General features: G+C 37.1%; 2 protein-coding genes across 21 annotated transcripts; both read right to left on the reverse strand.

The window, feature by feature from the left end:
• Positions 1–11,794: 11,794 nt before the first annotated feature.
• LOC104609855 (SBP (S-ribonuclease binding protein) family protein) lies at positions 11,795–14,191 on the reverse strand. Its single transcript, XM_010276255.3, has 4 exons — positions 13,488–14,191; positions 13,252–13,352; positions 12,776–13,122; positions 11,795–12,676 (listed from the first exon to the last, which is right to left on the reverse strand). Exons 1-4 carry the CDS (start codon positions 13,532–13,534, stop codon positions 12,149–12,151), a joined length of 1,023 nt encoding a protein of 340 aa, XP_010274557.1. The 5' UTR covers positions 13,535–14,191; the 3' UTR covers positions 11,795–12,148.
• Positions 14,192–29,329: 15,138 nt separating this feature from the next.
• Positions 29,330–58,373, reverse strand: LOC109115614 (uncharacterized). 20 transcript variants are annotated; one of them, XR_016080957.1, is made up of 5 exons: positions 57,990–58,373; positions 55,597–55,676; positions 51,267–51,609; positions 30,881–51,189; positions 29,330–30,333 (listed from the first exon to the last, which is right to left on the reverse strand). XR_016080957.1 is itself a non-coding variant. In XM_088895912.1 (4 exons), exons 1-4 carry the CDS (start codon positions 58,154–58,156, stop codon positions 30,323–30,325), a joined length of 381 nt encoding a protein of 126 aa, XP_088752038.1. In that variant the 5' UTR covers positions 58,157–58,352; the 3' UTR covers positions 29,330–30,322. The 20 variants fall into 20 exon arrangements, 2 of the variants coding, with proteins under 2 accessions (XP_088752038.1, XP_088752039.1); XR_016080956.1 differs by having other exon boundaries at positions 55,597–55,684; XR_016080954.1 differs by having other exon boundaries at positions 55,590–55,684.
• Positions 58,374–68,917: the final 10,544 nt, after the last annotated feature.

Consider the following 68,917-nt stretch of genomic DNA (forward strand, 5'->3'; position numbering starts at 1 on the left):
CGGACCGGACCGGATGGTTAGACTGGTTGATTCGGGAACGGTCAGGTAATCAATTCTGTTTTACCCAAAAATCATTGATTTGGTTAACAATCCATTGACCCAAACAATTGAACCATTGACCTAGATAATGATTTTTGACCGCTTTTATTTTAATTGCTTTTTTAATCAGAACAAGTCATCGATTCAAACTGGATGATCAGACCGTTTGACCTAAAAACCGGCAGCTAAAACAGTTCTATGGTTATACTTCCTACATTTAAGCTGAATTGGTAGCTAAAACAGTTCTACCGTTTGACCTGAAAATCGGCATCATTAACGGAACAACATCTCACCCATGATCAATTGCGTACACTTGTACAAAGATCAAATGAATACTTGGTAACATGAGGTATTCTATTGGTCACTCGTTGAGAGAAGGAAATAGGTGTGCAGATTACCTTGCAAATATAGGTGTGAATTTGAAAAGCAATGCAACTTTTAATTCCATACTTCATACCCCACCAAAGCTTAAAGGGCTGAGAATTGATTAAATTAGATTGTATTTTTTTAATTTCTTTGTTGGGGTGGATTTGGAGAGGTTGGTGATGAGTGCTTTTTGTATTGGGCATGGGGTAAGGTGGGCTATGTCTGATTTTCCATTTGATAATGGTTAATAAAATTTGAGGTGGCCGCCCGTCCACCTAGAAGAGTAAAATTTGGGGATAAAAAAAAAATCTAATCCGATTTTTAAAATCTTGGTTCCAATTCCAACATAGAAGCAAACACCAACTTTGGGGGGAGAGGCTATTAGTGTGGTGCTGCGTTATTCAATGGCCACTATAGGGGTATTCGGGCATATCACCAAATACCAAAAAGGAAAACATTTTGAAGAGGGAAAACAAATGATGGAGACCGGAGAGTCCAAGAAAAGGAAATCGAGAACATAATTAAGATTACAATTTATATAACGGTTATGCATATTTTCCCAGGACGATTCAATGTTTCAATGAATATTTTTTTTTTCTTTCTTATACCATTCCCAGGTATTTTTCCCTTATAATAGATATTATATTATATATCTTCCATGAAAAGGATAGTAACATACGTACTATAAATAGATACAAATATAGTCCTTAAGGCTGCATTTGATTGCAGTGCAATTTTATTTGCACTAGTATAAATGCATGATAGTGCAAATGAAAAAAATGCAAATTCCGGTTTAACTTTGTTTTGGGTTTTACTTTATTCTGCTTCATATTTTAATTTACTTCATTTCTATTGCAATCAAACAAAATAAGCTAAAATTTGAAAGAAAAATAGGTCAGAATTTACACTAAAATCATTTGCACTGCCATAGTTTTGCATCAGTACAAATTTGTTTGCATTGCAATCAAATACAGCATAGGCATATTTCGAAGGAGTACAAATACAAAATATATACAGTGCAAACACATTCAAAATAATACAAAATACAAGGTTTTGTACTCTACATATTGCAACCAAACACAGCATAGGTACATTTGGAAGGAGTACAAATACAAAATATGTACAGTGCAAATACATTCAAAATAATACAAAATACAAGGTTTTGTACTCTACATAAAGCTTCAAAGTATTGGAAACTCAAGGTGTATCAAAAGGGTAATTTTAAGAGACGTATCAAGATACGCTTCGGAAACGTACAAATATGGACGAAAAATCAAGATACGCTTTGGAAACGTACAACTACGGACGAAAAATCAAGATACGCATGGATACACTAGAAAATTCAAAAAATATTTAAAAAATATGAACAATAATAAAAATGATTTTTATGTGATTATAACTAATTTATTTAGACATAAAAAATTCATTCTTTAATGATTTATATGAAGTATTGGGATATAATTAGTAACTATTGAAAAAAAATAGAACTAAAATGTATGTATATACATACTAATATTTTTTTAAGTCATTTATTAGTTAATATTTATTATATATAGGTTTAGATGATATTTATTATGTATACAAGTTAATATATTCCTTATTTTTTAATAAATAAGTTTAACTTGTATCCATCTTATTATTATATAAATATTAATAATCAAATTTATAGCATTTGTTGGGAAACATCCACCAAGGCAAGAAAGATTACTTTAAGTATAAAAAAACATGTTTTAATAATTAATTGAGATTGGCACAATGTTTAATTAATTAGTGTTGCAAGCAAATGACTTGGGTTCAAAACTTCTTACCTTTGGTTTGTGATTTTTAACAAGTTACTTGACTTAAATAACATTTAATGACATATTAAATGTTGTAATTAAAGGTAACTTAAATGAGCATTTAATTAAATTATATTAGCATTTAGTGACGTCTCAGACTTTAAGGCTTAACTAAAATTGATATCAATGAGAGAGAAGATATAAATTAAATTTAAATTTAAAAAGGAGAAGGAAATTAAATTCGACCTTGATACATAAGTGCAAATACATACAAATTAATACAAAATACATTTTTTTTTCACTCACATTTTCACTCCTTCCAAATTGAGTTTAACTGAAATAAGAAAAAGAAAAAAAAAAGGGAGAATGACGTCAGTCCAGGGTTAGAATTTTTAGGCCCAAAGTATAGTTAGGATAGGTGCCAGCTCGGAATTGATGCCAATTTACGGGCAGACATTAATGTATAGAATATGGGTTTTTGATATTTTAAATGTTTATAAATCTGCATTGGGCATATCCATACTTTTCCAGAAAAAAATATTAAAACTTCAAACAGACATAATTTTGATCTAGGAAGCTAGGGAATATGATCTAAGTGGATGCTTTGATACTAGTACATAATTGATCACTACATGAATGATTGAATGATTGAGATAAAGCTTTAAACGATTGTATCATCTCATTTAATTCCTATGGACAATTATATGAGGGAGAGAGAGAGAGAGGTCTCTTGAAATTTCACATCTACCACAGAGTCCATGCATTCAATCCAAATTAGCAAAATCATAGTTTATAAGCTCTCTCACCCATTTAAACCTAATTGCTTGAAGTACAGGAAAAGAAAACAAAATCATTAATTTAATGACTTTGACATGCCAACCAATAAATTTAATCTTGCTCTTTTTAATAGGTAGAATTTAATTATGATTTGATCATTATAATTAATTTAAAAACACCTTTTGATTGACATCAAATTTTCTCACGGCCAGATTATTAAAATTAATCAAAAATGGTTTCCCAATATAGAGATTGGCATTTTTCATTAATTAGAGAAATGCCTTCCATTAAACAGTGCATACGGGTATGTGGTAGTTCCATCAACTTGGCTATAAGTGGTGAGGAAGACCCATCGTTTATCGATACATTGCCCCTCTATCATAGGTCATTTTGTCGCAACTAAACGACGCATATGTACAAGAACCCTTTGGTCCCAAAATGGTCTAGAAAAAGGATTATGGAGCTCTTTGCTTTATGTACTCTCTCCCTGATGAAAGTATTAGGTGTTGTTTGGAAATATTGTTTAGGAAGATTTTCCCACAATCTAGAAATATATAATGAGCTTTTGGCTTTCTTGTTTTTAAAAATCTAGATCGTTTGATTAAAATCTTAGGGCTCGTTCGGTAAGTATTTTTTAGGAGATCTTCTAGTAGCTCTAACAATCAAAAGATGCATTGAGCTTTTACATGAAGATCTTAGCAGTCCGAAGCTAGTTTGGTAGTATTATGTCTTTCCGTGTCTTTTCGTGTGGGAATAAAATGCAAAAGACACGAAAATCTTCATTTGGAGCTTTCCAAAATCAGCCCAAAATGGGCTTCTCACGTTTTTCCGGTGCTCCAACTTTTGACAAATAGATCTTCCGTGAACCAAATGGGAATAGACTGAAAATCGGTCTGCTCGATTTATAAACAACCAAAAGACTACACGGAAAAACGCACTAAACATGCCTTTAATCTAATATCAATATGGTCTATAGAACTATTAAATGAAAGATTTAAGGTGCAGAAAGATGAGTAAAATTTTGTTTATTTTGAGCTTACACGAACTTTTTAGAACATAGGTCTTCCTGGCTTTTCGTTTTGCATTGTCAACTGGTGAAAGACCAAATTTTGATCTTCAAAACTTCGAAAAACCCAAAAGACCATGCAAAAAAGCTTATCCAATGCCCCCCTTAATTAGCCAGGCTTATATATATTTAATCTCATTACTGATCTTAAATAAGAAATATCAATACAATACATTCAATATGATATCTAACTCGAAACGTCAACGGAAAGAATCACGTATCGAGATTTTGAACCAATATCATTCATTTTTCTTGAGCTTTGACTCCCTGCTGCAACATTAGCTCATGCCCACTCTCTTCTGTCTTCGCTGTGGCGAGGAGCCACCCATCACGCTCTATGCTTCAACTTATTCAACTACTGTTGACCAAAAACAAGCAGTGTCATTTGTCAACGACTAAAAAGTAAAAGAGTATAGAAGAAATCAATTAGAAATAACGTTCGATTTCGATCCACAGGTCTCTCCCCACCTCACTCACCGTATTAAATTATTAATTTTGCAAAGAAATCTCCGTCAGAGAACTCATCTCCGTATTAAATGTTTTCCGGTAACCACTTTTCTTAACAAGTAAAATCGAGATTGAGAACTTGCATTCACACGGACACAGATCCCAATGACATGACATGTTACTATTAAAGGAATGGAGTAAATTTCAAAAAACAGGGTCGTGACATTGGCCGGTCCTGAATACGAGGCAATTCCTCATCTTTCTCTCTCTCTCTCACTTTTGACGAACAGCAGAAGAGAGAGAGAGAGAGAGAGAGAGAATAGGCTGCCGGTTAGAAATAGAATCAAACGATTTTGATAAGACTTGGCGAGACGTGTGGGGTTCTGATTAATGTCGTCAGACTTTTTATTTCATTAGCCATCTACAAAGAGTGTTCGATCTATTCATTCAATGTGATGCAGGTTTGGATTTTGTGTTTATAACTTTGATAGTTTGTTATGGCTGCAGCCTGCGGGTGGTCCGTTGGGTCAAGTAGATAATGCTGAACAGTCTGAACTGAGAGCTATTTTGAAGGATTGGAAGTTGGAACGGACGTAATCACCGTTTTTTTATCACCGACAGACTGATCAAATAAAAAATTAAAGAAAAAAATTTATAGTTGCTGTTTTGATAAGTGTTTTTTAGGAAGATCTTTCCACAGTGAAGAGACGTACCGAGTTTTTGAGATTTTATTTTTAAAACCAAAACTGTTTAACAAGTATTTTGATCAATCATAATTTAATTTTCAGGCTGTTAATCGATAGATTTGTATCTTTATGTTTTTTTATTGTTTTGGCATTTTTCTTGTTTTTGTCTTTCATTATCAAAAAAAAATATCGATTTTTTATCTTTTAAATTTTGAAAAACCAAAAGACCACACAAAAAGATTTATCAAATACCCTTAAATTTATCTTTCAAACCTGTTATATCTAAAATCATAAAACAATATATATAAGCTTGACCAAGTAAACAATTTTAAAATCAGATAATTCAACAATTAACCAAAATTGGTTGGAAATTACAAGATGATTTTTCCATTTATTTATTACTTATAGTTGTAACACATCACAGTAGGGGTGATCATTTGGTTTAAAAACCAAATAGAAACCGAATTATAAAAAAACCAAAATTTTTTATTTGGTTTTCGGTTATTTTGGTTAAAACCGAATATCATTAACATACATAAAATATTGTATATTATAACATAATATATATTATGATACTGAATTTCATTATAATATACTATATATAGTATATTAATATATAAATATATAGTATATTATATGTTATACATTATATAATGAATTTTGGTTAGTTCAATTTTTTTATTATCAAATTTTTAATTCTAAAAATCAAAGTTTTCAAAACTGCATTAACCAAATTGAAAAACCAAAACTAAAATTTTTTATTCGATTTTTACCCCTAAGTCACACGACTTTTTCTTTTCTTGGATGCACCCATTTTCCTATAAATTTGGTAAAACATTTCAGACTGAAATATTTCAGCTATTAATGAACCATCTAATTTGTTTTGATGGGCATAGAATGAAAAGCAAAGTTTCCAAAATAAGGGTCCGTTTGGTTTGTAGGAATAGGGGTCTGGAGTCGAAATCTCTAACTGTTTGGTTGGGCAGAATCAAAATCCCATTCCTACTTCTGCTGGAATGACATTCCCCCATTTGAGAGAATGGTCATTCTCTGCCCCTTCTTTAACTAAATAAACTATGAAAATGGACCATTCCAATTCCAATTCCAGAAGATTTCGATTCTAATTCCGATTCCAATTCCAACTATAAACCAAACGGACCCTAAGAGAGAAAAACATAGCTCAAATATTTCAACCAATTTTTTTTTTTTGTTGATGTGTAAACAAAAGGCACAAACCATTTATTTATTTATTTATGAGTTATGACTAAGCTATCACATGGCTTTGAGAAAAAGAAAAAATCTTTAAATTTAAAGTTTTAATTATTATGTACCCTTGACTACCATCTGTCCTTTTGTCAACGTCTCCTCATCTTGTACGGTTCACAATACCCAAATATTAAAGTACCCCAAGTGCATGCCTAGCATGTCAAATTCTCTATAGCTGTTTTTTTATATTTTTTATTTAGGTAGATCATCACCCTTTGTATAGATTACAGCAAGGTTACGTGGTTAGAATTAAATTATCAATTTAATAATTCTAAACATATAATAATTTTTTTTTGGTAATAAACATATAACAAATGAGATCTTATAAAAAAAACTTGGAAAATCAAAGTTTTGGACCATCACCAACAATTTTTAAGGAGTGTCCTCTAGGCCCAGTTTGGGAAGAGTGCAAAACCTTATATATATATATATATATATGGTCTGGTTTTGGTGCAATTTTTTTTTTCTTTTAACCAAGATGAAATAAATTTAATCTTCTTTGTCCTCAAGTACATTTGACTAGCCAATTAGGGGTGTTCATCAAATAACCGATTAATTGGTATATATGTATATATAATATATATAATATTATATTTTTTATTTATAAATTTATAAAAAATCAAGGATCAATTTAATTTGAACATTTTATCCATAGTTCGGTTAACTGAACATTTCTCTCTCTCTCTCTCTCGCTTATTCACATTAAATATTGTTGGCCTACTTATCAATCACAGGCATGCCAAATTGTACATATGAAAATTAATTGATTCTATGACCTCTAGCACTTTGCAAAAAATGTTGATTTAGTTTCTTAATAATTTTAACCTTTAGATACAGAGTTTTTCATCTTCTTCTTGGTCAACACTCCATTAATCAACCAATGTTAATAGTTTAGGTTCTCTCAACCAATAAGTTAGATTCAATCGATTCTTAATGAAAAATTGGGAAAGACTAAATGTAGAAACAAATAAATTCAATTGCTAAGGACATTGGAAATTTATTAAAATTAAGAGCAACTTCCTAATTACTATTCCAATCTCTTTGAATACTTGAATAGACTGAACTCTTTAACCAATTCAAAATTCCAAAATCAACTAAAAGCATACTACTATGGATGCAAGAATACAAGAACCAGAAGAAAACCATGATAAAAGAAATAATAGAAGAGAGAGAAACTAATATATTTACAATTTTACATACAAACATAGATATATCCCTTCTTTTTTTTTTATAAGTTCCTTCAGTGTCCTATTAGATTCTTTCTCCTAAACGCAGTTTTCAGCTTTTAATAGTGATCCTCCTAATATTTTAAGTTTACCCTGATTAAAGCTAGGAAGTATTAATGCTCTATTTTGAGAAATATGCATATTCATCTGTTTTACCTCCTTTTAATTAAGAAGTGCTTTGGGTACATTATGCCCTCATTAAGAGTCAATAAGTTCTTGCTTTAAAAGACAAAGGGACACCTATATACCATTCTCTATTTCAGCAAATAATATTATTAAGCCAAAAATAAACTTCTATGACATTCCATCTCAATATCCCAAACCAACTACTAGGAAGGAACCTTCATATAGTTATCACCATGGTTCAAATTATGTAACAAACGACATAATGGGGGTGAAAACTCATGCATTGAAATTTGTTTCAGATTTCAAGCTCTGAATCATGAATCATGGCATATGTGGAAAGGGTATATACACCATTGAATATGGCCATTTGTCATAATTCCTTGTATTCAATACATTAGGGCATGAAAATAGAAACATATTGTATTGTGTGGTATGTATTGATACCTTGAACACTTTATTATCACAAGACTTGAACCCTAATGACACTTTCTAACAATAAATAAGTATAAAAAGCCACATACATAACCATATATTCTATTTACATATAACATACATAAAGCTTTAAATTAAAAATAAAAAATAAAAAAAAGGTCCATCAATATGATCATATAATGGTTGAAGCCTCTAGTCCCCAAAACATATTCCTCTTATATTTGCTATAATCTGTAAAGGATTTCAACACAGCCTAAACAAAACATAGCATCAGTGTATTATCCCCATGCCACTTGCAAAAACCCATAATTCAACTTCTACAAACCCTATTAGCTATTGGCATGGTTTAATTTTTGTTGAAATGTCATAAAATTTCAGTTTGTTAAGTTACACTAATATGTTAAACCATACGTTTCACCCATATCTATTTCAGCAGATTTTTTAAAAGGGAACACCTCAGATAACTTGTATGGAAATATTTATATTTCATTCAAATTTCAGCTTTTAATGGGTTTTAATATATTTTTAACTTGAAATATTAATAATTTTATCATTACTCTTCAACAGCCAAAATAACAAAACTTAGGTTTAATGATTCAAATTTAAATTCTCAGAAATATTGGTTTGGCCTTTTAACCCTAATTACCGTTAATCACAGAGAACATATATAGCCAATTTTGTTATTGATATCTTGATAAGCGGCACCCATGGTACTTTCAACACGAGTGGTGATTTGATATGAGAGGGCTGGCCTGGTCCCCCCCAACAAGGATAAACTCATGAAAAGAGGGATCAAGGCTCTCAATAAGCAAGAAAGAAACAAATTAAGCTAGGACCCTCTGGGGCCAACACAAAATCCCAAACACGCCCTACTCAAGTTAGGAAAAGTGGGTTTGATTTAATTGATTTCATAGTTGATGTCCCTATGACACCTTGCAAACACTGAATTTATTCCCTTGTGCCCTTAAAATCTTGTATATGAAAGTGGGATCCTAATCAAATATTATCCATTGCCTCAAGGCAGTTGGGCTCGTCCTGGTTGCAAGAATAGATGGCTGAGCAGACATGACAACCATAGTGATGTGGCATAGGGAAAGAGAGAGAGAAAGAGAGGAGAGAGAGAAATGGGTCATGTCCAACATGTCCCCAACAATTGTCCAAGTGAGTCCAAATTGCTTAAATCCAACATGTCAGACATAACTGAAGCCGAATAGGACATGCGTCCTCAAAGCTGTGATCGATAGAATTGTCCTCCGGCCAAAGCCAACGTTAATCCAAGTAGGAATTAACATTGGGCCTTCACTCACTCGCAAAAAGAGGGCGGTGGGGGACACACTTCTGTGCCCGGCGCGTCAGTTGTGGAATAAAACAAAGTGCTCTTTGCTCTCTGCCCCTATCGATTATCGATCTGCCCCCATTCAAGCTTAAGTTAATACCATTTTTTTTTTTTTTTTTTTTTTTGTATAAGAATGGGAATGAATCATTTTGTCATACAATTGGTGAGTGTCATTACTCATTAACATAAGCATGGTTTGGCAATATGAAAATCAGTAGAAAAGAAAAACCCTTCAATTACCATGTCGGATTGGTCATTGGACTCTATAGAGTATAGATATCAGACTGTTATTGTAATTTGTGAATTGATAGTGACTTGTTTGGCCTCTGTATGCTAAATGAGGGTTATGGATTAGACGATTGTTGTGCATGGAAAGTAGATCACAACCCCTCTGCACCTCTGTCTCTTGGCGGTACAAAAACCAAAGGCATTTATAGTTGGAAACAGAAATTGAACAGAACCCAACCCCACCTGACCTTTGTTTCTAACCTTTGAGAGAGAGAGATTCAACTAACCATCTCCAAACATTTTTTCCCTAGTGGCTCTTGTACACATGGTTCAGTAGATTTTCAGTTTTAGAGTCACTCTTGTTTAATTTAATGCCTATTTGGGAGGGCTGATGGGTTGAGGCTGTTGATGTTCCGAGCTGCGCCTATATGGGAATGTCAGAAGCTGTGTTTGGTAAAAATTTGAAAAGCCAACATGGGTTTCCTGAAAAATGAAAACCCAAACCACTGCTCAAATATAAATCTACTCTGAATAACTTTTCCAGAACAACCGATAATGTTCAACCACCATAGCTCAATTAACAACACAACACACCTCAAATGAAAAAACCCTCCCAAACGGGTTCTTACTGTTGAGTTTTGAGTTAAAGGCACATTCATCATTTGATTTGATTTGGGGAACTTAAATTCTTAATTGGCTGACATGCTTAAAGGGTTTTTAGGCCACCTCATACATCATTAGCTTAATTTGTACTTTCAGCCCAATAGGCAGTGTTTGGTTCCATGTTGTTTTCCAGTGATGGGCCACCCATCAAATCTGTGCATAAAAGGAACCTCTATGGCCTGTGGGTATATATTTTCATTACTAGGGAGGAGCATTGAGCATTGAATAGAATTAAACGTGCAGCTCTCTCCATGCAATCCATCTTACTTCACATTCTGCTCAAGTGTGCACAGCATCAATGACCCCTGCACACTGTGGTTGAGACGTTGAGTCAGGATTCTTCCTCATAAGTCATACCTTCAACAACAAATGCAACCGCATTTAGTTAACAAGCAACCATCTTTTCTAAGAGATTGGATCTGTTCCTCACACAGGGTGTCTGACACCGATCTCACATTCACATCCTACCATGCATTAGGAATATCTTTCATATTTATAAGTTATTATTCAAAGGAGATATTCTCAATTCACGGTGGATGTACCTGTGAGGCACCCATGTGTGAAGAGCAGATCCCATTCCCTTCCCTAAGCCATTTCTACCTTTAAAAGTAAAATGGTACTCAAATGGGTTCCTTCTTTGTCATGTGACCAGTTTAGATTTAATAGACTTTTGCCACGTGGCTACTTCTACATTTCTAATGTAATCCTTTTTTTCCTTCATTGAATTTTAAAACTCTAATTTTTCCCTTTTGACTGCATTAATTTCTTCCTTTAATGCACATGACAATCCCATTGGTTCTTTTTTTTGTGAGTTTTTTCTTTTAAAAATTTTTATAAATAATATAGAAAAAGAAAATGGGTTCTGTTCATCAACCGGATGATACTTTTTTTTTTCTTTATTCAATCAAGTCAATAAAAGAGTCTAAAGCTAAACACAACAAGACCAACCGCTTTGGTCACCCATACACACCTAGCACACAATAGCAAACCATAGTTTCCGTGTAGGCACCTTCAATCAAAACTTGAACGTTTTGGTCTTTAACTCTAAACCAATTTGTCCTAAATTCCCTCCTTTTAATATGCATCTCTCTCTCTCTCTTTCTCCACCTTCACCATTCTCGTTTTGGCGCCTATTGAGGGCACGAAAACACTTCCCAGTTCCCAGACTCAAAATCCTTACTTAAGGTCTAGATATGCGTACCACGCACCCATCCATGCGGGTATGCGTATCACGCATCCATGCACCATGCAGGCACAGGCATGCACTCATGCCACATTGTCACTCTAGAGAGTAGAGACCCATCATACAATACAAAATAAATAAATAAAGTAATAAAAAGAAAATATACACATGGGAATTATATCAAATAAAAGAATTTATATATGAATTAAATTTCAAAAGCCAAACTAAATTAAAAAAAAAAAAAAAAGAAAAGAAAAGATGGCATCACCCATGTACATTACCCCAAGAGACCTCCAGGTTCTCCACCCAAAAGAAAAAAAACTCAAAATTTGAGTCTTGGTGGATTTTTTTTTTCAAAAAAGAAAAAGAAAAAAGAGAGCTCAGAGAGAGAAATCTCTGTACTTTATGTTTTTTTAATTATTTAAAATTAATCGATTTTTTTTACTTGCTTTTTTTTCTTGTTTACTATGTACTTCAGTGCTACTACGTCGGCTGGCATGGGCCTGGAACTGGGCCGTGGGCTTGGGCCTCACGAGAGGTAGACTTCAACGCTAGCGCTTCTGGGAGTGAGGCAGAGAGGACAGGCTTCGGCGGCAGCATCACAATCCGTACAGAGGCAGAAATGCCGACACGGCAACAGTACCACCGACGCGGGTCTTCTCCGACACGCTTTACACATTGGGCCGGACGATACGACTCGCTCCGGGTCAATGTAAGCTGACTCGGCATCTTCTGCATGATGCGGATGCGCCTCACCGGAGCACCCGAGTCCATCTTCTCGGTTATCCGGCACACCGCTGCCCATCATAGCCTGCTGAATTTGAGCCTGTAGGGACGCCGCTGTGGCCTCTTGTTGCCTTGCCTTGGCTTGCCAAACCTGCGCCTCTACTCTAAGCTGCGCCACTCGCTCTTCCAGCTCAGCATGTCTCCGCACTGCTTTCTCCACCTCCGCATCCTTCTCCCTCAGTCTTCGCGCTGCAGATTCCTCCGCTGCGCCCAGTAGCGCACGGTAGTGCCTCTGTCGTCTCTCCGCTAATGTGCGCCTCAATTGGTCCCCCTAAACGAATAAACGATAAACCAACCATTTTCAGTTTTAGCGGAGCAACAAACACCAAAAACTAACAAATACCCATTGAAGAAGATGAGAAAACAGTACCTGGGCTTGAAGGAATTGATCAATTTCGTCTCTCTGTTGCTTGACTTGAGCAGCGAGATCTTCTGTTAGAAAGGATGAGATAACCGAAGAGGGAAGAACAAGAGTCTGCTGTTGCTGCTGCTGTTGCTGTTGTTGTTGTTGATGGTGATGTTGATGTTGTTGTTGTTGGTCTCCGAAAGCCAGACGAAGGCCGGTAGAGACGACATTGAGTTGTTGGTTATGGAGTTGAGAGAGGTTCACCAGCGTCTGTGGAGTATGGGATTGCGGAGAGAATAGATTGATAGGTGCCCCAGTTGCCGCAGCAGCGGCGAAAGCTTCTCTGCCTCTCTTGCGTGGGTTGGTGCCCACTGCAATGAACGATACAAGAGGCACATCTTAGAACTATGTTCACCTAGTTTAAGCACCTAAAATTGGCCTAATCCAGAGGGAGAAAAAGAAGGTGTAGAAAATAAATAAATAAAGAAGACCCATCTCACCTCCATTGCTGAAGAACATATGAGACTGGTCGAGAAATCCTCCCGGTTGAGGTTGCAGAGAGTAATCACTTCCAAGCGCGTTATTTCGATCCTGCCCGGTTCTGCAAACAACAACCCATTAGAATAAGATGAAGATTGAGAAAGTAAAGGGAAGAGATGGCAGGCTGAATAGGTACTAGATAGAGAAAGATAGATGAATCATGAATTGATAGAGGTGAGGGGGAGAGGATGCAAACCTGTTCAGGAGCAAAATATTTGATGGGTATTGAGCTTGAACAGCCATTGTTGGTAATAAAGAGAAAGAGATGCAGAGAGAGACAGAGATATAAATTAAAGAGGGGAAAGGTGGCAGTGAAGGAGGACAGAGGAAGAGAATGGTGTATGGAGAGATGTGTTGGGACGGGCGGGGTTAATTAACGTGCACACACCAGGAGCATGAAACGAAGAGAGAGAGAGAGAGGCTCCCCTCAAACCAAGGCGGATTCTTCAATGAAGAGAAACGAGATAGATAGATAGATAAAAGAGAGTCCCCTTCCCCACTTTGTTTTCACCAACTTTCTTTTGTTTTCCTCCTTATTTTGCTTCCTTTGTTTCTCTCTCTCCCACACATTGAAAGAGAGAAAGAGAGAGAGATGCGATCTCAACGAATCAGTCCAAGAGAGACACCTTATTCTCCTCTCCTCCTTTGCTCAACTTCTCTCGCATGGTTGGCTTTCTATCGTTCTTTCCTTCTTTTTCTTATTTTCTTTTTTTAAGGATATATAAGTAGAGGTACAGTGTCATGTGTGTTGTTGTCAACTTATCATTATTAAAATCTAGTTTATTAATTTTATAAATAATTTCCTGAATTGGTTAAGTTTTTTTAGTATGGAGAGAGGGAGAAAGAGAGAGAAAAGAGAGGTTGTGGTGTTGGTTTTTGTTGCTCTTGTTGGGTTTCGTAGGGTCTGCCAGTCTGCCACTAGGATTGTTTCAAGGAGATGAGGGAAAAAGAAAAACAAGAAAAAAAGAAAAGAAAAGAAATGATTTTCTCTCCTTTTTTTTGTGTTTTTGCTTTTTAATTTAATTGGTTCTGTTAATGTTTTTACTTGGTTTTGAAGATTCAAACCTTCTACAGCTCTCTCTTTCCTTTTCCTTTTAATTCCTTATCTTAGCAAATAAAGAAAGAGTGGAGATTAGATTACCTCCGACCTAATTGCTTGGTTGTTAGTTAAGCAGTTTCATTTTTTTCTCTCCTTTCAGGATTTTTCCTTGATAAAATTCCCCACACAAGACCTTTTCAAAATGACTTATGTAGCCTCCCTACCCTGTATTCAAGGGCACATAGATAGAGAAGTTTTCTAATCATCAGTAGCCTTTACCCTCTATTCAAGGGCACATGGATGGAGAAAAATTCCAATTATCAACTGACTTTAGTTATAACAACATCCCCTTTAATTGACTAAAATGTTGCACTCCCTCTAAAATGCAAAGCTTCCTCTGTCATTCTGTGTGTCCCATCCCAGCTGTGCCAATTCCTGACCCGAACTACCAACCCATTTGACCATGTCTGCTGGCATTAATGTGAGCCGGGTTTAGATTCCATTAAAAGAACCCACCCAATTGATCTGCCCCTATTTTTTCTGGGTTTCTTTGAATGCTCTGAAATCAATTTAGATCACAGTTCAGATCCCAATAGTACCCTTATTTCAGGGTAGCAAAAGAATCCAAATTTTGAGCATTTGGACCCGTTTAATTTGCCTTAGTGATAGACCCAGAAAGCCAGAACCAAATATTCATGCAAACATTCCCTCCCCATTCCCCAAATCCTAAGGATGATGAGTTGATACCATAAGAAGAAAAAGAAAAGGCCAAGGACCCATATTTGGTCTAGGGATGCTTTTGATAATTTCTGGTTTAGTTGTGTTAAGCATGTGTTATGTGCAAATAGAGGGAGTCGAAGTCAATTCATAAAAAGTTGAGTTAAAGTTAAGCTGGAATTGGTAATCTTCCCTCAAACCAAGAAGGATCTTATTTTAATAGAGATGACAGAGAAAGGAAGAAGCTACCAAAAAGAAAAGGAAAATTTAAAAAAGAAAGAGGTAGATAAGGAGGGTTTGTTTGGATAGCCATCACGCAATTTGTCTTTGCTTAGGACCCACGAGGGCGGCCTCCTCTTTTAAACTCTCGCTGCAGTCCTGCACGACAATACAACTCCCCCCTACACACATACACCTCTCACCCAACTCAGATGTCATTGCTTTCCTCTCCTCCTTGACAGTGATTTCTCTCTCTCTCTCTCTCTAAATTATCAAATTATTTCTCATTAAAATAGAATGTTCAGAGTTAAATTGTGAAAGGAGAATCAAGTTGTCTTGCATGGTTTGCCAATAATAGATCCTGAACAGTATCAAAAAATAAATAAATAAATATCAAATGAACCCTGAACAGTGCCGTTGGGTTTCTTTTTTTCTTTTAATAATCTTGGGCTCTCCTCCTAGTCCTAGATGCCCTTGACCATATGCTCTCGGTTTTCCCAAACTAGCCTTGAAGTTAACTAGGTTTTAACTATTAGAGCATGAAACAAAGTCATAAAACCTTGATGAATTACAGACATTATATATAGAAAGAACAAATAGAGATCCTCTAACATGTGGGCTACACTATTCTAATCACTATCTTGTCATTCCAGACCCCCAGATCTCTCTCTCTCTCGTTTGTAAATTAGGAATTAATTGACCATTCAGATTAGCCAATTTATGTTTCTTATGTCATTGGAAATGTGGCTCACTAATAAAATTGTGATATGGTTGTCGGCATCATCATCATCGTCATCATCTAAGCCTTATCCCACCTATTCAAGATTTGATTCACGAATCCTATTTATTTCAACTCATCATCCCGATCCAATCCATCTGTTCCAATCTACATAGGCCATGTTTTTCTTCTAAATTAATAGGGGATGGGCAGCTTGTCCCTTCCCCTGAAAAATGAAAAGTTTAATTTCAATTTAAAAGTATTTTTCTCCTTATTTTTTACTTTTCAGTATCCCACTTAAAAGTTCTTCTAGTTGTAGTTAGAAAAATCAATTACCCCTTTATGCAAACCAAGTCTTGACCAAGTGCAATGAACTTGATAAAAAGAGCTCGATTCAGACACCCACAAAAGACACCACAACCACACATCAGGAACATCTCCCCATGAATGAAACTAAGATGTTCCTGATGTGTGACTGTAGTAATATCTTGTGGGTAGCAGTTCCGGACTTGATCCAAAAGTATTAATTGAATCAATTAACTTGGTAGTTAATGCTTAATTAGGTAGGTTATGAACACTATTGTGATTCTTTAAAAATGGGCAACCTTTATTTTTCTCTCTTTAAAAAAACTTCTCAATGCTCATAGTAAGAGGAAGCATTTGGACAGTGATTAACCTAATTTATACTCCTAATGTGAATCATCATCTCCAAGAAATCTCGGAAAATAAGGCGCATTTCCTTGGGTAGTAGACAGTAAGACACACCCACCTCACTCATCACCATTTCTTTAATCCTAAACCACCCATTCTCCATGTATTTCATTGACCCCTTGGATCCCCATTCATTTCCTTAGATTTCTCTTTCTTTATTGTTCTTTTCTTTTTAGGTAATTCTTTTTCCTCCTTTAAAGGAGATGACACCATCCTCATTCCTCACCTCCACCACTCCTCTGCACAGTCTATCCACTACCTAAGGTTTCCCTCACACCAAAAGTAGTCTCCAACCATCAATAATCACAAGATAGGCAAGAAATTTCTTACCTTTTTCTGTTTTAGTCTTTCCTCCTTTTGATCACACTTAATAGTATATTAACCAAAACCTAATCCTTTCATGAACATAATATGAGCTAGCAAACAAATGGGTGTGCTTGTAGGTGCTCTATTACCTAAATCAACTCTATCTCATCATCTCTCTAAGAGAGAGAGATCTAGAGAGAGAATGTAGAACATGTATGTATGAAATGCACTTGAGACACCTACAAAGCAAGAAATATTGAAAGATGCTTTTTAACTTTTTTAACATTATGGACAAGACTGGTCCAATAGAATTGACCATAGCTGTTGGTTTACTTGTTTGATTAGTTGAGAGAAAAATGGTAACTGTTTGATTTACTAACACTTCCTCCCAAAGTGGCGTATTTCCAAGGCAACTGATGGACCCAGATGAAGTACTCTCATAAATGTTCAGGAACATGGCTTACCTGCTTTTCTCTCATCACATTGATGTTATATGTCACCTACGTAGAGCCCTACTATGAAATACTACTACACGGGTTGTCTCTTGTGTGCATATCAAAGCTTAAAAGCTTGATCCCTGTGGAATCCAATGCGTAGAATGACTATGTAATCTGATGTTCCTCATGATCAAGTCGGCATGTTTATTTAGGGAGTTTATTACTTTAAAAAAAAGTTTGACATCACAGAAGAGTCACAAGATGATCTTGTCTGCTACCTAAAAATGTACCTCCATTGAGATTGATTTTGGAAAAAGAGGTGTTCCTTAATTGGGTCAAACAACAAGCTTCCCTCCATGATCCCACCTATTTTCAACAGAGTACTACTCCCTTTGAGCTTCAATATAACTTGTCATAAGAATTTTAGGTGATTTAGGAATCCCTAAGGATGAAATTGAATTTTGAGAAAGTATAAGAACTTCCCGACAACTTTCTATCATGCCAAACATATATGGGATTTCATAAAATGCCTTAAAAGGATTTTCCCACAATTTTTTCAATTTCAATAATTTTCTCAAAAACCAAATGCAGCCAACTTGAGTAGCAAACCTACCCCCTCCCCCCATTATTTTTGAAAAAATCAACACTTTCATGAAAAATGCTTGCATAAATAGCATTATTGCCCCTATCCAATTTACTATCCCTTTGGCTTGTCTAATTTCTGTTCCTATGCTAACAAAAAAAAAAAAGGTATTTTTTCTTGTCCATCGATCTAACGATACAGCGCATTGACACGTGGAAAGCGTAAATTTTGAAAATTTAAATATTTTTAAAGTATAAGGAAATTATGAAGCATAGGTAAGGTAGAGATTTATTTATAATAAAGTCAGCAGATGGAAGGGTGAGGCATGAAGGCATGACTAATGAGCAAGCAACTAGTACTTGTTCTCTTCTTATAATGCCTGTCACAAGAAGTTTGCATAAAGCTTCATGAGGTTGGGTCTTGGAAATTTGGATTTGTGAATTGACAGAAAACAAACGTGAAACTATGGGATTTTTTGTATTTTGCTTCAAAAGAATTAAAGCCTTCTTGCAAACTCCTTATTCATTGTGGTCACACCTTTGGAACCATCTAGGGACCCATTACCAGGCAGCTTCTGCCTCTTAAGACCTCATGTCCTGTATGTGTAGAATAATTGCAGCTTCATTTAGTATTGGTCCAACCACTGAGATTGTGATATTCCCAAGTGCCGGCTCGGATTGATCAGTTGCTGGGGGCCCATTTTTTAATATAGATGATCAGAACTATTAGAAGGGGAATCAGAATTCAGAAGGACCCACCACTCATTTCAATTTAACATTTTTTTTTCTTCTCTTCTTTGGAGGGTGTTGTATCATATATGAGCTCATTTCAAGAGTTACATATTTTTTTACCAATTTTTTTAAAAGAAAAAAGTCTCATACAGATGAAGAATAAATTGAAAAACCAAGAAAGAAGAAGAAGAAGATGTGATATCAGTGTTCAGTGGTCCCCTGATCTAATGGACTCTGGCCAGCTACCACAATAAAAAATTAATAGTGGGGCCATCACATCAGTTTCTGTGGTTGCAATTTGGCCAAACAGTGGATTTAGCTATCTTAAGAGTGCAAACAATGCAAACTAAGCAAAAGCTTGTAAATTTGAGATTGAGACAATGATGTAAATACATGGCTAAATGGGGAATCTTCTAAATGGGTCGGGTCACCTACGAATCTGGACCCTGGTACACTATACATATCAATTGGGATAACCCGAGTGATGACAAAAGAAACTTATATTTTTTTTGAATTTTAAAATAGACAAACAAACAAACAAACAAGCAGAAAAGAAAAAGGAAAATATGCTAATAACCCAACATTTTTAGTGGTTGAGCCACTCTTTTAATGGGTGGTCACGGGTTCAAACCTCTCTGGAATGGGTAGAGTTCCTCAACCTATTCTGGTGGGGCATGGATAGAGGTCCACCATCCCCATCGTTGGCAGTTTCCTTGTAAGCATATTCCGTTTAGAAAACAAGTGAGCAACTTGCCGGCTTAATTGCCTAGTAACTAACAGAAGAAAGAATAAAACCAAAATGTCGGCATATATATAATTAGTCGTTTCCCCCCAAAAATATAATTTTATTTAATTATTTTTAATTAGCCCATTTGCCTAGAAAAAATGGGTATTGCCAAAATAAATATTACTGTCTTTTTTTTGTATTAAAAATATAATTATTTAATTAGCCCATTTGCCTATCAAAAACTAAATAACATCACATTTTTAAAATCTATATCCATACCCATACCCGAACCAAAACAAACCGAATTCATACATGAATCCAACCAACCCAATTGTTAATTGATGGATTTTGTCAATTGAAAGTTTAACACCCAATTGTAGGGTCGATGTATTATTGAACGATCCGGTGCAGGGTAATCGGGTACACATCAACAGTTCAACACCTCTGCTAAATAAATGCACCGGTTGGTATCTACGCATTAGGCCGGAAAATTTATAGATATAGTTGTTTATTCAAGTGCAGGTAGAGACAGTAGAGTGTTTTTACAAGTCAATCAGTTGTTTAAGTATAAAAGCAATACAAAGGAAGTTGATATTGCAATTCTGAATCCTCATATAAGAAACAGCTTCTAAAGAAAGCGATGTTGGTTTTATACTTTTATTGCTTTAATAGATGAATATATGAGATGAGATGAGTCTGAACTGAGAAATCCACTAGCCTCCATGGACCCATCACGCCAATGACCTCAGCCTCCCCATCCTCACGTTCTAACAACTAGAGCATGAGCCACGATTCCATGACTCAGTCTCTCTCTCTCTCTCTCTCTCTCTCTCTCTAGGTGTTCACACTAGAGAAATGGGTGGGGGTGGGGGTTGCATCTACAGTTTTCTACATGAGATCAGCATTGGTCAGAACAAACCCGTCCTCACACCGTCTTCTCAGCCTCTTGCAACCTTGTATTAAAAATATCTCTCTATAAAATAAAGCACATCAGTACGAAGATATTGGCGTTGCCCTGATAGAAGCTGAACTCTTTCTGCACGCACATAATTGCAGACTCATATATACCCCACAGAGCTCGTCTGGTGTCATCACCACCACCACCTGCTAGACCTTCTCCCATCACTAATCACCAACACCACCACCAACCCATATCTCCTTTACTTTGTTTACCTCCATAATTTCAACAAGCTAATCCATATACATACAAGAGATACTGATATTCCCTCTTTCTCTTTTTCCTCCAATGGGACCAGCTAGATATAGATGATGATATAGAGAGAAAAATTGGATTGAGGTGGAGAGGAAGCTAGGATGATTCCATCCTCCCTACTTGACTGTTGGGACAATCTTGACTCTATGCAACCATGAGAAAAGCTCCTCTTCTTTCTATGGTGCCAAGAGAATATAATAATTGCAAACACCAGTACTCTTTCCTCTTTCCTTAATATTTTCTTCATCAGTTCCAGCTCTCCTTAGTTACAACTACAATCCGGATTCAAAGAATTTAAGAATTTCTCCAACTCTCCTTAGAGATGGTTGTGAGAGAGAAAAATATGTTCATGAGAAGGACCCTCCCTAATAGGGGGCCAAGTAATTTGTCTATCTGTGTGACTGTGTGTGGTTGGTAGTTAAGACCCAAATAAATATAAACCAGTCTTTTTTTCTTTTTTTCTTCTACGTAGAAAAAGATTTCAAAAGAAATAAGGCAAGCAACAACATTTGGTGTCCATATCTCTCAATTTTCTCTTCATCCTTGTTTTAATTTTGTGTCAGAAATACAAGAGTAATATTCGCCCGTCATTTTCCCCATTTTAGTCAATACGGGCGATTCAGTGCTAGAATCGTCCAGGACTCCATAATTGTCCAACCCACCATCATCTATCATCTCTATCTGATGATCGAACAGGCCATTTGACATCAAGCTCAGGGACCCACCAAATTCTAAAAAGGCCCCTGAGACCAAAGCTTGGCGCATCTTATGATAAATTAACTCCGATTCGACGGTGGCAAATAAATGGGCCCCACTTGATCAATAACCCCAATAAATACAGTAACCCTCTATTTTTTTTTTTTAATTAATTAATTTAACTTTTTTAGGGTTAATAATAGCTTTTGTGACCGTTGGAAGGGAGTAGGGTTGTAGCGTGGGCTGTGCCTGTGGCCCAGCTCGGGGCTTGATGTGGCATTATATGTGGGCTGTGCTCTCCCTTTCACAGCTTTACTATTTTAGTTAGGTGATTGAGGCCTTAATTCGTGACCTGCCTTTTCAGGTGGCGCAGTACGCACGGGGAAACATCAGCACCTTAATAATTGTTTGAATTCCTATAGGAGCCGTGTGTGAAACTGGGAACGTGAAATCACTGAAATCCTCTCTCTCTCTCTCCCTCTCTTTCTCTCTCTTTCTATTCTGGAGTCTGGATTCTGTTTCTCTCTGGATTCTTTCTCCCACACTTGACAGAGAGAAAAAAGAAGAAGAAAAAAACACTTATTATTGGGTGTTCTTTTAGGGAAGCGGGACGCATTAATAACGTTCACGCGTCCACACACACGACTGACTGACCAAGCACACTAAGAAACAATCAAACAATCACCTCTCTCTCTCCATCTCTCTCAATCTCTTCTTTTCTTTTATTATTGGGTGGTAGAATCAAACGATACTAAGGAAAAAAAATCTTGGCATCTTTTCTTTGCTTTTTTCACTACGAGAACGGTGCTTGTGAAAAGTAAAAAAGTGAAAGTGAAAATTATACTCTCCATTGCCTTATATATATAATACGTGAGATATTATTTCATTTTCCCCCTTTTTTTCCATTGTTGTTGGTTTTATATAATTATGCTTGATGATGAAATCTATTTCTTTTTTCTTCCCTCTCTTTATTTCCCCTAGTTTTCGTCCTTTTTGGATCTCTTGTTTGGAACTTTGGATTGATTTTTTCTTCCAAGGGGCTGATGAAATGATGATCATCAATTTATCTGAGTCATTTTCAAATGGGTTAAGTGTGACATGTTTGGTTTGGGTCATTTTCTTAAAAAGAACATTTGTTTTTAAGTATTGATGGATGTGATTAGATTAAGATTAAACAAATACACAGACAAAACCCTTGATTTTATTTTTTTCTAATTTCAATTGCCAAAGAGAAAGAAAGAGAGATGGAGGGAGACCAACTTCTGGTAAACAATAATTTAGGTTGCAATAGAAAAATAAGGGATGATGGGAATAGATAAACCTAATTCCTGTTGAGATTGTCTTAGCTAGGCCTAAAGAAGAAGTGCAACAAGACAAAGCAAAAAAGTGACTATGTGTGATGCACACTATTCAGTGGGTCCCATCTTAGCTAAGGCCAAAAATCAATGTCATCAAATGATCCTGACCATCTGATCTATTGAATGAATTCGTTTGCATTGCAAGGAAGCAAAAAAAAAAAAAAGGTGGGGTGAGGGGGGTAATAAATAATACATGGTCCACAGAGACAATATATGAAGAAATCCATTGGTTAACAACTATCCCATTAAATCAAATTTCCCTTTTTTGATAGAATAAATCAACTTTCCTTACGTGGGTCTGTATCTGCCATATATAGAGATGATCTCTTGGATGAGGACACATGGTAGTACAGTTTCTGCTTTATCCAAGTAAGTCAAGAAGACTGCTTCAAACAAAGAGTCCCCCACTCTATACACCAGTCTCATGTGATATCAACAATTTTAAGTAACTCTTGTTGAATTGTCACATATATGTTCAAGGAAGAATGGGGGAAAAGAGAGATACCTAATTACCATTATTTGGTTCAAAATAATTTAAAGTGGGTTTCCTTAGGCATCACTTTCACACTCTAATGAAAATGGGTAAACGACACTTTTAACTGCCATAGAAAGCGTGAACCCTAAAACCCATTTGGGTCCTCCAATGAGACCAAGCAAATCAGAAAGGTGTTTGATATAAATCCCCAAAGGGAAAAGGGAGATAAAATGTGAGTGATTCTTATCTGCTGACTATTTTCTTTTTTGTGAATTGGGTCAATTCATGCATTCCCCCCCTTACAATTTCTCCACCCCAACAAACATTATTAAGAATTCTATGGAACTCTCTCTTGGTGCAACCCTCAAGCAATGGTGTCAGGATTCCTTTCCTTTGCCTCCACGTTGCCTTGCCTCTTGCCCTCTCTTGATGCCATCATGCCCCCCTCATCTCCATAGCCTTGGCATATCCCAGATTCAAATCAAGCCCCCTTTCACCTAACTTAACTGCATAAGAAACTAAAGATTAGAAAAAAGAAAATTGGTGAGAGATTGTGTACATGAGACAGACAGAGAGAGAAAAGGGGGGATTGGTTTACTTCAATATCAGTAGTGGGTATTCCCAATTTCTTACTTAAATAGATTCTCAGTGATCTTACTTTGTGATCAGGACTTAGTAAGATATTTTTCCAACCTCCCATCACATGCAGCTCTCTCTTTGTCATGCTTTGAATTGTAAACAGCCCACGTTCCTTGAGCAAATGGCTCTCCTCTAATTTGTTCTCTTCCTGGGTTCTTCACACTTCTCCAAGTTATAACAGTTCACCCATGGAGGACACAACAACCCACCTCTTTTCCATCTCTCAACTCCATGATTAAGGCACAAGAAATGGCCTAGTTTATTAAAGGAATACCCTATGCCCACATGACATCTAACCCTAGGACCCAAATAATACTTTCTTTACTATGCAAATATGAAATAACACACATATCTACATGTGCCGTACACATGTGGCTTGTGGGCACATTGATACACACGTATCAGTACAAAAATATGGTACGCATCAATCAATGTTCTTATTCACCTTGCCTCTCTCTCTCTCTTCTGTCCTTCCAAAAAAAATGAAATCGGGTTGGGGTTGGACCCGGCAACAGTGCAGACAAACCCGATAAGAATGCAAATCAAGATAGCATTTGCTGAATCGGCAGATCCGAAAGCAAGAAATTAGATTTGGCAAAAAGTTGATCCAATCCACGAACTCGATCCAACCTAACCTGAAAAAACAGGGTCAGGGTCTCATATTTAGTTACCCGGATGTAAAAATGACCCGACCCAAAAAATTGGGTTGGATTGGGTTGGGTCATAGGTCAACCTGCTGACCAATTGTCAAGTCTAATTGGGATTGTTTATGCATTGTTAGAAGTTTTCACTCTTTAATTTTTTTTCTATTTAGTCTCTATTTTTTATTGTTTACTTTTTAAATTGTTAAATGTTCAAGTTTTTTATTTTATATTTGGAATTTTAAGGTTAATTCTTCTAATTTTGATATTTTTCATGTAATTTTCCTTTTTTTTTAAATTTCAATTATTTTTGGGATTACCCAAGTTGACCCATGGGTCAACCCTAACCCGAATATTAAAGATTAGGGTCTAGCATTTGACAACCTAACCCAAAATTCAACTCGATTCAAAATCAACCCGAAGTACCTTGACCCAACTCGAACCCGACCCACCCAACCCAATTGCCAGGTCTACAAGAAATTATGATGGGCTGGAAAACCGGCCGGGTCATGATTCAGGCCCATGACTTTAACGGTCTCTGTTGACTTGGTAATACGCGTAGAAGTAATGGTACCCTTACCTAACAGACCAAAGTCAGGTGTAAATTGGCTCAAATTTGAGTCTCCTTCAAAGAAAATATTAGCGGGTCAATCCCGATTACCCGCATTAAGAAAATATTAGCGGGTCAAGAATTACCATCCTGGTTAAGCTCTATTCCATGACACGTCAGATGTGTTTTAATAATAAAAGCTGCCTAGTTGTGCCATATGCTCTATCCAACCTCCTCTCTCTCTCTCTCATATATATAATTATAAGCTTAATCATGGTGGATTAGACTTAATTAGCTTGTACTCATCTCCCAAAGCCAAAATCAAAAGGTGGGTTCTCTTTGTTGGAAAGCTAGTGCGGGTGGTCAACTTTTTCTCTTATTCTCTCAATGGCGGTTTGGGAGTAGTGATCAGAGATGAAGCCCAACTATATATCCTCTCCTAGTCTCCTCTCTTGTTGGGTTAGGTCATCTCTCTCTCCTCTCTCCTCTCTCCTCTCTCTCTCTCTAGAAATATAAATATACAGAGGAGGGTGGCTTTCCCATACCAAGCCAACGGCATTATTCGTCATACTTACTCTCATGTTGCTTTCTTTCTTTGCCACGAATCGCTCTGACCTCTCCCTCTATCCATCCATCTGTCTGTCCCTCTCTTTCTTTCTCTAGATTAATTGAGTAGAGGATACCAAGTCTTCTCTGCTTGGGTATCAATATTAATGCCTTTAGAAAAAGAAAAATGCCGACAACACTTGCACACAGCATGTTCCTCCAAGGAGGATATTCTATGCACATCTCTATATATTTACAATCTCAATTTTCACCCCCTCACCCCTAAAGTCCTTTCCTTTATTTTCTTTTTTGGTATTTTGTCCAAACAACTTCACCACTGCCACTTGATTCCCTTAAATATTTTCTTTCTTTTTATCTCTTGGGAGAGGCAAAGACCAACCCATTACCCACCCACCTTTCTATAATGGATTGAAATTTTGAAAATATATTAAAAGCCCAATCTGATGTCTATAATCCACCTGTATTCATTAACATTTCATTAATAATTGAGGATAGCAGATAGCTACCACCCAAAAATTTTTAAGTACGGATAAGCTACAAGATTTGGGATTCATTAAGCACAGCAAATATTACTCAGAAATAAGAAGGTGATCTCAGGGGGTCCATCCCTCCAGAAAAGTTCAGGCAGCCACACTTTGACACCTGCAACATCCTACAGAGAGGTTGGAACCTCATGTCTGGACCTGTTCATCTAATATGGATGAGCTCCAACTATTTTCCTCGAACCCATCAGATGAATCAATCTGAACCGTGCCGACAAAGCATTAATCATCTCAGTTTTTTCATGGGGCTTAGAATAAATTATTAAGTTGGATTATCTTAGGCCATGGTTTAGAATGGACAAAATTTGTAGGTTAAAGAAGTTTTAAACCCTAGTTGGGACCATTCAAGGCAACACACAGTTGAAATTTGGCCGTGTTTCGTTTGGACTATCTCCACAAAAGTACTGCTAGAATTTCCCAAAACCAACATTGTTCCACCATGTTTAAGTCATTGTCAATGCTAGGCTGATGAAGGCCACATTAGGAGCATTTGGGTTAGCCATCATGTTGGACCCTAGGAGTCCAATCTCCACCCATTGCCCAAAAAAGGGTAGAAACAGTGGTACTTGACATGCAGCCATGACCCTGGCAGAGATTTACTACAGCACCGACACATGAAGAGAGAGAGAGAGACTTTTTTTTCTTTCAGAGGGAATAGTTGCTGTAATGGAGGATATGTATAGATGTCTGTCTTCATATGCAAAGATGAAAAAGAAATAACCCAAAGAAAAGAAGAAAAGAAAGCAGAGAAGAGGAAGCATGACTCATTGATTCCCTGTCTAGAATGCTAGTTGTTTTCCTCTGTTGTTAATTGGGACACTAATAATGATCATCCGTCCTTTTTTAAAAAAAAAAGAGTTAAAAACCCACCGATATCATGTGATTTATCAACTTCTATTTGAGACTTGACCTAAAAAATGATGTATATCATCCATCAGCCAGACTTGAATCAAATAGGTTTCTAGATGGATTTTTCACGAGGGATGTGTTCATCAAGTAGTCCTTTCTCTTTTTTTTTTTTTTTTACTCTCTTTCTTTGTACTTTCCTAGAAGATTGTGCTTCAATGTTCTACATAGATGCCAAAAAGCCTGACAAGGATATGAACCAGTTTTTCTTTTTTTTTTTTTTCAGACAAGAGGGTAAGGGGTTAATGCGTTGTTTTATCAATACACCCTGGACTTATCCACCGAGTAAGCTGACATATCTTTCTTTGAGAGATGATTTTTCTGTAGTTGATTTGCACTTTATTATTAATCAATCTGGCTATTTAAGAAAGAATATATTATTTGTTACCTTTGTCAGTCATGTCCTCATTCATCAAAAACCAAACTAGATAGCTAGAAAGAATCTTGAACTAAATCAAAGTTGAGATCATCAATAAGACATTAATGTAATTGATCAAGAGAAGAAAGCCCCTGAAAAGTAAGAGTTAGATGTCTAGAATAAACCAGAACCAGAAGTCATGGAATTGTGTTACTGTTTGCTAGCCTTGTTTGAAAGGAGGAGAATGGCCTAGAAAAGAAGTCCACCAAGAAAGGTGGAAGATTAGGAGCATGAAGCGAATAAAGCAACAAAGCACTACATTTCAAGACAACCCACCAAGGCAAATGGTTTAAAGGAGCTTTAGAAAATTAGAAGAAAGATGGAATTCAGTCGTCATAATAGTATGTGCCTTTAAAGTTTAAAATTAAAACCAGATAGGATTCTTTTTCATGAGTGCACCACCAATCCATCTAAACCAAAATGACTTTGTTTGAAAGATAACTTTGTAATCCATGAAAACCCTAAAAAAGTTGACCTAAAAATAACCAATTTTAAATGATGGAGAGGCTCTGAGAGAGATGGGAGGCATGATATCACTTGAAAACCACACATTCCATTTCATTGCTGAGGTTTCTTAAAAGATAGGAGAACATGTGAGATTGACATCAAATAATTTTGAATAGGAGGCTATTTGGGAGTCTCTTTCTGTGTGTTGACCCTCCTCACTTGGCCTAAAGGCAAAGGACCTGCCTCTCGGTTGAGTTGAGCTTTTTGACCCCTCTTAAGCTGCCCTTTGAAAGTCAAACTTAGAAATTCACGCACAAGTGTATTTTGGGTCTTGACCAATGGAAACCGTCCGGGGCTTTCTGACTAAGCCCACCCCTTAAATTCTTTCTCTAGAAATTTAATAGTCCAGAGCTAGCATTCAACCACTCGGAAATGCTGATCAGAGAACTCGTGTAACTCAATAACATTGGAAAAAAAAAATTACAAAATGACCAACTTGCTCGTTCATTTTCCATTAAGCATTATTGGAATTCGTTCGTTCGTGCAACCAGAGAGGCCACAGGAAGGCAAATCTGGATCCACATCCACCGCATGAGGCTACCTTCTAGAATTTTATAAAGGGTCAATTATTTCAGTCCAAATCCAAAATAACGGGAAATCAATGTAAAAGTGAAAATCACTGAAACCCCTGCTAGCAAGTTTCAAAATATCTATACAGGGCGATATGCCGGTATCCGCCTGTCGGTACTCTTTTTTATGTTTTTTTTTTTTTAATCTGGTTCAGAAGGGCAGGTTTAAAGCCAATCTACCCCCTGAACCACTCACCGATCCAAAACACCCCCTGTAAGAGCGTATCGGGATATGATACATACCAGCCAATGCAGGCCGATACGTGATGAAATTTTAATCCTTGCCTGCTAGATCTGGGTAAACGTTAACAATAACAATGGAGCGGGCATTAAATCGTGTACAAGTTTATTAGGTAGGGGTGGGTGAGGTGGAGGGTTGTCATGTGCACACAACAGGAAAGAGATGTGACTAAACTTGGATGCCTAGTTGTAAGATTAACGAGTGATCTTTGGAAAATTGGCATCTAGAAGATCTAATATGAGGAACTCCAACCAGGTGAATTTTTATTCCACCTGAGATTCTTACCAAATTTTCATTTAATACACTCATACAGTGAATGGGTGGGCACTAGTCTCATTGCCTCAGAAAACCTTCCAAAACTTTGATCCTCGTGATAAAAAAATTAACAAGGGATCACTTGTTCATATTGAGAGGCTGTCCAACCACCGGACCTTGGGGTATGGAACCAGCTCCTATCTGCTTAACCCCTGGATTTTGACATAGCTAAACTCAAACAATGATCTTCTATCTGAATCAAGACAAGAAAAATGCGCATCCAAACTTTGTAGCGTTTCTTGATTATTTTCAACTGTATTAAATAATTTAGGAAAAGAGTAATCTGATTAAACATCTTCAGCAGTCATCTCCTATTTACTTTAACTCCTGGATTTTTTACCTAGCTAAACTCAATCAAAGATCTTCTATCTGATCAAGAGAAGAAAAATGTGCATCCAAACTTTGGTGCGTTTCTTGATTGTTTTCAACTGTATTAAATAATTAGGAAAGGAATAATCTGATTAAACATCTTCAGCAGTCATCTACTCTGATATCTCAACATCCATACTTCCTGATGCTGATTAAACAACTTGGAGTTCATCTCCAAGGACTTCAGATCTTCCTCATTGTGAGATTTATTCAATTTATCAACAAGATCACTTGTTGCCAATGCCCTCTCAGGACATCAATTCTTTTTTTTTCCGCTGATTTTTTAGGCTCCTGGCCATCCAAGGTGTTGAGCATTGGTAGGTGCTCCTTATATCCAAACTCCCATTTGTGCAACTTCCTGAGACCCTGATCGACAAGTTTCTCTGATGCCATCTGATCTCTCTGAGTTTGACCTCAGCTTTATTTCAGACCCTAAGATCAACCTCCTAGCATACATTTCACCAGAAGCAGATGCAGAATTGCAGATTCCACTTCAGACAGTGCATCTGTTCTGGATTCTCCCAGTGAAGAATTTAGAAGAAATGCTTCCTCCAGTAAACCAGCATTATGCATGTGACGGTCAAAAGCTTCATTTTCTGCTTCATTGTTTCCTTGTACTCTTGCAGCTTGGATAACCACCATTGATTTATAGCTGTTGCATCCCGAGGAAAACTCGGCTGTCATTTCAATACCACATGAGTATGTGGTCTCCAAAAACAACATAAACCAATTTCCTATTTGCACTTTTTTTTGTCAATGGCTTCCTTGAACATGCTAAAAGAAGAGCTCCATTGAGTTGAGCAAAGTTTTTGGAAAGTTGCCTAAGCACAGAAACCCTCAATGAAACCCTGAAACCAAGTCCAAAAGGGAACAAATGCTCAAAACCAGGAAACAGGGAAAATATCTAAACCTGGTGAATTAACATTACTAAGTGATGTGCTATGCAAAGTTAAAGATGTCAATGGACAAGGGGAAGTGTAGAAAGAAATCAAACAATATAATCAGGAAACTATGAATATGATTTATGACCCAAAGAGAATGTTTAGTGATAGGAAGGACAGTGAGGGTGGAAGTTTAAAAAATAAAAATATAAAGCACTAAAAACATGAAAAAAGAAATCTTAAAAAGCTGTTCCTCCTGTTAAAACCCTAAAAAGCAGTTAAACTTGTAAGCTTATTGGTACTCACTTCCCTGAATTGCAGTACAGGAAAAAATGGAAGAGAAACCAATATTTATGAAAAATCTGCTATTTTTATCTTGATTTGAGAAATTGGAAATGGGTAAAACATTAAAGCGAGAAAATGAATTTTGAAATAACTAAGCTCCAAATAATGAATGACTAGTTCCCTATGGCTGAATACTGATGTTTGTATTTTGCTGATATTTATGACTTACCCTGATGTAGATACATCAGTGGATGGTCGACCAAATGAAGGAGAGCTTGAAGCCTTGAACATGGTGACTTCCCCAGATAAGTTTCATTCAGTTTCAGAACTGTGACCATACCAGAAAAAGGAGACTAAAAATTAATGGCCTCAGTACAAAATTTCAGCAAAATATAATGCATAACTCCAGTGATCATTTTAGGCACTCAAGGGGAAAATATCTATTTACGTGTAATTCCAGTGGTCATTTTAGGCACTCTTGGGGAAAAAAAACTCTCTAGTCTCCTTTTGATGCATAGCATCACTACTTGTATATGGTGCACACCGTTCAACTCACTAACCATGTAAAGATCTTTTATCTTCTGGGAATTTGTCAATTTTTCTACATATAGAAATACTTCTTTTTGTTTTTTTTTTTTTTGATAGATAAAATTCAATTGATTTCATTAGAAGTGAATGATAAATAGTTCGTTACAAGCATCCCAATATGAGGCACGAGGTGCAGCCTCACTCATTGATACAGAAGCATCATAAAGTTACAATTGGGCCCAGTACAACTGTTCCCTAGTTACCCCTTGTTTAGCTAGAGAATCAGCAAAAGCATTTGCCTCCCTCCCCACCCCCTGTATAGTTACCTCCATCTGCTGAGTTAACCATTTGAATTTCTTCAATTCATTTCTGTAAACCCAGATCACTGAATCTGGGTTTTTTAGCCAACCCACCACCACTTTGGAGTCCCCTTCTATCACCAAATTTTCCAATCCTAACTCTCTTGCAATCTGTACACCTTGTGGGGCTGCATACAATTCTGCCTTTAAGGAGTCTCCATTCCCCACTGGTCCTGAGAAGAGTGCTCTTAAGTTTCCTTCCTACTCTGATGACCCCTCCTATTCCAGCTGGGCCTGGGTTGCCTTGACTACTCCCATCAAAGTTTAATTTCAAAAATCCTTCAATGGGAGGAGCCCAAGCCAACCTTGCCAAAACCTTCTGCATTGAGCTAGAAGCCACTAAAGACCAATTCCTCCAAATATCATCAAATGTGAAATTTTTGAATAGTTCCACCGTTTGTAGCCAGTGTATAACCCTAGTCATTACACACTCCACAATTTGTTGTTTGCTCCTTTCTTTCTCTTGGAAGATTCTGGCATTTCTCTCTTTCCACAAGGTCCACATCACTACTGCTCTAGTGTACCTCCACATTACTCTTCCCCTCTTCTTCGGTAACACAAAGGTAGATGGGTCAAACAGCATTTTTATCTCCGTTGGCATATTCCACCTGCACCCAAACTAAGAGAAAAACCAATCCCATATATCTGTAGCAAAAGAACAGGAAATTAGTAAATGATAACAAGATTCACCATCAGATTTGCATAGAGTGCACCAATTCGAGGAAATACACAGAAAATGCCTCTTCTTTTGCAAATAATCCAGAGTGTTAATTTTCCCAAGAGCCACTTCCCAACAGAAGGCCTGAATTTTAGGGGGAATCACCGAAAACCACACTTCTTTCCAAGGAAATGACAGACTAGTTTACTTGTCCTGTTCTGAGAGGAAGAAAGAGAGAGAAGAAGAAGAAGAGCTAGAAGCAGCAATGGATAGAGGCTTAGTGGAAGGAGGCTTTGTGGAGAAAGCAAAATGGAGGTAAGCTTTGAGGGTAGAGGCCAAAGATTTTCTCTTTGAAGAAATACGGATCAAAGGAAGAATGGGACTGAAAATAAGAGAACAGGAGAAGACTACGGTTCTTGCGGAAGGCTCAGACATGACTGTCTGGGTGAAGGAATATGTCTTTGATGCAGCAACTAAAGGGAAACAGACAAAATGGAAAGAAAAGTCCTCAGAGTCAGGTAGGAGGTATGTGATGGAGAACAAGGGGAATGCAAAGGGTGCATTCATATCTCTCACTGAATATTTTTCTAAAGGAAGGAAGCAGATGGTTTGCTTCCCTCAAGGGAAGAATGGCAAAGGATGGATAAAAATAGCTGGAATACTAACAAAATTCCTAAATAGAAGGGATTTGGAAAAAAAAAGAACCATCAGAAATTAATGAAAGGGAACTAAGACCAGAAACTAGAAGACAGATCATGTATAAGGAAGAGGTACCAGAAAAGAAATTTATAACCATGGCAAACAGTAGGAGGGATCCATCCTGGATAGCAGATGGAACAGCAGGAAAATGGGAAAGAACACTAGTGGTTGAAGCTGGAGGATTGGTGACAGATTGGTGGAAAGTTGCAGAACTATTGAAGCTCAAACTAGAGCTAAGAAGCACCTTCATCTTAACCCTGTTTGATTCTGCTAAGGCAGTATTGGACCCTCTCAAAAACCAGGTAAATGTTAGAGCATGTTGTATCCAAGATGTTCTGGGGACCTTTTCAGTCTATAAATGGTCTTTTTCTTCAAACTCAAAAGTGTTCTTAATGGAAGATAATGTTACTGTCCGAGTGGTTGGGCTGCCATTCCATCTCTGGAATCAAGAAACTGCAAACTCAATTGCTTTGCTGTGTGGAGCTCGCCTTGATGGTGTCTTCTGGGGAGATCTGCAAAGTGCAGCCATTCTACTGGGTGGAGTAAAACCAGAAGATATACCGAGGAAGGTGATTGTAATTGTTGATGAACTGTTCTTACCAGTTTGGTTAGTGTCCTCCATTGAAGCTAACCTTTGGAGGGAGGCAAGGCAGGAGGAAGACGAAAAGGTGGAGGAAATGGAGTTACGTGGCAGCTTGAAGTTGGTTGGAAAAAAGAGACAAGGAAGTTTCACTGAAATGGAAACTCTACCTTTAGGCAGTCCAAAAGATTTGGGTCAGGAGACTATTAGGAGACGTGTGACACAAGGTAGAGGTTTGACAACCAATGGAACCTTTGTTCGGGTAGCTGCTTGTGGCGCCAACAAAATATTTTGAATGATTCAAATGAAGGAAGGGCAAAGGTATTGGTAGCCTCAGGAACATGAACGGGAGTCCAACCAGCAGGCCCATCTCTAAATTGTAATTTTGGGCCCAGTAGGCCCGAAAAGTTAAGTGGGCTATGCTTAAAAGACCCAAGAGTGAGGGGGGCGCGTGACAACTTAAAGGAGCACGTGACAAGGTTGGCTCCTCAAGTAGACAGTAAAATCCATCTACCTTTGTCCTCAAGCTCTTTCTCTCGTTCAAACAGTTCAGCGAAGGTCTCCAGCTTGTTACAGTGGAGACCTTCGAAGAAGATGCCGCATAAGGAACAGGATCACCGTAACCCCAGGAGTGTGAAGAGCAGTGAGGTTTTCGACTCTGATTCGGAAAGATTGACAGACGATGAAGAACTTTTTGATTCCGATTCAGATTTGGAAGAAACCGTTAGTTTGGGAAGTATCGACCTCCAAAAGCCAAGAGATATACTGGAAGAGAGTAGCCTAAACACTGAACTGTTATTCCTAGAGGAGGAGACGGATTCGCAAGATTCTGGTAATATCAAAACGCAAAGAAGAGTGAGCCTTAGCAGTGGAGAACAGATCTTTCCCAAACTGGGTATGCTATACAAAAGATAGATGAAGTTGGGAACACTGAAAGAGGTAAGGCAGAGTGCATCCCGGCCAATAAACGAGTCCATCCCATTTGTGCAGCCTAGTCAGGACATCAGGCCAGAGAGACAAGAATCAAACTTGGAGCCTTACCTAAGGAGTCACGCAGAGGGAAAGAGAAGTGAAGTTTCTTTGACTGTAGAGGGTGAGGAAGTATTGGTTGTACCTAGTCCGCTTCCACTGCTGAGTCCGGAAAAGGGGAAGGGCCTAGTCCTGACTCCAAGAATTGATACCCAGCAGCCGGTCCACATGCAACCATCTATGCTAGATCCAGGTAAGCTTGTCCATTTGGTTTTAGATACTAACTTGGGTTCTCTGCCTGTAACAGATGTCCTGGAATCCCAACCAGACCAACCAACTGGAAGCAGGGAAGTGGCAATTGATAATGATGGAGTCCGATCAGAGAAGGGAGTTGGGTTGTTAGAAAGGAAACAAGAGGAGTTAGAATGGATTTGGGAGCAGATTTGTGCCCTACTAGAGGAATATAAACAGAAGGAGGAAATGATAGAGGTGGCTCCAAAAAACCCTGAATCAGAGGCAAGAACCAATAGATTGGGGCAGGAATTAGGAAATAAAGGGCAGAATAGGAAGTCAGTGGGAAACAAGGGTAGGAAAAAGAAGAAAAAGTCTGAAGTAGAGAGACTAATAATGGACATTGAAGGGGGTATCGAATTCAGTGGTAGAGGGGAAAGAAAGAAGGGTTATAAATGAAGGAACACGATATTGGAGGGCTAAATTCTTGAGAGGTAATGAAGATAATAAGTTGGAATGTAAGGGGTTTGGGTAGTGCCAGAAAAAGGAGATCGATTAAGGAGCTACTTAGGAGAGAAAGACCTGGTGTTGTGATGTTGCAGGAGACAAAATTAGCTGAACTGGATAGAAGGTGGGTCAGGGAGATCTGGAAAATAAGAGGGGTAAGATGGTGCTCAACTCCGTCGTGGGGAGCCCCGGGGGGAATAGTAACTTTGTGGAGAGAGGACTTCGGAGAACCAGTAGAGGAGCTAATAGGAAACTTCACTGTATACCTAAAATTCAGAATGGTGGAAGATGGATTTACTTGGGTGCTAACAAATGTGTATGGTCCAAAACCACAGAGAGATGAATGAGTTATGGGAGGAGCTTCAAGGAATTCAAGGTTTGTGGGAAGGTCCTTGGTGTTTGGGGGGTGATTTTAATGCAATAAGATTCACAAATGAGTTAAATAATCCTACGCAGGCCATTACAACTAGTATGAGGAGGTTCAATGACTTCATAAATTCCTGTGAGTTACAGGAGCTTCCTTTACTACAGGCTACCTACACTTGGTCCAACTTCCAAGAAAACGCAACCTGCTCAAAGCTTGACAGATTCCTATTTAATGAGGGTTGGGAGAGCCACTGGAGAGGTTTGGTGGCTAAGGCCCTACCTAGGATAACCTCTGATCACTACCCTATAGAAGTAGGACAAGAACCTCTTGGTAATGGACCTAGACCATTCAGGTTTGAAAATATGTGGCCGACACACCCGGACTTCTTGCCTAAGGTTAAGGAATGGTGGAGTGAAGAGATGAGAGAAGTGAAATGGGATGGGGTTAGATTTCACAAAAAATTAAAAAGGTTAAGAGGCAAAATAAAATATTGGAATAAGGTTCAATTTGGAAGAGTGGAGGAGGTAAAAGCTAGATTATTGGTTCAGATTGAGGAGTTAGATGCAAAAGAATCCCAAGGGATGATGGATGAGCAAGACAGAGAAATGAGGAGGAAACTGAAAAAGGAGTTAGAGGAGACTTTGTTGAGGGAGGAGATCTCTTGGAGACAAAAATCCAGACATAAGTGGATCAAGGAAGAGGATGGGAATACCAAATTTTTTCATGCTTTGGCTAATGGGAGAAGGAGGAAAAATTTGATACTAAAGCTTGAGGTTGATAGTGTGGAGATAACCTCTCAAGAGGAGATTGCCAATAGGATTGTGGATAACTTCAAATCCACATTTCAAAGACCCTTAGAGAATCGGTTAATAGTAGGGGAGGAGAATTGGCCAACTTTGAACCAAACAGATAAGGGATGGCTGGAAAGAATGATTGAGGAAGAGGAAATTAAACAAGCTGTTTTTTCTATGGATAGGGCTAAGGCACCAGGTCCTGACGGATTTACAATGGCATTTTATCAGGACTGTTGGGACATAGTCAAAGAAGACTTAATTGGAGTATTTAGAGAATTTGAGGATAAAAATTTTGTGAGTCCTGGAATCAATGCCACCTTTATAGCCTTAATTCCCAAAAAGAATGATGCCAGACACCCCAAAGATTTTCGGCCAATTAGCCTGGTGACAAGCGTCTATAAGATTCTGGCAAAAGTGCTCTCTTGGAGGATCAAAGTAGTTCTCCCCTCTCTCGTTAGCCAAGCACAAGGAGCCTTTATACAGGATAGACAAATTACAAATCAGATCCATATTGCAAACGAGAGTGTGGAAGAGATAAGGAGATCGGGCAGGAAAGGATTTGTTTGCAAGCTGGACTTGGAGAAAGCCTATGACTTAGTGGATTGGAACTTCCTGTTGGAGATGTCGAGAAGACGCGGATTTGGGGATAAATGATGCAATTGGATAAGAGGATGCTTAAACTCTTGTTGTTATTCAGTGTTGGTGAATGGGGTGGTTAAGGACTTTTTTCCAGCCAATAGAGGCTTAAGACAAGGGGATCCACTCTCCCCTTTCCTCTTACACTTGTTGGTGATGTCTTTAGTAGGATGATCTCCAAAGCAGATGAGGAGGGCCAAATAAAGGGATGGAGAATAGGAAGCAGAGGCATTTCAGTAACTCACCTTCAGTTTGCTGATGATATTGTTATTTTCTGTGAAGGGAATGAGTTGAGCAAAGTGGAGAACCTTAAGATTTTAATAAGTACTTTTGAGAGGGTCTCCAACTTGAAGGTAAATTTTGATAAAAGTTGTGTGGCTAGAGTAAACTTGGAGAATAGGGAGATTGAATCCATTGCAGAATGCTTAGGTTGCAATATTTCTTCTTGGCTTTTGACATACTTAGGGCTACCCTTAAGAGCCAACCCTAAAGAAAGTAGTTTCTGGGCCCCTATTGTGGAGAAATTTGACAAGTGCTTGGCGGCTTGGAAAAAGAATTACATTTCAATAGGGGGTAGGCTGACTTTAATTAAGGCTACACTTGCCAACCTTCCAACCTACTTCCTTTCAGTGTTTAGGATTCCTCCAAGGGAGGCTAAGAAACTGGAGAAGAGAATGAGGGACTTTCTATCGGAACCAGGAGAGGTGAAAAAGGATCACTTGATCAGATGGGAGATAGTTAACAAACCAAAGGAAGAAGGGGTTTAGGGATAGGGAACATAGTGCTGAAGAATGTAGCCCTTCTAGGGAAGTGGCTATGGAGATGGCCCCGAGAGAGAGAGAGAGAGAGAGAGAGATTATGGCATGAGGTGGTGGCAAGCTTTCATGGTTGTGCAGGAAATGGTTGGGATTCCGAGATATCTCGCTGAGGTTCCCTTACTACACCTTGGAAGGCTATACATGGTATTCTCCCTCATTTCCTCAGATTCATCAGGTATGATGCTTGTTGTGGTAATGCTATTCTGTTCTAAGAGGATATTTGGGTGGGTACTCAACCCCTCAAAGATTGTTTCCCCTCGCTCTATTCCATTTCCCTTCACAAACTTGAGCCAATTGCAACTTTTCTCCCGAGGCCGTTAAACCCCTTATCTTTAAACTGGGACTTTGGGTTTCGTAGAGGGTTAAGGGATGGTGAGTCGAATTGTGTTATTGAGCTAATTCATTTACTAGAATCCGTTTGCTTGGACCCCACCTCTTCTGATCAAAGGGTTTGGACTCCTCTTCCAAAAGGTACTTTTACTTGCTCTTCTTTTCTAAAATCACTCAGTTCTAACCCCATTTCCCAAGGATTCCCTGTCAAAGAAGTCTGGGCACGACCTATTCCCCCAAAAATTGTTGTATTCTGCTGGGAAGTCTTCTATGGGAAAACCAATACTTTGGAAAACTTACAGAAAAAGAGACCCTCGCTTTGTCTTTCCCCAAATTGGTGTTCCTTGTGTAAGGTCGAGAATGAAGACTGTGTCCATTTGCTGATCTCCTGTTCCTTTGCTACAGCTATATGGAGGTGGAGCCTTTGTTTATTTGGAGATAGGTGGTCTATGCCTTCTGATTTAAACTTGTTATTCAACCCATTTGTTTTTGTTTGGCACACTAGAAGAGGTAAGGTCATATGGAAATGTGTCAGGGCAGCCACTCTGTGGACTCTTTGGGAGGAAAGGAATGCAAGAATCTTCTTAGAGAAGGAAAGAGGGTTAGATGAAATGAAGGATTGTATCCTAACAAGAGCAATCCATTGGCTGAAAACCGTGGACATCTTTGATGACTTCTCCTTTGATGACTTGTGGAGGAATTGGCAAGTAATAGCTAACACTTCAACAAAGAAGGATAGAATTCTGTCAGAATGAATTCCGCCTTTGGAAGGTGTCATCAAGCTGAACTTTGATGGAAGCAGCCAAGGCAACCCCGGGCCTTCAGGTATAGGGGGTATCCTGAGAAATAAGGACAACAAAATAATTTCCCTATTCTCAGGACCGGTGGGAGTGGGGGATTCCACAAGGGCAGAAATCCTTGTTGCAGTACAAGGAATTCAGATCGCCAACCAGCTTGGGGTGGAGCATCTCCTAGTTGAAGGGGACTCTCAGGTGGTAACAGGGTGGCTCCTAAACTTGGATACCACCATTTGGGGCTACAAAGATCTCATCAAAAAAGTAAAGTGGTTAACCAGCAATATGAGAGTTGAGGTAAAATGGGTTAGTAGGTCTGCTAATTCTTTGGCTGATGCTTTAGCCAAACAGGGGGTTTATAGGGAAGATCTTTTTTGTGCTTCTATGTAAGTTGTTATTAAATTGGAAATCTGTACTTAACTAGCCCAGAGAGGTTGCAACTCGTGCCTTTCCTTGGGGACCTTGTACTATTGTCTATTGCTGATTAATAAAATTATTTCAATTATCAAAAAAAAAGATTCAAGGAGGGTTGAGCTTGTGCCTCTCCCTGGGATGTTGTATGAATTCACAACTCAAAATCAGCTTCTGAATTAATAAATTTACTATTATTCATCAAAAAAACAAAAAAGGTGGTTAGAAAGAAGGTTTGACTTGGAGGAAATAAAGGAAGCAGTTTTTTCAATAGATAGATCTAAAGCACCAAGTCCAAATGGTTTTACTATAGCTTTCTACCAAGATTTTTGGGATATTTTGAAGGAAGATATCCAAAAGGTGTTTGATGAATTTTTTAACAAAGGAGTCAATAATCCAGGGTTAAATTCTACTTTCATTGCCTTGATTCCAAAGAAACCAGGGGCAATACAACCTAAGGAGTTTAGGCCCAACAGTCTAGTTCATAGCCTTTATAAAATTATTGCTAAGGTGCTTTCAAGAAGAATTAGATCAATGCTTCCTTCCGTCATTTCCTTAAATCAAGGGGCCTTTGTCAAGGATAGGCAGATCATCAACCAAATCCTTATTGCCAATGAGAGTGTGGAGGAGCTAAAAAGATTTGGAAAAAAAGGTTTGATTTGCAAGCTTGATTTAGAGAAAGCTTATGATTTGGTGGACTGGGATTTCTTAGTGGAAGTGATGAGGAATTTTGGTTTTGGAGATAGGTGATGCAAGTAGATTAAGGGGTGCATTAGTACTTGTCATTACTCAATTTTGGTTAATGGCACAACAGTTGACCACTTTCCAGCCACCAAAGGTATTAGACAAGGGAACCCACTCTCTCCTTTCTTATTCACATTAGTAATAGAAGTGCTAGGTATTCTTTTCCAGAGAACATATTTAAGGGTTTGGTGAGAGGTTGGAGAGGGGGCAAAGAACGAGTGCCTATTACTGACCTGTAGTTTGCCGATGATATTGTCCTTTTCTATGAGGGAGGTGATCTAAACTAGGAGAGGAATATAAAAGGAAGTGATCCAAGTTTTTGAGAAAATGACAAATCTGAAAGTTAACTTCAAGACTTGTGTGGCAGGTATCAACATGGATGATGAAGAGGTATATGAATGTGCAACAATATTGGGTTGTGAGGTATGCCAGTGGCCTATAAATTATTTGGGTTTACATCTGGGGGGCAATCCTAGAAGCGTGAATTTTTGGAACACAATGCTGGATAGGTTCTCAAAAAGGCTTGCCTCATGGAAAAGGAATTATCTCTCGATGGGTGGAAGAATTACCTTGATCAAATCAACTTTGGCCAATCTGCATGTCTACTTTCTTTCGGTTTTTAGGATGCCTACGGGGATCTGTAGAAAGTTAGAGAAGCTAATGAGGGATTTTTTATGGGAAAAAAGAGAGGAAAAGAGGGATCATAGGGTGAGATGGGAAATGGTGAGTAGAATAGGGCCTTGTTAGGGGGTCTAGAAATTGGGAACATTCAGAAGAGGAATACAGCCTTGTTAGGAAAATGGTTATGGAGGTTTCTGGTGGATCAAGACAAATTGTGGACAAATGTGATTAAGAGCATACATGGGCTGGTGGCAGATGGCTAGGATGCAGGAATTTCGGCCAGAGCAACTACAGCAGCACCTTGGAAAGCCATCCATGCCATTCTTCCTTGCTTTTACCCTTTGTCAAGTATAACTTGTGCTCTGGAAACTTGGTAAGGTTCTGGGAACATGTGTGGGTGGGGGAGACACCACTTAAAGACCAATTCCCTTCCCTGTTCTCCCTTTCTAGGCACAGAAGGGAGGGTGATGGCCAGAAGCTTATTTATCTTTTATGAGCTTCTTTGCTGAGTGTTGGCAGTGCCTACTGCTTAGTCACAGCCTAGGCGTGATGGTTCTTGGCTTAATGCTTTCTCCTTTTGGCTCCATCTCATGTTTGAGTTTGCTGGAGTGATTTCATTTTCTTCTTTTGGGTGGATTATTATGGTTTTGGGCCTATGGGGCTTCATCACAATCTTTTTAGTAAATCTCCCTCTATCTTTTTGTCTTCTTAATTTAATTTCTTGTAATTTTGTCAAAATTTATAAAAAAAAATGCATTGTATGGTGGATGGCTTAATTCAAGTGTAATTGAAAGGCCTTATTATATAGCAATGGCCCAGTGCTTTCATAATCGATTGAGTTGTATAGTCTGATTTCATACACCTATTATTTTGATCATTAACCATCAAATAGTCCTATTAAAGTATAAAAAGCAAAATTGGATGTACAATCAACTAGTCTAACCAAGTAGGGTAGAACAAGACATAAGAAGCCTCAGGCATAGCCGTGTAGAACTAAGCATACCAACAATACATCAACAAAAAGCACCATCCTGGAGAATTACTTCCCCATACAACTCCACTTTCCCCTCTTCACTTGCTAGACTATCAACAAGGGAGTTTAGAACTGCCAAGTCCATCTAAACAAAGTGATCTCTTTATATATAGGGCTGCAACTGCCAAGTCCATCTAAACAAAGTGATCTCTTTATATATAGGGCTGCAAATTAAGTTGCCAGACTTGATTTTTGTTGTAAGGCTGCTTTATATATTGTTTATGTATCTGAAGGTATATTTTTCGTTTTATTTCACCCTAACATAAACACCAAAGTAGAAACCACCAGACCTATTTTTAGAGCTTTCAAACATTTGCCTTCTTCTCTACTCTTCTTTCTTCTTCCTCTTACATCTCTTAATCACACTAGATGGTATCCAAGCAGGATCGACATTAAAATAGAACTTCCACTGAACGATCATCTCTTCTCTTCTCTTTGGTTAGCTGGTGATTGGAAGGAAGAAAAAACAACTCTGTTCGGATCAGTTAAGGCAGGATCCAGTCTCATTCTTTTTCTCTCTTGACCGTAGGAGACATTCTTGTAGGTCTACCAATTTGTTCAATGGTGGTACAAGGGATTCTCTTCCTGTGTATGAGTGTTGGTTCCCTTGTATTTGAAGGGGTATCCCTATGTGACAGCAGTTATGCTGTAGTGATGTCATTGGATTTGCTGGTGTGAACCTTGATTAGTTTTATTTTTCTTCTCATTTGGTACAGTTGGAACAGGTTCCTCTTCATGTGTTTGTGTAGACCTGTTGTATGAGACAGATAGGAGGTGATGTGGGCGGCTTGCTGTGAGGAGCACAGGTTCTTGGAGACGTTGTAAGTGGTGAAAGAGTGGCATTTTTTTGTTGGGAAGAACCTGTTTGTTGTTTTGCCTCTATTGGAATCTGGTTGTATTGTGACTTTGGAATGTCTCTAGTCTATCTATTTATAACCACCTAACACCTAAGTCCCCTTGGATTATCAACTTAGGGGCTTCCAACCACATGACCAGTAAGCCAAAATTATTCCCCTCTTACCATTTACTCTTTGTGGAGATAACATGAGGTTGGTGGATGGATCATTCTCCACCATTGCTGGCCAAGGAGCTACATATCTCCCACTTGATATCAACCTTTTAACATGTTCCTAAACTTCCTATAAGCCTTTTTTTTCTATTAGTAGCATTACTAAATCATTGAATTGTTCTGTGCCTTTTTTTTTTCCTCTGGTTCTTGTGTTTTCAGGATTTGTCCTCAGGGAAAACACGACTTGAAGGCAAATAACTGTACTGTTTGTATCAGTCAATCCATTGGTCAATATAATGAAACCCAAATTTCGTTATGGCATTGTTGTTTGGGTCACCTTCCATTTTATTCTTTAAAAATCTTATTCCTTTGAGTTGTTTAAATTAATGTTTGTCTTCTTTGCACTGTCAAAAATGAGAGTCTAGTAAACATTGTAGAACTACATTTCCACCAAGTAATAAAAGAGCTAATTTTCCTTTTCAAATTGTCTACCCTGATGTTTGGGGCCCTACATCTGTTATTGCCGAAGGAGGGTGAAGATACTTTATCAGCTTCATTGATGAGTTTTCTAAATATACCCAGATTCACTTCAATCTTGAGATGAAGTGCCAAACTTCTAGTGAATGATCTTCACAAAATTTTGGACAATGCACATGAATATTTTAGAGATGTAAATCAATTTTTTACTAAAACTGGCACCACACATCAAAGTTCCTTCCCTAGAATGCCTCATTAGTGTTGTGTAAAGGAAGAATATACATCTCCTTGAGGTTGCCCAAGGTTTTTTGTTACATATGCACCTACCAAGACACTTTTGGGTGAACGTGGTTCTTACTGTTGCATATTTAATTAACCAAATGCTGAGTTCAATTCTACAGTTTAGGGCACCACATCAACTCCTCTTCCCTCAGTCTCCCTTGTTTTCTATTCCTCTTCAGGCCTTTGAGTATCATTATTTTGTTCATAACTTGCCTCCTCATGGTAAACTAGATTCTCATTCTATTCTCTGTCTTTTCCTTGGTTATCCTCCAGCACAAAAGGCATAGAAGTGTTAAGATCCTACCTCTGTGTGTGTATCTATAGATGTTTCTTTTTGGAGTCTCAGCCATTCTATCCTACCTCTCCTCAAAGGGGAAAATAAACTTGAGAGTCAAGTTCAGCTTCCTTTACCCATTTTCCTACATCTAATCCATAATCCATTGTGTGTCTACTCTTGTCATACTTGACACCAGAAAGACCAGTATACACCTCCAAGTGTTGCTCAACCAGAAACTAAGCTACCAGAACCAACGTGATCTTATGCAACAAACCTGAAGAGTAGTACATGTCCCTAACTGTAATCTGAAAAGAGTTGGGTTTCGAACCACCTTTAAGGGGAGGTAACACCTCGTGCCTCTTAGGGTGCTTCATGCTTGTACTATTTCTATCTCTATTTAATAAAATACCATTCATTCATCAAAAAAAAAAAAGAGTAGTACATGTCCCACTCAGCCAAGCATTACTCCTTGTGACCTTGATATTCTCATTGCCCTCCGTAAAGGGTACTTGAACATGTACTAGTAAGTATCCTATTACTAATTATACCACTCATGAAAAACTCTCTCCTTTTGCTTATCCTTTTATTTTTGCCAAGTAAAATCACTTTTATTAATCAATATAAAGAATCATTACAAGCAACCCTTAGAGAGGCACGAGGTGCTACCTCTTCCTACATAAAGAAAGGTTATACGTTAATTTACGCCAAATACAAATGATTTCTACTCACCCCTTGCTTAGCTAAAAGTATCCACCATTCCATTTGTCGATCTCCTCACCCATTGTATCCCCAAGTTCATACTTCTAGACGTTGGGGCACTGTCCAAGTGGACAAGGAGGTCAGCGAATGGACTAGCCGACACCCTTGCAAAGCAAGAAACTTTCAGGGAAAACTTGTTTTGGGCTGTTCTGTAATCAGAAAGTACTTTTCTTGGGGTAAACACCCTTAACTGGGTGGTGATATTCTCTTAATATGTCTAATGAAAGTTACCGTTTCTGATCAAAAAATAGAAAAGTCCATACTTCTAGACTCTAGTGAGCCAATTAAACTTTTTTATCTCCTCCCTAAAACACCAGATTATGGATTCTAGCTCCTTCAACCACACCACAACCAATTTGGAATCCCCCCCCCAATCACCACATTTCGCAAATTCAATTCATTTGCAATTTTAACTCCTTAAGTACAGCCAGTAATTCAGCTCTAGGTGAACCACCCGTTCCCAGTGGACTCAAAAACAAAACAATAGCGTGTCCTGTATTTCTCAATACCCCTCCTATCCCAAAGGGGCTTGGATTACCTTTAATGCCTCCATCAAAGTTTAACTTAACAAAACCTTTAGGAGGGGGTCGCCAAATCACATCCACATTTTCTTTCTTGGAAGAACTTCTAGCCACCACCTCCCAATTTCCTTTTTTTTTATCAATAACAGTGAATTTTATTAAAGATTGAGAAAGTACATAGTTAAGGAGCTAAAAAATCTATCAAATCCACTAATCTACATTTATTTCAAAAAATGAATTATTATTTCAAAAAATTTATAGAAATAAAAATATTAATAATAGAACAATTATTTTAGTAATTAAAAATTATGAATTTGCATATGATATGCATCTTAGAAATCTTAACAAATTTGATATATTTTAAGTTAAGATTATGTATTTTTATAAATTATCAATTGTTATTTTAATTTACATTGGAGAATTTAATAATTAGTTGATGTTAAAAAGTTAAAATAGTAAAATAAAAAATAGTTGATATAATAATTAAAATATAAGAGGTGCATATGTTTTGTGTCTTGGACGCTTGATTGATGCATTGTTAATAAAGTTGTATGATATCTATGCATCCCGCTATATTAATTGTAATATACTTTTTCATATATACCATTAAATTATATATTTCATATATAAATATATTTATACACTATTTGTAGTTATTTCACCTTAAATTTAACGTTATTAATGTATTTATGGAATTTGTATGCATTTCTCTAGTGTAACCAAGTGTATCTATTTTTTATGTTTGTATCCTAATACCGATACTTGGATCCTTGGTCCCAAATATCATAGCAAAAGGGCAAGAGATTAGAAAGTGGTAACAACTCTTATTATTACAGAGAACACCAATTTGGGGATACACGGATCACTACTATTTTAGCTCGACGTGAATCACCATCCCCTATACGATCAGAACAAACCAACAATATTCATGTGCAACATGCAGAGAAATACCCCCATTCTCAAACACCCAGGATTCATTTGAGCAGCCATCATGCTTTACCACTCCCTTAGGTAGGTGAGTACATAAACATACATCCTCTCACATATGATCTTTCAAGCAGATGTCAATGGATCGGGTTAAATGGTAAACCCCACTTAACCCAACCCAATAGGGTTGGGTTCAAGACAGGCTTATTCGGGTATAGGCTTGGGTTAGGGTTTCGGTGCTTCAGCCCAAGTCGGGTTCGACTTTCATCATCCTTTGCTAGGCCATGATAACACTCCCCCTACATAAATACAAACTCCACCAACCTCTAAGAAGAAAAGCTTGATTTTACTCCTTTTATCCCCTTATCCCCATTCTTATTTACCTTTGTGGCTGAGGTTTTGAGTAGACAAATCATCAAGGCTGACCAAGAAAATCAGTTTAAAGGTTTGAGGATTGGTAGTTCAGAAATGGTGGTGCCTCACTTGCAATTTGCTGATGATATAATCATGTTCTGTGAGAGTTGTGATGAATCTAGTTTGAGGATTCTGAAATTTTTGGTGGGCAAGTTTCAACAAGCCTCCAAACTAAAAGTGAATTGGGGAAAAAGTTGTATAGCTAGAATAAATATAGGGGAAGGGGACATCCAAGCCATGGCAAATTTGCTAGGCTGTGAAGTGAAAAGATGGCCTCTAGAATACCTAGGTATGCCCTTGGGGGTGGGGGGGAACCCGAAAGCTGAAAGCCTTTGGAAGCCAGTTTTAGAGAGATTCACAAAGAAGTTGGCAATGTGGAAGAGAAGTTATATTTCCTAGGAGGGAAGAACCACCTTGATAAAATCCACCCTAGCAAACCTGCACACTTATTTCCTTTCCACCTTTAAGATCCCGGTGAAAATAGGAAGTTGGAGAAGATAATGAGAGATTTTTGTGGGAACCTAGTGATGAAAAGAGGGATCGTTTAGTGAAGTGGGAGAAAGTCTGTAAACCTAAGGAGCAAGGTGGCCTAGGTATTGGGAACATCTTAAAGAAAAATAAGGCCCTCCTAGGGAAATGGCTGTGGAGATTCCCTTGTGAAGAGGATAGGTAGTGGCCCAAAGTCATTAAAAGCATTCATGCTGGAGAAAAAAACGGCTGGGATCCAAAACTAGCTTCCAATGCAGCTCCAAATTCCCCCTAGAAGGCAATCTTTGAGGTACTACCAACCTTTCTTCAATTTACCTGTTTTGATGTTGAGTATGCAATAAAGTTTTATTCTGGGAAGACCTTTGGGTTGGGGATTTGCCTTTTAAGGTTAAATTCTCGGACCTCTACTCTTTATCAAACCTTGAAAACAAACCTGTTGCTAGGGTTGGCATGCTTTCAGACTTGGGTATCTCTTGGGGCTTGGGCTTCAGAAGGGGGCTGAGGGAAAATAAATGTGAGTCCCTACTGCTTTTGTTCTCAACCCTTGAGAAGGTCTATTTAGACCAAACTACACTTGATAGTAGAGTCTGGTCCCCAACTCCTGATGGTTTATTTTCTTGTGCCTCTTTCTTTAGTTTGCTCACTCACTCTGATCCTTTGGGGGTGAACTTCCCAGTGAGAGAAATCTGGTGTAAACCAATCCCTCCTAAAGTACAAACCTTCTATTGGGAAGTGTTCCTAGGGAAGGTAAACACTTGTGATGTTCTACAGAAAAGAAGGCCAAACAAATGCCTCTCTCCTCACGTGTGTCCTTTGTAAGGATTGCGGTGAAACCCTACCCCACTTACTTTTATCTTGCTCTTTTGTTTCTTGTATTTGGGAAATCGTTTGTTCTCTCTTTAGATGTAAATGAACTCCCCCACAGGATGTGGTAAGTCTATTCAGCCCCTCCTTCCTGAGGCAACAGAAGAAAAGAGGAAAGTGCTTATGGAAGGCAGCAAGAGCTGTTGTGGTATGGACTATATGGGAGGAAAGAAACCAAAGACTCTTCTCTAAAAAAGTAAATCAAAGGAGGAAGTCATTGAAGCTATAAAAATCAGAACTGCACATTGGGTGATGACAATGGAACTATTCAAAAACTTCACCACGAATGAGATTCTAAGAAGCTGGACTGAAGTAGCACAAACAGATGTACCCAAAGAAGTTGTGAGAGCGGAATGGAAGCCACCTACATTGAACAAACTAAAACTAAACTTTGACAGGAGTTCCTTTGGTAACTCGGGAAGGGCAGGTATTAGGGGTGGCAATTTTTCACCCAACCCGCCCATTTACTTGCTAGGTTGTGTGATCGACCCATCACCCAACCCGCCCATTTAAATGGGTTGGGTTGGGTTGGGTTGTGGATAACCATTGGGTAAACCATTAAGACATAAGTATTAATTCCTTAGCTTTTTTTTTCTTCATTTGAATTAAATACTTTATAATTAATGCATTAATTTTCTATTAATTATTGACTAAATTTAGTTTTGTCTTGAATCAACACATTTCACCCAACATAAATCCAAATCAATTTGACACGAGTCCAGACCAGTTCAATGCGGTTTGACCCGATCCAGCATATACCGGTCCGAGTTTACCTAAATCTGAAATAGACCCCGAGCGGGATGGTTCGGTACCGCTTGCTCTACTCGGTTTGGGTCATCCGGTCCAGCCATTCACACAGACCGACCTGACTTGGCACAAGCCGGTCCAAGTCGACCTGAATCTGAAATGGTTCTGGGCAGGATGGTTCGGTGCCTGCATGCTTTGCCCGATCCAAACCGTCCGATCCGACCAATATCCACACAACCTGAGCCAAATCTGGATCGACCCGATTTACTTACGTTGACCCGCTTCGAGTATGTCGGTTCGGTCCCAAACCCGTGCACAAACCTGATAATGGTCCGATCCAAGTCAACCCACCATTGACTAAACTGGTCTGATCCAGTCCAACTGGACTGATCCAGATCTAAATGGTTCAACCACCCTTGATGTGATTAGCTCAAAGATAATCCAATTAGATAGTTCAAGTTGGTCTAACCGGTTTGAACCTAAGTGGTTCGGTCAAACCCAAAATACGAACATAGTCAAATGGATTTGCCGCTTGTGTAAAAATAACATGCATGTAATGTGATTTGAACCTTCACCACTTGTGTAAATAGTAAGTACTATTACCACCAGCTATGACCAACTAATCCAGATCTAAATAGTTTGTTTGTTTTTTAAGTCCATAAATATAAGATTAATGGGTTTGGGCGGGTTTGGGTTGAACCCAACCCATTTAATTTTATACAACTGGGTCATTAATGGTTTGGCGGGTTAGATGGGTTGGGTTGAAACTCAACCCAAACCATACCCAACCCAACCCGCCCAATTGCCACCGCTAGCAAGTATAGGGGGTGTGAATAGAAATCATCTAGGTGAAGTTGTGGAACTCTTCTCATGACCAATAGGTATTGGTGACTCAATACAGGCTGAATCTCTAGCTCTACTTCAAGGTTTAAAGATGGTTGAGCAGATTGGAACAACAGATTTAGAAATAGAAGGAGACTCACCATTGGTCATTTCTTGGACTAAAAACATCACATCAGCACCTTGGAAGCTCAAATTTATCTACAAAGAAATTGACATACTTGCAAGGAGGTTCAACTCTCAGTTTGATTGGGTCAAAAGGACTGCAAATGGGTTGGCGAAAACCCTAGCAAAGTAAGGGGCAAATAGATCTAACTTGAGCTAGGCAGAACTTTAATTGTTTGTATGTGTTTGTAGATTGGGGTAGTGCATTACTACAACCTATAACTATTGTAATTCAATATTTCTCTTTTATTAATAAGTCTTTTCTGATAAAAAAAAATACCTATACACATGGACCATGATATGTATAAATAACAATTATATCACTTTTATTACCCTTTTTTCACATCTAGATGGTGTTTGGAAGCGTAGGCGTTTTTTGGGACCAATTTTCAAAAAAACCGCCCATGCTTGTTAGACCCGTTTTTCACAAAAAAAGCCTCGATTTTGTTTGAGAGTGTTTCTACCACGTAGGCAATGAGCAACACTATGCTGTTTGGTAAGGTGATTTTCATCACTGTTTTTCATGTATGTGCACACATTACTCCGTAAGATGATGCGCGCTAACGTCATACCAAATTGTATAACGATGCTTATCAAATGGTCCAGATTAATTGGATGGTTGTTTTATAATATCTGGCCTAAAATTTTAAATCCAACGGTTGAAAATGATGTTGGAATAGATCAACAGCATCAGCGTGAATAATGGCACCATATCCATAGAATATTGATGTATGACAAACTACAACATTATAATGAAATCAAAATAAACATCAAACACCATGGTTATAACTAGCATATAATCATGTAAATACCAACATGTAACAAAAAAATTCATCAGTCCAAATGGGAGTGCATTAGAGATCATCACCCATTACCAAAAAAAATAAAAAACCCAATCATTCCAAAAAGTGTTCAAATTCAACCAAACACAAAAAGAAATAAAAAGTCTTCTAGAAATCATGGATTTGATGGCTCATCGTTCAATCCATGGAACCTAAAACTCTTAAAATTTGTAGGCTTAACGAGGAAAGTGTTCCTCCATTTCTCTTCCATAAACAACTTGGTTGCCCTGAAATATCATGTTGGAGATAATTTTTCAACCTGTAATATGGAATTAAGGATTTCAATGCATTCCTCTATTTCCTCCTTCTCACAAGCCTTGTCAAGTCTATCTCTTTCTAAATTTCTTTCATTCATTTCTCGAACCTTTGACCTCTCTAATCCTATCAATCTTTCCCTCTGTATTGCAATCTCCTTCTCCATTTCCATTTCCTACTACTTATTGATTTCCCATGAGCTTTCCCTTTCTAATAGTTCAAGTTTCTTCTTGTTGGACTCTACCCATAAATTATCATTAAATCAAGTCCGGGTGGAAGACATTGTTTCTTCCCTTTCTTCATGCTAGTGGGTGGGTTGCCAACTCTCTTCTTACGGTCTGGCATCTCCAATACATCATCGGTGAGGTCAACAGTGTATGGACTGGCAAGAGATTCCCCAGTTATTGGTGTCCCTTGATCATCTAACATGACAACTGGTGGTGGGCTATCTGAAATTGGGACATGATCATTAAGACCCATTTCAAGAGAGCATCATATGTCCCTGGTTGCTTGTGTTCCTCTGAAAATGTATTTTAACTCATCCCAATGACGATAAACTTGTGTCCTAAATGATCGTGCCCAACGATGAGTCTACACAATATAAGGAATTGATTAGGTTTTATAACATTCTAAATTAAAAGTAAATGAGTGGGTTTAAGGCAAATTACCTTCATCAGGCTTTGCTAGACTTCTTCATTTGAGGTAGGATTTTTTGTCAATGGATCTACAATCACACCTGTATAGTTAAGGAGGGTTAAGTACCGCTTCCGACGCTGTCTAAGTACATTATACTTGTTTTTGAACTGAGCATGGACATAACTCCTGTCATGTTTCTCGTTAAATTTTTGACGTATGTACTTCCACCCTTCTGCGTTAAAGGAAGATGTAGGACTATTGTTTGCCCTAACTTGGTCCACTATAAGATTAATGAAGGTTTCCTCCTCTGCATCAGACCACTGCGCACAATCGAGACCTAGTTTGAGTTCTTCACTATCTAACTCGGTTGCCATCCTGCCATCAAACCCGCTAAGCTTAATTTTGTTATTGTGAATAATGCTCTAAAGACTTTAATGGGTTATGCAATTTATCAACCAACCATTTCTAATACTAACATAACAAACAAATCCTCAATTAAAACATAATATATCTAATGTGTTTCTCTACTCATTTGTGTCATATCTAATGTGTTTCAATCAACCATCACATTAAAGGTTTTTTCCTCAGACATTCAAGAAAAGTTATAGAATTTCTCAATGAGGCATTAGATGAACATTAAGTTTTTTCCTCGCTAGAGATCTGGTAGAGGAAAAAAGTTACATGTTAGGAGTTGGGATTTACAGAGAGTAAAGTCGTGGATCTAAAGAGAGTAATTAAAGGGGGAGGGAGAGGCCATAAAGTAGGCGGCTAACTTAAGATTGAGATAATGGAAGAGTGTAACTAAAAAATGAAGTGACTTAATTCATGAGTGATGAAGTTACTTAATTCATGAGTGTTTGACTAACTTATATTGGCAGTCAAGTTCTGCTGATCATGGCAATGGATTAGAAAACAATTAAGTGAAGATCTCAAAAAAGTGAAATTATTTAAATATTGAAATACAGTTGTCTTTACATTGGTAGCAACATGACATTCAATCAAAGCCAACCATCATTGAAGAATGTATGTAGTCGGCAATATTGCGCCAGCTTTAAGACTGCTTCAATTGTGATATATCAGTTAAAGCAGATATGTAGGGAGTTAAACATAATTTAGATGTAGGTGGTAATTATTATTGATAAATCAGACTTTACTACAAAAAAGAGAAGGGGATAAAGAATCCATCTAAAAAAAAAGAAAAAAAAAAAAGAGTTGGGAATAAAGAACCTAATACAATTTTGGTTATCAAAGAAACAAATCTGGAAAACCTATCGTAAATCTTTCTAAAAGTATTATGGTATCAAAAGCTAGACATTGCACCAATCCAACCCAAAGAGATTGATATCTCTTGAGATAAAGAAGTGGAGGCAACTATACAAACTGATGGAAATGAATACCTACTTTAGGTTGTGAATTGCCTGTTACAGCTTGAACAGATATGTTGCTATTTGACTTTCGTATATGCCAGTAAGGTTACTTATAAAGAAAAAAGAAAAAGTGGAGTAAGTTTATCCTATTAAATATCCTCTACATACCAAAATATGCAGTCTCTTTTGTCAATCAATATCCAAACCATCTAAGTAGGGTTTTAACTTCCTTCTATAGCAATATTTCTACCAGAAAACACCTAATTTAAATTGCCATTCAAAGAGAGGTGGTGGAAGGGAACATTTTGGCCAACAAAAGTCTCTACCTGTTTATCCTTCCCTTGCCTGGAAATGTGGTGGAAATACTAAGCGGTCACTCATGGGTTCTTGAAGGAAGAGAAGATGTTCTTGGTCCAGTGGAGTACATGAATGGGATGTTATTCTAATTAAGAGAACATGGAGCACTAAGGGACAGAGTCTGGTGTTGAGGATGTTTGGATCAGATATATTATGTTTTAATTTATCAATCAACCATCACATTAAAGCAGAGTCTTCAAATCAAACAGGGACTTTCATAAGTTGCAAGCAACATAATGATACAGACATCAGTTAATGAGTTCTTTACTAGGCACTAAGGGACTTTCCAACCCAAGAATTCTGAGCAGATATCTTAATTCGATCTATTAATGAGTTCTTTACATGATCAATGTATACAAATGGAGGTGCTACAACAACATATGCATCATTCAAAAAAAAGAAAATAAGGAACTAAAATAGATTTTTTGCCTTTTAACATCCAAGCAATGCTAGTAGAAGTGAAAGGGATCAGGAAAAGTTTGGATCAAGATATTCTATAGCAGTCAAAGATAATTTTCTTCTTGTTGCATTGTAGAAGTAACATTTACTAAAGGAAAGGAGAACCAATAAAAGACGCATGCTGAGGCTTAGAAATAATGGAGGAATGGTAAAAGTAGTCAAGCAGAAAAATAGTTATCTCACCAACATCAGTTTTGTTTGTTTTTTGCATAAAACAAAGTCTAGAAACGAGTTTTCACAGAGGAAAAACTTTCGGCGATGAGTTTACATAGAGAAAACAAGTTTACACAAAGGAAAAAAAATCTAAAAACAAACCTCTCCTGGCAATGACTAACCTCCTCTGGTGACAACCAACCTCTTCCAGCAACGGCAGTGACAAAGAAACGAGTAGAGGTTACAGAGGTTGTCTATGAGAGGAGAGAACTTTCGGCAGCAAGAAGAAAGAGTTAGAATGTTCAAGTGACATTCTAACCCTACCACTCGTTGGGTTAATGTTCCGGTGGGCCGAAAAGCATCGGAACATTCCCACTAGTCCCAATTCATCTTACAGGTAAGCGCCATGTAGGATACACGTATTCACCATCTCAGTGAACCGTTGGGGGCAACGGTTCACCGATGCATGAAACGCCAAATTTGACGTTTCATGCATCAGTGAGGTTCCGATTTACGAGGCATGCCTATGGTTAAAGTGTTTTTTCAAAAAACGCCTGAACCAAACAATCATGTATATGGGCGTTTGTTGAAATGCCTATGTGGATCCGACGTGGCACCATTTTCAGAAAAACGGCCACACTTCCAAACATCCTCCTAATTGGACATTGGTCCTCAATAGCCATTCCTCCCAAGTGTTTTGACTATGTGAGAATTGAGATAGAATTTGAAACACCTAGATAATGTAATAACCACAAAGAAATTTTTTAATGGCTATTGGATTGTCAAAATGTGTTAAAAATGCAATCAAAAGACTCTAATTAGTAATTAATAACATAAAAGAAAAGCAAAAAATGAAATATCAATTGGACAAAAAACAATGTACTTAGTGATTTGTGAGTTGGGTCAGGTTAGGTCAATATCGGGGTGTTATAGGGTCAGTGCAGGTTCAAGAATTACAATTTGTTAAGTTGGGCTAAGTTGGGGGCAAACTGGCACTAAACCTCACCCATTAACATCCCTAATTTTTTTTGTCCTCATAAATACAACACAATCATGTTACCTCAAAAATATAAACAAAATAAATAAAAAGGAACCATTTTTTTAATGATAACTATTACGCATACCATGTAAATGACATGGATTTTGAGCTTTTGCACAGCAGCTACTGCATATTTAATAGTTTGATCATCAAACGTTAAAAAGAGGAAGCTGAATTTTGATGGTAGTAGTGAAGGTAACCCCGGCCCCTCAGGCACTAGAGGGGTCTTTAGGAATGAGGTGGGTGCGATTGTTGCCATGTTCTCAGGCCCAATTGGGGAAGGATCCCTCAGTCCGAGCTTAAGTCTTGGCAGTCTCAGAAGGTGCCAAAAAGGCCAAGGAGCTTAACTTAAGACGGTTGATTATTGAGGGAGATTTGAAGTTGGTAATAGACTGGTTGCAAAAAGAGGAGAGAAGCATGTGGAGCTACCTGAATGAAAAGAGAGTATTTAAATGGCTAACCCGGGATATGACAGTGAGGGTACAATGGGTTAAGAGATGTGCCAATTCCTTTGCAGATGCACTAGCCAAACAAGGGGTGGGAAGAAATCATTTGTTCTGGGCTTGTTTGTAATGTCTTAACTCTTAATTTTGGGGGAGTTAAGAGAGTTTATCTCCCCCTACTTCTATACCTATCTCTTATTTCTCATTAACGAATTGTTTCTGTTATTGATAAAAAAAAACATCTCAACCCCCTTTATAAAATAAGCAGTATGAGCAGTAAAAAGTTCATGTTTCCCATCCACGTTTGCAAAAGAATTCCATCCATTGAGGTTTTAGAGTCATATTTGCCCTATTCTTTAGAGCTGTTAAGCTGTCTAGGGAATTTGGTGGCCAACTAGGCCAGTTGCCCTTAATTTCATGTAAAAAATAATATCTGATTGGTAGATCAGTGCAGCTCACTAACTGAATGGCCTGACACACCCCCAAAAAAAAGGAAAGAATAACATGAACAGCAGGATACATGAATGAAAAGGTTGCCTTTTACTTTTCTTGGTGACTGGTGAGGATGCGACTTTCATGATAATATGCATCTTCAAACACTGCCTCCCAATGGAGAATTCCCACCTGTAAGTCTAGTAGAAAATATTTCAATGCAATAAGTGAAACGAAGAAAAACCTCCACATAAAGCAGCAAAACCAACCAAATAACCAAAATCCAGACCAAAAAGTGTATCTTTCAATTTACTTTAAAGAAGTGAAAACAAAAGCAAGGGGGTAATCCATTCAGAAGAGGCATACACAAAAACACAAGGTTCTATCACCCAGAGCTATTATTTTACATATCAAATACATAAATATGTACATACATAATTCATATTGATCGGTAACACATGCATATACATATACATACATAGGATTGATACACCATATTTTTCTCAGAACAAAAGAAAAAAAAAAACATACTACAAATAGGAGTGCAACTCAGATTGGCCCGAGTTAATAGGTCAGGCCAAAGAGACCCAAGTTGCATCCCTAACCACAAACCATGGTGATCAGTTTTTCAATCCCAAAGAGAGGAATATTACTTTCCTCGCCTTAAGGGATAATAATGGCCAAGAGAGGTAGTTTTAAATAGAAATTTTCTGTAAATAGCCAATTTTCTTATCTATTTATATATCTAGTACACTCTTTTTTTTATAAATATATCTAGTACACTCTTTAATCATTCATAAACAAACAAACAAACAGGGAGAACTCTAAATCAGTTATGAGATAAGCTACACAGCAAGGGGGTTTTCTAGGTGTCTTTCAAATGAAGCAGAATCTCCGATACAAATGACCAAGCACTTCCTTGATCCACAGGGAAAAGGACATTTAGGATAATCTCATACATGCTACCACTACTAGATAGGGCTATCAATAGCCTCGATCAACCCGAGAGATATGAATCAATCCAACCTCATTACAAAGGGTCAGTGGTCAGTTCTGGGTCTGCATTCGAGGTTAGCTGTGTTTTGAAACATATCAGGGTGGTTGGTTGCATGCCCTTTGTACAGTATCTGAATGTACAGGGGAGCCTTATGCTTTTTGTATTCATTAATGAAATACTTTACAGTTTCAAAAGAAAAAGTTTGTACAGTATCTGAATGAAATACTTTTCTTAGAAAGCACCACCAGAATTTTATGTAGAAAGTTTTTTATAGTAAAAAATCATTAAAAAAGAAAAATAGAAAACAGATATAACCAAAGATGATAAGGCATCACTGAGACACCCCCACACCAAAACCCTACCAATACACCTTCAGCTTAATAAAACCATATATCATCAAAAGAACAATCAAATCCTTAACTCATATCCCCCTACCAACTTCTTAATTCAATCAAAACATAATACCTACTCCATGAACCAATAGTACAAATTAACCCTCAAAATCCTAGCACACCCTTAACTTTTTTCAAACCAATTTGGCCCCCACCCTGCATTCCTTTTGTACAATATAGCCAGCACAACCTAACCAATACAACTTTGAAATACACACTAAACCATACAACAGACCCCAACTTCTCTCCTTTCCACCTTATTATGATAACTCTCTCCTAAGTCCTACCTACTTGAAGGATTACCTAAAATCTTATTCCATGGTCGTTTCTTTCAAGTATAATTTTTCCACTAATTGTGTCTAAGTCAAACCAAAGAACCCATAATTATGTTGATAATATGGGGCAGATAAGGTATCAATTGAGTATTTGGGACCAGTCCCAGATACTAGTCCATCCTAGTAGGTCAAGTCGATTCTTGAGTTCTAAAACACTGCTTGCACCATTAACAAGAATCCATAAACGGGGAAAAACGTACAATAAGATGAACTGATAGGTCTACATGGACATAATGGTATCGGTATCGCCATGAAGAGTCAAAATCAGTAAGTAGGTTACTGTTCAATGAAGATGTAACAAGCCCTAACGTCTAAAAGAATACCAATTCGAAAAACATCGCAAATCCACGGAATTTTCTAGTTCTGCTAGGTTTTCAATAGCAATAACCCAAGATAGACACATCAGAGTTCCAATTTATGAAACAAATAAACCTCATAGAAAGAAACATAATCACCACTCCACCATAATATTGTAAGCACATACAAACTTAGAAAAATGGAGGAGAAGAAAAAAAAAATTCCCAATTCAATATATCGCTTCAACCATATAGTCCGCAGTCGAGCTAAACTGATACCTGAAAGAACAAACTGAATAAGGAACTCAGTACATTCAAACCCTTGATCTATAAATACATCTTTTTGCTATTCCACGGAGACAAAATCATCTCTAGAAACTCTAAAAGAGAACCATAGGATTTCCGGGGCACGACTATTTACATTCTTTTCTTCGTTTTTCCCTTTATAACATATCATTTATCATTAATGTGAGAGTTTGATGAACCTGGAACGGGCTAAGTTGCCTTGCTTAGAGCTCATGCGCTTGTTAAGGCCGCGCAAGCTCTTCGGTGGTTCTGAACGCTGTTGCGTTGAAGTGGCGGTAGAGGTAAAGGTGGTGGTAATGCCGATGTCGTTGCTGTTGCTGCTCGACACCCGTGACGATGCCGCCATTTTCCTCTCTCTCTTCTCAGTCTCTTTCTCCTCTATGAATTATGGAATTCAGATTAGCTGAACGCGATGGCTGTTCAGCCAGGGCCCATAAATTTATTATCTCATCATTGATTCCACAGCCCGCGCTCAACAGCCATTCCGTTCAGCCAAACCTTGCTAAAGACCCGCACGATTCGAGTCCAAATTTTCTACGCTTTTTAAACCTTGCCAAGGAGTCGAACGATTCGAGTCCGAATTTTCTACGCTTTTTCTTCAACACCAGTGAATGACCCCGTATTAAGTACGGAAAATAGTAATTTTAAATTTACATTATAGAATTAAAAATGTTAAATTTATATTTATTAAGATTTAAAATTATTATTAAAACTTTAAGAAATATTTATTTCAAAAAATAGTTTTTCAATAATTATTAGAATATGCTCTTTTTATGATACCTAGAGGGTTAACAATTAATTGAGATTGATAAATATAGGTATAAGTGGTTGTGGATAACCATTTTTGTATTTTTTACATTTTTATGAATGGATTGAAAATGATGATAGTGAGTTGTGGATTTTAACAGTAACTTCTCAGAAAAATGTCACGCATTTAGCTTTCCAAAAAAATGAGAAGGCCATATGTCTGAATGGTGGTGAAAAACTGGAGGAAGAGTTAGAAAGAATATGGAAGCAGATATGTGCATTATCGAAGGAGTATAAAGCAAAGGAGGAGGGGTTAGATGGTAGGGAACTTGAAGCAAATCCTCAGAACAAGGAGTGTTATAGAAGTTCTATGTTGGGGGAAGTGGGTGAAGTCAGTGGGTTGGCTAAAAAGACAGGGGAAAGTGAAAAGGAAAAAGAAAAAGATATTAGAAGTGATGAAACTAATATCAAAGATAGAGGGTGATATCGAGTTTAGTGGAAGGGAGAGAGAAGGAAGAGTTATTTGTGAGATGGAACCAGGTTAGAAAGGGGCATTTGAAAGGAGCCTTACTATGAAAATCATTAGTTGGAATGTGAAAGGGTTAGGGAGTACAAGAAAAATAAGGGCAATTAAAGACATGCTGAGAAGAGAGAAGCCTAATATAGCCATGTTACAGAAACCAGGTTGGCAGATTTGGATAGAAGATGGGTTAAAAGTGTGTGGAAATCACGAGGAGTTTACTGGACTTTAGCTCCCTCATGGGGAGCCTCATGAAAGATAGTTACATTGTGGAGGAAAGATGTTGTAGAATTAGTGGAAGAACTTATAGGGAGATACTCTGTGTCATTAAAATTCAAAAATGTGGAAGACATATTCATTTGGGTGTTAACTAATGTCTACAGGAAAAATGGTTATAGAGAAAATAAAGGAAATGTGGGAGGAGTTGTATGCAATACAAGGCTTGTGGGATGGCCCGTGGTGCCTGGGTGGAAGGGATTTCAACATAATTAAGTTTTGTAATGAATCAAATAATCCCAAAGAACAATTACTATAAGCATGAGAAATTTCAATGAATTAATTAACACATGTGGTCTAAAGGAAATACCCCTTCTACAAGCTAATTTTACATGGTCCAATTTCCAAGAAAAGTCTCCCCCCCCCCTTGCTCCAAACTTGATAGATTCCTTTTTAATGTAGAGTGGGAGGACCATTGGAGGAATTCGGTGGCTAAAGTCCTTCCTAGAGTTACATCTTATCATTGCCCTATTCTATTAGGTCAAGAAACTATAGGCTTTGGACCACAACCCTTTAGATTTGATAACATGTAGCTGATTCATCCGGGCTTTAAACGAAAGGTTAATGAGTAGTGGAATGAAGACTTGAGAAGGGTAAAGTGGAAAGGTGTAAGATTCCACAAAACGTTAAAGACACAAATGGATCAAAGAAAATGACGGCAATACAAAATTTTTCCATGCATTGGCTAATGGGAGGAGAAGAAAAAATTGTGTGGCCAAATTAGAAGTGAATGGGGAGAAAGTCACAAATCAAGATGAGATAGCCAAAGTGTTGGTGGAACACTTTGAATCAATAGCAGGGAAGCCATCGAATAATAGACTAAGGTTGGAAGGTCTAGATTGGCCCAGGTTGTCTAAAGAGCAAGTAATCTGGTTAGAGAGAAGCTTTGAAGAAGAGGAAATCAAGCATGCAGTGTTTTCAATGAAAAGATTCAAAGCCCCTGGGCCAGATGGCTTCACCATGGCTTTTTATCAAGATTGGTGGAATGCGGTAAGAGAAGACCTTTGTACTATATTCAAGGAATTTGAGGATAATAACAAAGTAAGCCCTGGAGTTAATGCTACTTTCATAACTCTAATTCATACGAAGAAAAAAGCAAAAAATCTTAAAGATTTTAAGTCGATCAGTTTGGTGACTAGCATTTACAAAATCCTAACTAAAGTGTTATCTTTTAGGACTAAAGTAGTGCTACCCTCCATCACTAGTCAAGCCCAAGGAGCATTCGTGCAAGGGAGACAAATAACATATCAAATCCTAATAGCTAATGAGTGTGTGGAGGATATGAGAAAGTCCAAAAAATAAGGTTTTGTGTGTAAATTGGATTTAAAAAAGGTCTATGATTATGTGGATTGGAGTTTCTTGTTAGAGATCCTAGGGTGTTGTGGTTTTGGATTTAGATGGTGTAATTAGATAAAGGGCTGCATAAGCTCTTGCCATTTTTTCGGTCTTGGTTAATGGAAGGAGTAGTGAGAGGTTGGAGGATAGGAAGAAATGGTATTAGGGTGACCCACTTACAATTTGCTGGTGACCTAATAATCTTTTGTGAAGGGGGGGGGATAGGGGAACAATAAGTAATTTCAAACTTTTGATAAAGCACTTTAAGAGAGTATTAAATATTAAAATAAACATGGAAAAGAGCTACGTGGTATGTGTAAATTTGGATGAAAGTACCATCGAATCTGTAGCTGAGTGTCTAGGTTGTCCCATTTCCTCTTGGCCCTTACAATATTTAGGTCTGCCTCTAGGAGCCAACCCAAAAGAGAGCACCTGTTGGACCCCAGTTCTGGAAAAGTTTGAGAAAATGTTAGGCTCGTGGAAATGGAACTATATTTCCTTAGGGGGTAGAGTAACATTATTGAAAGCTTCCTTAGCAAATCTGTCAATTACTTCTTTGTGTTTAGGATTCCTATTAGGGAGGCCAAGAAGTTGGAGAATTTTTCTTTGGTATCTAGGGGAGGAAAAAAATGATCACTTAATAAATTGGGGAATAGTGTATAGGAGGATGGGTTGGGTCTGAGGAATTTAATTTTGAAGAATAAAGCACTCATAGGAAAATGGTTATGGATATGGCCCTTAGAACAGGAGAGATTATGGCATGAAGTGATAGATAGTACATGGCAACTCGGGAAATGGATGGGATGCCGGTGTATTGCGTCGAGCCACGTTGGCAACTCCTTGAAAAGCAATTCAGAGTATTCTTCATAATTTCCTAAACTATATTAGGTATGATGTCAATTATGGTACTTCTGTTTTATTTTAGGAAAACATTTGGGTGGGCAATTATGCCCTTAAGGACAGTTTCCCTTCTCTCTTTTCCCTTTCTTGCTAGAAGGATAAAGCAATCTCTCACTTTCTTCCAACGTCTGTTTCTCCATCATCTCTGAATTGAGACTTTGGGTTTCGTAGGGGTTTGAGGGATAATGAACTCTCTTGTGTTCCATACCTTTTATCACTACTTGAAAGTGTTTTTCTAGACCCTCTCAGATCTGATGTAAGACTTTGGTCCCCTAATCCAAAAGGCTACTTCACGTATGCCTCATTCTTTAAGTTCATTTGCTATCTCTTGGGACAATTGGGTTTTTCAGCTAAGGAGATTTGGTTTAAACCTGTACCTCCTAAAATTATTATTTTCTACTAGGAGGTGTTCTATAGGGAAATCAACACCTCATACTTATTGCAAAAGAAAAAGCCTTTTATGTGTCTGTCTCCTAATTAGTGTGTACTTTGCAAGGCTAATGGTGAGGATTGCTCTCACTTACTTTTAACCAATTCTTTTTTTTATGCTATTTGGGGTTGGATCTTTGCCTTGTTTAGATGTAGATAGAATTTGACCACAGCCGTAGATCATCTCTTTGACCCTTCCTTCTTTGTGTGGCCCACAAAAATTCATAAAACAATGTAGAGGTGCATTAGAGTTGCTGCTTTGTGGACAATTTAGGAAGAAAGAAATGTGAGGATTTTCCAAGAGAATGATAGAAATTTTTAGAATGTAAAAGATTGCATTTTGACCAGGGCAATCCATTGGCAGAGATCATTGGATTCCTTTGATGACATTTGGAGGAACTGGATAGCTATGGCTAGTAGTAGTAACAAGAAGAACAAGGTACTAGCTATGTGGGTGCCTCCTTCTGAAGGCTGGACAAAGCTGAATTTTGATGGTAGCAGCCAAGGAAATCCGTGTCCATCAGGGATAGGAGGGGTGCTAAGAGATAAAGATAGTAATATATTAGCTTTATTCTCAAGCCCCGTGGGTATAGGAGACTCTATTAGAGCTGAGCTTCTAGCTGCGGTACAAGGTATTTAGATTACAAACTAGTTAGGAGATCATAATTTGCTTATTGAAGAAGACTCCAAAGTAGTTGTGGGTTGGTTAAAAAATCCAACTTTAGTTATTTGGTGCTACATGTATTATGAGGAAAGCTAATTGGGTTTCAAGGAACATTATTGTTAATTATCAGTGGGTGGGTAGAACAGCTACTAATACCATAGCGGATGGGTTGGCTAAGCAAGGGGTTTCAAGTGAACATTTCTTATGGGCAGCTCTGTAAACTCTCATCTCCTAGTTTGATGTAGTACATTGTTGTTGTTGAGGAGAGGTACCAACTCATGCCTCTGCTTGGGTAGGCTGTTTTGTAATTTGATTTTGATTATTATTAATAAATTATCAATCATTTATAAAAAAAACATAGTAGTGAGTTGTGGATTTTAGTAGGAATTTCTCAGAAATTGACACATGTTTAGCTTTCTAGAAAATGAAAAGGCCACTTGTCTTAATGGTGATAGTGGGTTGTGGGCTTTAACAACAACTTCTTAGAAAATGCCATGCGTCTAAATTTGAAAAAGCCATGTGTCTGAATGGTGGAGGTTGTATATATATATATATATATGTATATATAGATTTCCAACCCAGGATTCGGATTCTAATTCGGGGCTTATATGTTGTTTCTAGGCATAGGCCCAACAGATTTAATGGGCTTATCACCCATACAATAAAAAAGGTTGAGTTTTAAAGCATTGATTAATGTAGCATAAAAGACATAAACCTCCTTCATTTTTTTTCTAAATATTAAACCCAAGGTTCAAAATATCGATACGCTAGATACACCGGTAGGGGCGTATCGGGCGTTTCAATACTTGTTTTTTTACTTTTTTATTTTTTTTCAAAATTGGTTCAAGGGAGTCAGTCTAGGACCCCTCCATCTCCTAAACCGGTCAGACCCCCCAATACACCCACTGTAGGAGCGTAACAGAAGGGTCCCAAAATGATACGTAACGATACTTTGAACCTTGATTAAACCCCCTCCTCTCTTTTTGAAAATGACTAATATATCCCCTATAGCGGAGTCATCAAAAAGACTCTTTTGCCCTCGCTAATTTTTCAAAAATTTAAAATAGTGGAGTAGTTTCTTTGTCATTCCAGTGTCTTTTGTGTTGGCATGCGCTTCAGGTTCAAGTTTTCCTATCAATTTACTAATCCATTGATCGGCCTCTTTAGTCTCCACTTCCTAACATGCATAAATCTCCATGGCTCTGTATTGTTAGTTCTATCTCTTGGTTTTTCTCTTAATGGTTCAAATCTCTTCTCAAACTCTACAAGTAAACCAACCTTTTAAAAAACATGGCTACACAACTCTTCTCCCTTTTATTCTTCCATTTGTCATTCATAAACATCTCTTCATCTCCTAAAGTATTGAAGAATGTAGCAAAGGTTTCAAATTTTGATACCTATATCGGGCATATCGTATTGTATCTATAAAAGGTTTGATGCAAGATACAGTGGAAAATTGGTAGTATCATATTTTTTCCACCATATCAGACCCATATCAGACTGTATATATCGGGGGTGTATCTGGCGTATCAACTAATACGCTATGAAAAAGATATGGCCAAAAACTAAAAAAAAAGGGGGAAAGCAAGTTTCTTTCCCTTGAAATAAGCCTTCTTTTCACCCCCAAATGACTCTAAAACTCCAAACCTCATTCCTAGAGTGCTAAATACACAAAAATTTGCAAGAAACAAGCGTGAATTGTTTTTTTTTTTTTAAGATTTTTCAAAAATTGAAAAAGTAAGGCAAAAATAGGTGCATTTTTCAAATTTTTATAATATCTTGTGATTTTTTTCTTGAATGTTAAATCGATATTGATCTACATTTTTTACATTCAGAATCACAACTTTTTTTGTAAAGTATATCTATGGAAATTTCATGAAGATATTGGGGGAAATATAAATTAACAAAAAATTTGAAAATATATTTTTTATATACCTATAAAGACTTAATATATTTTAGATCTACAGATTTATCTATCATATTAAAAGAGCAATTGAAATTTCTTCTTTTTTAATTTTTTATATTTTTAGAATTAAAAAATAAATAATTATTATTATATTTTATCTTTTGATCACAATGATTGAATAATATTATAATTCTATGGATGATCTATCATATCCATAGAGTAATTGAAATTTCTTCTTCAATAATTTTTTTTTATTTTTATATTTTTAGAATTAAAAATAAATAATAGTTAATTATATTTTATCATTTGATCATAATGATTGAATATATTATAATTCTATGGATGATCTATCATATCCATAAAGAAATTGAAATTTCTTCTTTAATAACTATTTTTTGAATATATTGTACAATGTTTTTTATTTTATTTTTTTAAATAAAATAAATAAATAATCATTATTAATTATATTTTCACATAGAAATTGTGCCAATGCATGTTTTATGGTTGGATATGAAAGTTGGGATTTTGCTATCCCATAAAACTTAAGAATTATAATTTATAAATTATAGTTAAGCATAGGTTTTTTAATGAAATTATACTTAACTATAATGTATTTCTTCATAAAACCATTAAAATGTATTAATTTAATGTATATATACCTCTTTGAGGTCTTATATTTAGTGTTATTGTTGTGTTTCCATACATATCCTAATTTTTCTCCGATACACATGCGTATCCCAATACGTCTCTTAAAATTGCCTTTCCAATACACTTGACATTTTTGATACTTTAAACATTGGATATAGCTTGTTGATCAATCAACCTTTTACCTTTATTTCTGAAAATTTGTGCTCCATCAAAATGAGAGCAACATATTTATGACTATGCTTGGTTTTCCATAAAGAAACAAAGAAAAAGTAAATACATCTCACTATAGAGAAAAAATATTTACAACAATCTATATTATGGTAACTTAGGTTTAATTCATAGAACAATCATGATTAGTCACTATATTGGTAGTTGTTATAGCAAATGATTTAATGGTTACTCCAAGTGAGTAAGGCCAGTTCATCAGCCTCTTTCAACCTCTATGAAGTTTTTGGGCATGGTTGATTAATATTCAATATCTCATAAATTATTGAATTTGACCTAGAGAACCAAACTTAAAAGGGCAAAATTGGATTTTTTTTAAATAAATTATGTGCACATTTGATGTTACTAGTAAGTGCGCACATGCATTGCATGTGGGAGGTTGTTGTGATAACGATTAAAGTATGAAAAATTAAAAGAAGGCTCCAATGGAGGTTCAACTCTTCAAGTAAGAGAAATCTTGAATAATGCTTTGTGGCGAACAATGACAAATTTTCAAATTAATGAATTCATTGTGTTCACCCCCCACCTTAGGGGAATCTCATAGTATCGATACACACAATACCCAAAATTCAATATTACACAATTTAGGGGGTGATACTCTTAAATTATTTATTTATTTTTTTTTTAAAGTTTCAAAGATTAAGTCAAGGCATCTCTAAGAAGGGTATTAACCCTCAAGAGTGGCTTAGATCTTAACTGGTGGTATTAGAATTGATATGTATTGTAATCTTATGATATATACCAATGTGTATCAATACTTTAAAACCTACAGAAAAATGAGCATACATTGATAGAGGTAAAGCTATGGTTCTAGTTTGTGAGAAAAAATAATGATTATAATGAAAAAGGTCAATTTTTTATGGTTGAGACCTTAAATGATGCAATGACCAAGTTAGTTGGAAGGTACTAAAAGAGTTCATAATGAATGTACCTTTCAATTCAATTGCCAGATTTGCTTTTGACTCCAAGCACATAAGCTAGAATATATGGTTTGAGTGTCATTCTCATTCCTTTACTTCACTAGATCATGGCTACTACCTTTTTTGATTTTTTGTTAGGTACATCTTAATACCCTTCCATTGCTACTGACTGAAAACGTGTAGTCGGGTAGGAAGGCACCTTTCCGGGCCTTGTAGCCTAAACTTCTTTGTAGAAGTAGAGGCTTTAAATGTAGACACATGACCTCTTTTAATAAATGGGGCTGAACCTTCTATCTATCATTGGAATTAGTAAGCCCTCCTTTGTCACATTTAATAAGCTAAATAAGTATAACACCTGCCCAAGTGGGCTAGAAGCTTCTTGATCCAACTAGGTAAAGCAATGTGTACTTGTTTAGCTTGGATCATGCATCTTGTTTCAACTAAATTGCTTTAAGCATTAAAGGGTTATTGCTACATGAACACCTTTGCTTGTCGTCTAAATTCAACATCAATAACCTAAGTTGTCAATAGGGTTTTTCCATCATGACACTGACACATTAGTTCACCTAGTCAAGGATTAAAGTATTGATATCAAGTATTGTATCAAACAACTTGGATACGTATATGCTTGGGAAATACATGGATATGCACAAAAAAAAGGAAACACTTGGATACAGTAGGGAAATGTATGCAAATTCCATAAATATATCATTAACAATAAGTTTAATGTTAAAATAACTATAAACAATATATAAATACATAGGAATTATATATTATAATGGGATATATGAAGAAAATATTACAATTAATATAACGGGATGCATAGATATTATACAATTTTATTGTTAATGCATCAATCAAGAGTCCAAGACACATATTATATGGATTTTTATAAATTCATACATGTACAAAGGCATTATTAGTTTATTTTCTATTAAAGTCCAAGGCACAAAACATATGCAACTATTATATCTGAATTATTATATCATTTTTTTCTATTTTTAATTTTTAACATTAACAAAAAATCAACTACAAAATTAATTCTTAAATGTTTGGTAAACAATAATTATGTTATTATAAAATGTAAATTAAAATATCAAGTACTAATTTATAAAAATAAATAATCTTAAAATATATCAAACATATTCAAATTTTGAAGATGCATATCATCATTAATTTTAACTACTAAAATGATTATTTCAATATTAGTATTTTTATTTTTATAAATTTTCTAAAATAAAAAAAAAAACTTTTTTATATAAATCACTACAAGAAAAATGGTCTAGACCACTAGGCGTCCACCCCCTAAACCACTACCAAGATAGATCATGACCGCCGGCTTAGATGGAAAAGATCATCGCCTTCGAAGGCCAGTCTGAAATGGCCCGAAATGCTCTAATGCGGTGGTCAATCAAAATCGTCAGCTTAGCACTAATAAATTAAGGTGGTGATTCCGACCACCACCTTAGGTCTTGTCAAACATCATTACATCTTTAGGTGATTGCCCAAACCGCCAGCTTAGATCCTATATGATCACCGCCTTAAGTTTTTTCAAACATCATTTGCATCTTTTGGTGGCGGTTTAAACCCCTGGCTCATCGAATCCTATATGACCGCCGCCTTAGGTTTGCCAAACGTCACTTCCACTTTTAAGTGATAGTCTGAACCATTGGCTTAGATCCCGTATAACTGCCAGCTGGCGACTACATGGCTGTCAACTTTGACATTTCCTTTTTTTTTTTTTAATTTTTACACCAGGTTAATTCCATCATTTTTTTGGTACCTAAACCTTAATTCCAACATTCTTCACTTTAATACTTGTTTAATACAAATCTCATAACAATTGATACATAAAAAACAACTTAAATAAAAAAATGTAATTTAAAGCAAAATCCATTAATTTTAAAAAACAATTTTATGGATGAATTTTGGATGTCCAATTATTTCAATAAAATCAGAAGTTAATTCTTCAAAAAATTGAAATACATCTTTCCTTACAATTATTTAATTCTTTAATGGTAAAATACATATATTATTATAGTCATTCAAAGATATAGAAGATTCTTATAGTATCACCTATCCATCCATGGCCATACACAATGGAAAACTATTTCTAGAAGGACCTAAGCAGTAAATTCAAATGACCAAAGTATCAAACTTGTAGAGCAAGAAGCAAAGAGGTTTACGTAAACAAAATCCATTGGATGGAACTATGGTTGAAAAACCAATAAAATATGAGACACCATACCCATCTTTCCTTCGTAGGACCTGTTTAAGGGAACCATTCACTATATATATTGTAATTGTTGCTAAATTTGTCATCTTTGCATCTGTAACTACACCATAAATTGCTAGCACATTTGGACGGTGAAGCTAACTTAGTATGTGAGCTTCCTTTCAGAAGTCTGCAATCTACAAGGAATAGAGAATTAGGACAATACATTATTCAATAGGTTCGATGTATAAATTTGCATGTATAGCACAGAAGATCTAGTCTACAAGGACAGGTATTTGCCACATGCAGGGGTGTCAATGAA

This window comes from Nelumbo nucifera, chromosome 1 (genome assembly GCF_055504915.1).
Source record: "Nelumbo nucifera cultivar China Antique chromosome 1, China Antique-T2T, whole genome shotgun sequence".
NCBI lineage: Eukaryota > Viridiplantae > Streptophyta > Magnoliopsida > Proteales > Nelumbonaceae > Nelumbo > Nelumbo nucifera.

Excerpts from the sequence above, each read along its gene's own strand:
- LOC109115614 (XM_088895912.1), bottom strand. The coding sequence starts at position 58,156 with ATGGCGGCATCGTCACGGGTGTCGAGCAGCAACAGCAACGACATCGGC. Across the intron at positions 55,677-57,989 it reads GGCAACTTAGCCCGTTCCAG|GTGGGAATTCTCCATTGGGA; the intron begins GTTCATCAAACT and ends CTAGACTTACAG. Across the intron at positions 30,980-55,572 it reads AAGGCAACCTTTTCATTCAT|TTCTGAAACTGAATGAAACT; the intron begins GTATCCTGCTGT and ends GTATGGTCACAG.
- LOC104609855 (XM_010276255.3), bottom strand. The coding sequence starts at position 13,534 with ATGGCTGTTCAAGCTCAATACCCATCAAATATTTTGCTCCTGAACAG. Across the intron at positions 13,353-13,487 it reads AATATTTTGCTCCTGAACAG|AACCGGGCAGGATCGAAATA; the intron begins GTTTGCATCCTC and ends TGTTGTTTGCAG. Across the intron at positions 13,123-13,251 it reads TATGTTCTTCAGCAATGGAG|TGGGCACCAACCCACGCAAG; the intron begins GTGAGATGGGTC and ends CGTTCATTGCAG.